This window comes from Eulemur rufifrons, chromosome 30 (genome assembly GCF_041146395.1).
Source record: "Eulemur rufifrons isolate Redbay chromosome 30, OSU_ERuf_1, whole genome shotgun sequence".
NCBI classification, from domain to species: Eukaryota; Metazoa; Chordata; class Mammalia; order Primates; family Lemuridae; genus Eulemur; species Eulemur rufifrons.
In genome coordinates, this window is record NC_091012.1 from 119,054,453 (window position 1) to 119,126,541 (window position 72,089).

General features: G+C 42.0%; 4 protein-coding genes and 1 pseudogene across 4 annotated transcripts; all 5 read right to left on the reverse strand.

Annotated features, from left to right (window-relative positions):
* Positions 1 to 14,149: 14,149 nt before the first annotated feature.
* Positions 14,150 to 15,184, reverse strand: LOC138378660 (melanoma-associated antigen B1-like). Its single transcript, XM_069464017.1, has one exon. It carries the CDS (start codon positions 15,182 to 15,184, stop codon positions 14,150 to 14,152), a length of 1,035 nt encoding a protein of 344 aa, XP_069320118.1.
* Positions 15,185 to 15,936: 752 nt separating this feature from the next.
* On the reverse strand, positions 15,937 to 22,966 carry LOC138379041 (melanoma-associated antigen B1-like; annotated as a pseudogene).
* Positions 22,967 to 28,589: 5,623 nt separating this feature from the next.
* Positions 28,590 to 29,555, reverse strand: LOC138378077 (melanoma-associated antigen B3-like). Its single transcript, XM_069463357.1, has one exon. The coding sequence runs from the start codon at positions 29,553 to 29,555 to the stop codon at positions 28,590 to 28,592; it is 966 nt and encodes a 321-aa protein (XP_069319458.1).
* A 2,126-nt stretch (positions 29,556 to 31,681) lies between these two features.
* LOC138379042 (melanoma-associated antigen B2-like) lies at positions 31,682 to 43,428 on the reverse strand. The gene is given in 3 exon segments (XM_069464309.1): positions 31,682 to 31,906; positions 42,153 to 42,629; positions 42,949 to 43,428. Coding segments are annotated over 3 exon segments (1,182 nt in total).
* A 5,631-nt stretch (positions 43,429 to 49,059) lies between these two features.
* On the reverse strand, positions 49,060 to 50,025 carry LOC138378076 (melanoma-associated antigen B3-like). Its single transcript, XM_069463355.1, has one exon. It carries the CDS (start codon positions 50,023 to 50,025, stop codon positions 49,060 to 49,062), a length of 966 nt encoding a protein of 321 aa, XP_069319456.1.
* Positions 50,026 to 72,089: the final 22,064 nt, after the last annotated feature.

Here is a 72,089-nt window from a genome sequence, read left to right on the forward strand (position 1 = left end):
ATGGTAGTTCTATTTTCAGCTTTTTTGAGGAACCTCCATACTGTTCTCCATAGTGGTTGCACTGGTTTACATTCCCACCAACAGTGTACAAGGGTTTCTCTTTCTCCACAGCCTCACCAGCATTTGTTATTGCCTGTCTTTTTTATAAAAGCCATTTAAACTGGGGTGAAATGATACATCACTATAGTTTTGATTTGCATTTCTCTGATGACTAGTGATGTTGAGCATTTTTTCATATACCAGTTGGCCATTTGTATCTCATCTTTTGAGAAATGTTTATTCAGACCCTTTGCCTATTTTTATATCAGATTGTTTGATTTGTTTCCTATTGAATTGTTGGAGCTCCTTGTATATTCTAGTTATTAGTTCCTTGTCAGGTGGTAGTTTGCAAATATTTTCTCTCATCCTGTGGGTTAGTTGTCTTTTCACTTTGTTGATTGTTTCCTTTGCTGTGTTAGGTTCTTTAAAGCTAGTTTTCAGCTATTGGTAGAAGTGGGTTTTTCTTCTGCAGGCAATTAAAAAATATAGCATTGTCTTCAGATCCAAGGCTAAAGTGGCTACCAGAAGAGATTGAGAAGGATGGATAGAGTCTAGGTCATGTCTAGTGAATGACAAAGATGTATTTTGGCAGGAATCAATTGGGAGATTATGAGAAAAAAAGAACTAGTATTTATTAAGCCTTTATTTACTATAGGGCCAATGCCCTGCAGGAACATTGAATATGTTAGATCATTTAATCTCCAGGCTTAGAAGATAGGCAACTCTTCCCCATTTAACATTATTCATTTGGTTAACTATTACATCATTCATCACACATTTTAACATCATTTCCTCAAAAAAGTCTTCTTTTACCTGCCACACAATAATCATTCCTCTGTCTTTAACTTCAATGGCACCCTGTGCCCACCCTTACACCCTGCCTTTTGTTATAAACAGCTACATGTCTTACTTACTTTATGCCTATTGTATCTGTCAGGTTAGTCTAGATTGCGCTGCTGTAACAAACATCCTTTAAATATTAAAGGTGTAAAATTAAAAAAATTTTTTCCTCATACTACATGTTCAAAGAAGATCAGCAAGAGGGTCCTTCCTGCTCATGGTAGTTACTCAGGGATCCATGCTGATAAAAGTTTTAATAGCTTATGGCATTGTTATCTCAACATATATTACCATGATTGCTAGCATGGAGAAAGTGAGAGCAGGAGAGTTGAGCACTGGCAACTAAATGCCTCCTCGTGGAAGTTACACATATCCATATTTCATTTGGACAAAGCAAGTAACATGGCAAAACATGTATCTTTAAAGGGGGAAGGAGGCCGGGTGCAGTGGCTCACGCCTGTAATCCTAGCACTCTGGGAGGCTGAGGCGGGAGGATAGCTCGAGGTTAGGAGGTCAAGACCAGCCTGAGCAAGAGTGAGACCCTGTCTCTACTAAAAATAGAAAGAAATTAGCTGGACTACTAAAAATATATAGAAAAAAATTAGCCAGGCACGGTGGCACATGCCTGTACTCCCAGCTACTTGGGAGGCTGAGGCAGTAGGATTGCTTGAGCCCAGGAGTTTGAGGTTGCTGTGAGCTAGGCTGATGCCATGGCACTCTAGCCTGGGCAACAGAGTGAGACTCTCTCTCAAAAAAATAAATAAATAAAATAAATAAATAAATAAATAAAAATAAAGGGGGAAGAAAAGTGCAATATTCCTATTTGCTCAAAAGTCAAGAAAACAAATATTGGCAGATAATAATTTCTACCATACTTTCTTACTGGAATGTAAGAGTATGTGTGTTTTGTCTACCTTACCATCCACTAGTATATTGATTTGCATACAGCAGATACTTCCAGACTATTAAATAAATCAAAATGGAAGAGATGGTATATAGATCCTAGACTAATTGATTCCAAAACTCATGTTCTTTTTCACTCTACCACATGTGTTAAGCCACATATGTACATTGTATTGGTTTATTTTCATTCTTATAAACTCCCTAATGTATAGTTGGATCCCAATAAAGGTTGTTTTGAGGGTCGTTAAACATTTTCTTCTCAAATATTCATTATTAAGTGACAAGAGAAACATCCATTTGTTTTTCTTTGAATTTATTCTAATTTAGTAGGTCATCTGAGATGAGATTTTTCAGGATAGTAACATAAGTATAGATTATGCAAGACTTAGAAACAAAATAAAAATACACGAGAAAAGCTATGATGTATAGCAAAGGCCACATAAGAAAAATGACATTTTGCCAGGGTTTCAGAACCAGGTCAAAGGCTAAGCTGTTCAAATAATTTCTTACATAAATTAATTAGTTAGTCTATCAAAATCTAGTAAGATAGAAAATGGTATTTCCAGGATTAAAGTCTTTTACAGTTATTTTATCAACCGTTTATTTTTAGTATCAATTATATATCAGACAGTTTTAGGGACTAGTGGTATGATCTTCCAAATGGAGAGTTATTTCTCAAATTTGTTCAGTGAATGGCAAGGATTTTATTATAACCAGATGAAGTGTGGGTTAAGAATTGTGGAAAGGAAACTATAGCCAGGACAAGGGTGGTCTTATATGACATGCAAAGAAACATATATTTTGTTATGATTCACAGTTGAAGATTTTAAGCATGAGAGTAATAACCTAACACAATTTGTGTTGTATAAATATGATTCTAATGTGTGTGAGGAATGCATTGGATTGGGACAAGAATGAAATCACAGAGAATAGTTGAGGTTATTCACTAATGTAGGGAGAAATTAAGAGGAACAAACCAAGGCATTGGCAGTGGGATGGAGAATATGGAATGAAACTGAGTGATATAATCAGGCTGTGGTAGGTTGAATAATTGGTCTCAATCTGTTACTCAATTGTTACTCAATCAATTACTTCCCTGAAATAACATTACATGTATACACCTATCCTATGGCTTCGTGATGGGCAGCATATGCTTCCCTGTCACTTTGACATTAGGCTTGGCCATGTAGGTTACTTTGGCCAATAGAGTGTTTTTTTTTCCTCTCTTTCAAAAAACTTATTATGAAATAATTTGAACATATAAAAATTTAGAGACTAAAATAATGAACATTCATGTATCCACTACCTAGATTAATAAATAAAACATTACTAACTCAGATGAAACATTTTAACTGTTATCCTGATTTGGTGTTTATCATTCTCATCTAATCTTTTATACTGGACAATAGAACATTAGTGGATATGAGGTGAGCAGAACCTTGGCGTGTACTTGCACTATTTGGCTTGGACTTCCTGGGCTCCTGTGATCTTCTCAGGCAGCTGCTATTCCTTTAGTCTTGGCCTCTGAACAAACACATGTGCAGTAGACCTATGTCAAACCTTCAGACTCACAGCCTGAAGCAGAGTTGTCCAAAAGCCTCATAGACTTGTGACTATGAGAATAAATGTTTATTGTAGGATACTTTTGAGTTTTGGGGTAGTTTATTATGTAGCATTATTGTAGAACATTAATGGACAAATAAGTTTAGCAGAAACCTGGGGTGAGATAGTACTTTCTACATTTTTTATACTTTTACCTCAATGGCTTGACTCACAGTTCAGCAAGCTAGAAAAGAACAGAAAAACAGCAAAATCAAAAGAGGAAAAGACCCAGTTGTTTCCTTCTACCTCTAAAGCTTGACAAACATTTTACAGATTGAGAAATGGGTGAATGTAAGAGGCCATTTGGATAGGAAATAAGTAAACTCAGTAGGCCACTGAGCTCTTCTCTGGCAAGTTCCTTTCATATCCATACCCTGGGAGCCTTAAGTAGCTAAGTCAATATCTGTTTCATAGCCAGTCTCCAATTTAGTGATGTTAGCCTTCCTTCTGTTTGCCATCTGGTGGGATAGATTAGAGGGAGACACACTGGAAATATGAAAAACAGTAGGAAAAATATTGTAGCAGTTCAGACAATAAGGGCCTGAACTGTTGAAATGGCAATAGGAATAAAAAAGAAGGAACATATTTAAAACAATAATTATTAAATATCACTGATAAATCTTTAGAATATCATTCTAAACTTCCTACCTTCCCCATGCCCAACACACACACTCCATGTGTAATATTTAACAATGTACTTTATCTCATTAAAGGCATTGAGATGTCCTAAAGAAAAGAAGTTAATTTGGAAGGACTTCTGCTTCCAACCAAGACAGAATAACAGGGACCAGTTTTACCCTCCCACTGGGAGCAACAACAACAACAAAACAGGCAAAATACATGAAACAAGGTGCTCAAGACATTGGACATCCAGCAAGGAATCACAGTGATCTCTGGGAGACAGGAGCAAAAGAAGTTAGCCCTATGTTTACCACAAATTGGATGAGAACTATAAACCCACAGATCCAAGATGCTAAAAGAACCCCCCAAACACAAGAGACATGAAGAAAAAACATGAAGGCACATTGTAACCAAATTGCCTACAGCCAGTGATAAAGAGAAACTCTTGAAAGTAAACAGAGATAAAAGGCGCTTTACCTCCACAGGAACAAAGATAAAGATGACAGCAGATTTTTCTTCAAAAACAATCTAAACCAGAAGATAGTAGTGTTAGTACTTCTAAAGTACTGAAAGAAAAAAAAAATAACTGTTAGGTCAGGCGCGGTGGCTCACCCCTGTAATCCTAGCACTCTGGGAGGCCGAGGCGGATAGCTCGAGCTCAGGAGTTCCAGACCAGCCTGAGCAAGAGTGAGACCCTGTCTCTACTAAAAATAGAAAGAAATGATATGGACAGCTAAAAAAAAAAATCTATATAGAAAAAATTAGCCGGACATGGTGGTGCATGCCTGTAGTCCCAACTACTCGGGAGGCTGAGGCAGGAGGATCGCTTGAGCCCAGGAGTTTGAGGTTGCTGTGAGCTAGGTTGACACCATGGCACTCTAGCTGGGGCAACAGAGCAAGACTCTGTCTCAAAATAAATAAATAAATAAATAAATAAAATAACTGTTAATCTAGAATTCTATACCCTGTGAATATATCTTTCAGAAACAAAGGTGAAATAGTTTTTCAAACATACAAAACCTGAGAGGATTGATAACCAACATGTCCACTATGAAAAATGTTAAAAAAAAAAAAAAAAAAAAAAGTATTCCAAGAAGAAGGAAAATGGTACCAGACAGAAATCTGGATCTACACAAAGGAATGAAGAGCACCAGAAATGGCAACTAGATGGTTATACACACACACACACGTCTTTATTATTTAAATGTCTTTAAAAATACTTGATGTTTAAAAAAAAAAATTAAAAAAATAAAAATACTTGATGTTTTAAAGTGAAAATAATAGTAGTCTATGCCGGTGCTAACATAGGTTGAAGAATAATGTATGATAATACCCCAGTGGGTGGGAGGGGAGAAATGGAAATACACTGTTGTTTCTTGTGTCTAACTTTTCTGAGTCCCAATCGGTAGGGCTAGCTTTTTTCTCTTAGTACCTGAACCCCTGGTGACAAGATGAGCCCACACATACCAGGAATTTAAGAAAAAAAAAAAAAAACACTCATCATTTAAAGTGTGAACACAATGTGACTAGAAGTGGTTACTATGAATCCCAGACCCAAATTATCCTTCTCTGTTTCTTGAAGCAGGAATTCATGTAAGAATCCATTCAACTTCTGATATTAAAGGGAGTTAAGCTGCATATCTGTAGTACATTTGGTTGAGATTGAACAATGTGAGTATCAGTCAAGGGCATTGTGTGCCATGTTGAGGAGCAGAGAAACAGATGAAAATAAAGCCAGCCAATCCCTCTGCACTTGTTGAGAAATCATGCACATAAATGTGAAATGAAATTTTCAAAAGAAGGAAACACGGATGACAAGGTAGACAAAGCCCACCATGTTCTTAGATATTAAAAACTACCAGGTAAAAGGAAAGGAATAGAGGTCTCTTTCCCATAGGAGAGTTTGAAATGAGGCTAGAAAGGGAGAGGAGACAGTGATTGAGTCAGCAGGAAGGCAAAGCCTGTGCAAATTACTAACAAGGATGGCGGCTTGAAGAGAGGGCAGCCAGCCCTGGGCTGAAAATAGAGAATAGATGAGTGGGTAGGAGGTCAGTATGTGCCTATATGTGTCCAGGTGGGAATGGAGTGGGCAATGAGGGGCTTGGAAACAAGAGATGGGATGGCAAAGTCTCCTGTAGATACAGGAGTGGGAGGGCCACATTTCCACAGTGCTGGAAAGCCAAGGAGCAACATTGAAATACAGTGTATTGAGCAGCATGGAATTCACATGAGACGGATGTCCGTGCAGGAGTAGTGTACTCACAGAGGAGAGGTCGTCCTATAGAATATAGGCCATTATATGCACAACACTTAATTTTACTTCAACCTATGGCCTTACATGACCTCTCCTGACACAGTCAAACCTAATCTCCAGCCCAGGTCCATTTCCTGATAACCAAATTCACACTTTCTGCTTTCTATTGGACATCATCTAGACAGCCAGCAACTCAAATCATCACCAACTTTTCTTCCTCCTTTATTCTAAATCTCAGCCAAGAGGAACAGCTTTTACCTAGTTACACAACCTTCAAGATTCGATCATTATAGACTCTCCCTTACCCTTTCATATAGCCCCTAACTTCCCCAAATTCAAATCTGTCTCCTCCTTACCACAGCCTGAATCAAGTGCCTTGCCATTTCCTTTTCTTTTGTTTATTTAGGGTTTCCCTCAGAATATGTTCAATAAATGCTTAGTGAATGGGTGAATCAATCAAAGTACCAAAACATGGAGCCTGCCCCCTGGTAGAGTCTTCTGCCTCCATAGAAGAATCCCAGAGTGCTGTAACTGCTCAAATGCTTGCCTAACTTGAAACTATCAAGTTAGGAAACTATCACTGAGAGTGTGATTGTGCACATCTCCTTCTTAGGCCCTAACACCCTCATCTTGGAGTTTGAGATGCTGGCAACAGGATGGAACATGATGCTTCCTACATTGGAACACACACATCTCCACCAGCCACCATCAGTCTATCAAGGTAGTGCGCCATTTCCATCAGCTCACCGTCCACTCTGCAAATGTCTGCACCTTGGGCCAATGCACTACCCCAGGCAGTATCTGGTGGCAAAATAGGGAGGCTAATACAGCCAGTGGGCACCCACCCTCAGGTGTGCCAAGAATTCAGGGACTATGGGAGGCAGTCAGAGCTGAAGATGTTATCTGGATTGTTTTAGAAGACCTGTCCACCCCCAGCCTTTTACCTGTAGAGTCACTATAGTAATTAGCACCAGCCTATCTCCTCTTGAGTTCCCCCTTCCTTGTAGCTGCACTCCCCCTTGCACTGCTCATTGATACTCCTGGCCCACCTCAACTTTGTCACATTACTAGTGAGTGTCTGTCGTCACTCACTAACCCCACGCATTCACATAGACTCAACCTCAGTGGGAAGGGTCCTCTATCCATAGGGGAAGACATACCTGTCTCAAGCAGGCACCAAGACAGCTGTCAGCTCTGGTACCGTGGAAAGGAGGTATTGGACAGTCAAGACTTACAGCTCTCCCAGGAGCCATCGGTAGCATTACTGGGTGACACAGGGGAGTTACCGCTACTCTTCCTGACAATAGGTTGAGGGGAATTCTGAGGCAGTGTAGGGTATCTGGCATACCTCTGATCCTTTCATTCAATAGTTCTGCTCACTCAAATCACCCTACAACTTCAGGCTGGTAACAGTTATTCAGAGATCTCCCAAAGCAGTTCATGTAAGTTGTCCAGCTCTCCACCAGATTGTCTGCCTTCTCTCCTCCTGGTTACTTCTCTACCTTATGCTGAACTCTAGATCCAGAACCCTTACTGCCAGCTGCTCTGGGCTCTGTGAACTAGGTTTAGCATGTGGTCTCTCTTATGAACTCTGGAAATTGCTTTCCCTCCTCCTCAAATCCTCCTGATGCTCCTCAGTAACTGACGGTGTCCTGTCTGGAACCATTTCCTGGCACCTAGTCATTTTGACTAAATCCTTGCCTCTGAAAGTAAAGGGAAATGTCTTACCAACATTTCAGAATTTCAAGGAATGCCCAAAGGAATTCTGGTACTCAAGACATTGCTGCAGAAATATTGTTTTATAAAGGCAAGAGATCAAGTTAGTTTTCTTCTCAGTCTAATTAGAAAACAAGGAAACACAAAGTACAATAACAGTGAGATAATATTTTTTACCCAAAAGTTTAACCAAAACTTAAAATTGGTAAAATAATATGGCTATGAGGGTCCAGGGTATCTACATACTTTAATTTGTGATACTAGGAATTGGTAGAACATTTTGTGATGAATTTTAGCAATTATAAATATTTTTATAAATAAAAATTACAATCACACTTTCTCTATTTTAACCCCATTTCTGCTTTGCTATGTCTTTTCTGTAAGAAACCATGCACATTTACCAAAAAAAAACATGTTTAAAGATGTTAAATTCAGTTCTGTTGACTATAACAACAAATGAAAAACAACTTATATATCTATCAGGTGGAGAATGGTTAATTATAGCACATACACACTTAAGAATTATAGGAAGTGGGCCAGGCGTGGTGGCTCATGCCTGTAATCCTAGCACTCTGGGAGGCCGAGGTGGGAGGATCGGTTGAGGTCAGGAGTTTGAGACAAGCCTGAGCAAGGGTGAGACCCTGTCCCTACTAAAAAAAATAGAAAGAAATTAGCTGGACAACCAAAAATATATATATAGAAAAAATTAGCCGGGCATGGTGGCACATGCCTGTAGTCCCAGCTACTCTGGAGGCTGAGTCAGGAGGATCCCTTGAGCCCAGGAGTTTGAGGTTGCTGTGAGCTAGGCTGATGCCACGGCACTCTAGGCTGGGCAACAACAGAGTGAGACTCTGTCTCAAAAAAAAAAAAAAAAAAAAAAAAAAAAAAAAAAAAGAATTGTAGGAAGTGGTTTAAAAATGAGGTGGATCTATATGTGCTGTTATGGAAAGATTCTGCATTCATTTCACTAAATGACAAGAGCAAGTGGCAGAACAATATGTACATTGTTACTCATGTGTATTAAAAACTCAATATATTCTTATGGAATATCTATGTATAAGAAAGCCTTGAATTAGCTTTTTTATTGTAAATAATTCAGTTTTTATTGATAATAATATATCACAAACCTCTTTCCATATGTATTGTCAGTGATATTATTTTTTTTAATTTTTTTTATTTCAGCTTATTATGGGGGTACAAAAGTTCGGGTCATATATATTGCCCATGTACCGCCCATCCCCCCGAGTCAGAACATTCAAGCGTGACCATTCCCCAGACGGTGTGCAACGCACTCATCATGTAGGTATATACCCATCCCCTCCCCCCACCCCCACCTCAGTCCGATACCCAATTAGTGTCATTCCCAAATGTGCACTTAGGTGATGATCAGGGAAACCAATTTGCTGGTGAGTACATGTGGTGCTTGTTTTTCCATTCTTGGGATACTTCACTTAATAGAATGGGTTCCAACTCTCTCCAGGAGAACAAAAGGGATTGTATATCACCGTTATTTCTTATAGCTGAGTAATACTCCATGGTATACATATACCACAATTTACTAATCCATTCATGAATTGATTGGCATTTGGGTTGTTTCCACATCTTTGCAATTGTCAATTGTGCTGCTATAAACATTAGGGTACAGGTGTCTTTGTCATAGAATGACTTTTGTTCCTTTGGGTATATGCCCAATAATGGGATTGCTGAATCGAATGCTAGGTCTACTTGAATCTGTTTAAGGTATCTCCATAATGCTTTCCACAGGGGTTGCACTACTTTGTAGTCCCACCAGCAGTGTATGAGTGTTCCTGTCTCTTTGCATCCACGCCAACATCCTCATATAGCCATCTAATCTTTGACAAAGCAGGCAAAAACATACTCTGTGGACAAGAATCCTATTCAATAAATGGTGCTGGGAAAACTGGATAGCCACATGTGAAAGACTGAAACAGGACATACAGCTTTCACCTCTCACAAAAATCAAATCACGGTGGATAACAGACTTAAACCTTAGGTGTGAAACTATTAGAATTCTAGCAGAGAATGTAGGAAAGACTCTTACAGACATTGGCCTAGGCAAAGAATTTATGAAGAAGACCCCTAAGGCAATCACAGCAACAACAAAAATAAATGAATGGGACCTGATTAAATTAAAAAGCTTCTGCACAGCCAAAGAAACAGTCACAAGAATAAACAGACAACCTACAGAATGGGAAAAAATTTTCACATACTACACATCAGATAAAGGACTGATAACAAGAATCTATTTAGAAGTCAGGAAAATCAGCAAGAAAAAATCAAACAACCCTATCAAAAAGTGGTCAAAGGACATGAATAGAAATTTTTCAAAGAAGATATAAGAATGGCTAACAAACATATGAAAAAATGCTCAACATCCCTAATCATCAGGGAAATGCAAATCAAAACCACAATGAGATATCACTTAACTCCAGTGAGAATGGCCTTTATCAAAAAGTTGAATCGGCTTTAACATGACACATGCCAGGTTGTTAATTGTGGTTACTTTTGAAAAAGGGGCAGAATTTTGGAGAAATGTTATGAGGGGGTAATTGTGATTTACCAGTGTTAAAGTTCTTTTACAACAAGAATATATACACTACTATTAGTTTTGTCATTAAAATATCTCAATAGACCTAACAATAATAATAATAGTGTGTATTACTCAGATAAAGTAACTTCTAACTGATGTAACAGAAAAAAATCTGATGTCTTAATGGCTTAGCACAACAAAAGTTTATTTTCTGTGCACATAAAATCTGATGTGGGTTGGCAGAGCTCTCTGCTGTCAGGTGACCTAGGGATCCAGTCTGCTTCCATCAGTGGCTCCTGACCTCCACATGGGCTCTCAGTGTTTGCTGCTAAATGGAGGAGGCAGGCTGGCTCTCATGTGCCTTGGCTTGGAAGTGACAAATATGATTCTATTAATATTAATATTTCAGTGGCAAGGGTTAGCCACATGACCCTTTCTAACTACAAGTAGATTAGTAGATTGGGAATGCAGTCTCCCAGTGAGCCCAGGAAGGAGAGCAAGGCATCATGTGGATGAGCACTTGCCCGTCTCTACCATAAACTGTTACATAGTAGGTGTAGGTAAAGGGCAACTATTACAATTTGTTAGGACACCAAACCTCTTCATTTCTTGGAAGAGTTTCTAAGAAGGCCAAATTTGCCTTGAAATTTACCAAATTTTTCTAGTGCATACCATGCAACAGATGTTTTGAAACACAGGGTCACAGCTAATGTTTAAAATCACCCTGTAAATCCCTACAGGGAGGGTTCACCCTTTGTTACTCAACACTTTTCTGCATGACCCCTTAAAATAAACTTGCATAATTTCAGTAGGCTGAGAATTTTCTACTCTTTGGTGCATGGTCAAAATCATAGCTACACACCACCTTGAACACCTGAACGGGTGCGATTGAGCACACTGAAAAAAAAAAAAATAAGATATTCCCCTGGGCCAGGTACAGACAAGAGTAAATGGAATGATGGTAAGTTATTTTTTCCTTTTTATTCAAAGCTAGCATGTCTTCTAAGGAATCATTTTCCACCTCTGAGAAGGACTCCAAGAAGGATTTTTAGGGGTTCAGCCTCAGTAGATGTTAGCTTACACAGTTGATTTCCTCTGTCTTTCTTCACCTGCCTCTTAGGAGGGAAGCTTTGGTTGTTGACCACCTAGGTATGCTCACTCATTGGTCTATGTGTTCAGTGGCCAGTTTCAAATAAAATACTCCATTAAAATCCAACTGTCAATATCAGCATGGTTTTAAAAAATCTTCTCTCCAGCCTCAGGATTATAAGCCAAGAATCAGTAGATTCTGTGCCAAGTCAAACTCTACTCACCAGCAGATTTGAAAACACTTTGACAGTATGGTATAGGCAACCAAGGGGGTGAATAAGTGTCTAAAGTTCACTATCTGAAGTGAAAAATTACACAGAAGGGGATGTCACCAACAGAGGGAGGCCACAGTGAGGGACAGGACCTCCATGAAGTTGGAACCCTCTATGTCAGGGAGAAGGCAGGAGAGTCTGGGCTGTCTGTTGCTCCAGGAGCAGGTGCAGGCTCCAGAGAAGGACACAGTGAAGAGAGGGCCAGCAGGTCAGTTCCAGTTTGGACAGGAGGGCACACTGGGGAGGACCAGAGGAAGAGCCCTGTAATGTGGGAAAGTTCTGGGACAGGACTCATGTGCAGGGACCAGGGCAGCAGTGTCAGGTCTGGAGGAGCCCTAGGGCCAGAGGCAGGAGGACCCCAGGCCAATAAACCCCACAGACATTCCCAAATTGTGTTTGATTCTCATTTCTACCTTCCTTCTTTAGACCTGCTTTTAGTGCTTTGGCCACAGGGTACTTCTTACCACTTGAGAGAAGCTGTGGAGTAGTGAGAACAATTAAAAGACAGAGGTTGGCCTCAGGTTGGGAGGGTAGAACAGTGTGGGTGCTGGAAGAATTCAGATCAGGGGTCTAGCCCCAGCCCTGTCACTTACCAGCCATGTGAGCTTGAGAATATTGCAAGTTCTTCATCTGCCAAGTGAGTTTGATAAGCTCCATCTTGTAGGATTCTTGGAACATATGTAATATATGTAAAGCACTTGGCCAAGTGACTGGTAAATACTGGTTCTCTAATGAATGGTAGTTATTACTATGATTATATTCACACCAAAAGAGACAACTCTCATCTCTGGGAATTTTTTGTTTTCTCCAAGAGATGTAACAGAACATGCAGTGCTCGAGGATAAAGAAAACCAAATAAGCCAAAATGTTGCTAAGTAAATTTTCTCCGCTAGAGAACATGTTATTTAATCTGGGGTCAGGGACTTCACCAGAATTTAACCCAAAGCTTTTAGAATTTACATCAAGAACTAACAATTCCCTTCCATCTCAGAAGCCCTCCCAACAAAAGCATCCTTATTTTCACTTATTTCACTACCAACAAAATCGAGCCTTACTGTGGAGTTTTGCTAACATAAACAAAGTAGCCTAATTAGTGGAATAGGCTCATGGCTCTACCAGGTGAGAGCAAAGAGTGCCACCCCAGTGGTTTGTTGGCATCTCACCTCAAGGGAGTATCACCCTTATTTCTCAGAAACTCTCTGGAGACAATATGCATAAAAAACCTAGTGTGCATACTGCGTTCAACTGCACTGGGACAAGAGTGCTGTATTCTTCCATTCCTACTCCAGGTAGAAATTCCCTCTGCTTTACCCATGATCCCAAAGTTCAGGGCAGTTTTCCATTCCAGGTTTACTCTCTCAACTCTGAGGCGTGGCATCTGAAGGTTTGACACCTGCTCAGGATGATCACCACCTCACCTAGCCTACCATGGAGCTAACTTAAAATGACCTTGCAACAAGGGATTTGCAATGTCCTATACCACAAAGTGCCTTGGCTCAGGGAATTTACACTTGACTTTTCTCACCTGGACCTCCTCCCACCAGCCTCACTCCTTTTTTATTACTTGTCCTGTACATGCTAGAGTGTATTACACCATCTTCCTTTATAATTACTACTCTTAGACTCTAAAAATCTATGGACAGGGAAAGGGTCTTCTTTATCTTAGCACCATCACTACTAGCACAGAGCCTTCCAAAGAGCAGATGCTCAATTAATGATAGGAATAAATGAACCAATGAGCAAGGAATGTAATTTATTACTATTTAATGTTATTGCATTCTTAAATAGATTAAAGAAAACCACATATATATCTTTGAATTCTACAAAAAGAAAGACAAAAGTAAATGAGGCAAACCACAAGTTGACCATGTTTTGCTTTCTTTTCCTCTATTTTAACACCCCAATTATGTTTTGCAAGGGTCTTACACACATTTATAAGAAAATCCCCATGACAGAGCCATGTTTTCTTGTTCTTGAACCCCCAAAAGATTCAAAGATGTTAAAAATTTATCACAGAATACTGAAACTCTTACTCTTAAACCAGATAACAGCAATAAATGTATGATCCATGTCATTCATAAACAGATTCTGAATCTAAATAAGCATTCTATTAAAAGGAGAACATTTGAAAGATACTAATGTGCAACAAAAACACAAAGAAGATACATATTATGATCTTTCCAGCCCGATCTCAGACTCTCACTATATGAAAGATTGGCAGCTAGCCTCAAAAACAAAGTGGAGAAGCTGCCTTAGACCTCATTAGGGGTGGGAGGAGCTGCTGGCTGTGGCCCTAGGACGTGCACTAGCCATGGCAGAAGTGCCAGGCCTGGCTGCAGCTCTGGCTCGGGCTCTCTCTTCCTGATCTCTCAAAGCCTCCTCATAATGGAATGGGAAGGCACTGGGGACGGTCTCATTGACCTTGGCCAAAAACTCTAGGGCTTTCATCTTGCTGATTTCAGCATGGGCTCTGGGACCCCACAGGAATTCATAGCGTGGAGGATCACTATTGTGCACCTGGTGATACACCAGGTATTTTTCCTGCACCAGATCTTGGGTGATGAGCTTTCGGGGATCCCCAAAGATTAAGTGCCTCTTCCCATCATAGATCCCCAAAACATTAAGGAATTCCCAGATATCTTCCTCAGTGGCACAGTTGCCCTCTAAGAAAATCATAGCCAGGAGAGGCATCAAAAGCCCGTTCTTGGGACATTCTGAGTCACCTCTCAGACTTCCATCATCGTTGAGGTCTAGCTGGCTGACAAGGGTGTAGGACTGACCGCTGGGGTTGACTTCCTCCAGGTGAAGGCCAAAGATCAGCTCCAGTTGGTGAGAGGCTCTCTTGAGGATCTCAGGAAAGTGCTCCTTGTACTTTTTGTTGACAGCCTTCAGCATTGCTGCCTTCCTAATGGGCTCTTTATTTTTATACTTCTCCAGCAGGAAGTGCATTAACATTCCTGCCTTTCTGGTTAGAGGATCATTGGAAGAACTCTCAGTGGAGGATGAGGCCTCAGAGGAACCTGCATTTTCCTGACCTTGGCTCTTGGCACCTCTATCAGATCTTGTGCATGAAGCACCTGCAGCAGCAGTGGTGGAGGGTAGAGCTCTCTGAGGCTTCTGGGAACTGCCAGCAGCAGGAGAGCTCGGGGAAGTATTCCCCAAAACAGGAGAGGAAGTGGAAGGTGACTCTCCTTTCTCTGCTGCAGTGGCCTGAGCATCACTGAGACCCTGGGTCTCACCTCGGGCCTTGCGGCGTTTTTCACGGGCACGGAGCTTACTCTTATGACCGCGAGGCATGATGGCTATGGCCTGGGACAGCAGGTGGGAGTGTGGGCAGGAGAGTAGGTGGTTGGCGTACCTGGAGGGGCGAGAATAGGATCCTGTCAGCACCTTCAGCAGGGAGAGCCCACCTTGGCATTTAGGAAGCCACCTCTGCGGGTTTCTTTAAGAGCACCACTCTAGGAACTCACTGGGCTGTGTTCTTAGTGAGTCCCTATCTCCTGGGAAGCGAGCGGAGGAAGTTATAACGTGCCTCAGGCTACAGCTTTCTAACTCTGCCCGGGACTGACTGGGTGACAGCAGAGCTGGCAGTGTGGACTCCCTCTGTGTTCAAGGGTCTTCTCCCTTCACATATAGGATCGTCACACAGGACTTTTAACCTTGACTCCTAGTAGGATTTAGGACTCGTCCCTCTACTGACCTCAGGTCCACAAGCCTCAGACCAAAGGATTCATCTCCCTGAGGCACAAAATAGCCAATCAGGGTACTCCGCATCTGGTTACTTTGCCTGGGGGTTCCCGGATCTGCAAGCAGGGACACTGCTCTGTATGGCACTCTATTTGAGGAAACGTTCACTCATCAGCACTGAGGGTACTACATTTACTCCTTTTAAGGCCAAGATTCTTTCCCCTGTGAATGGGACTATCCTCTTTAGACAAAGGCCCTCCTCCCACTAAGGCCCTCCAGGTGAAAATACAATTCCTCTATATTATAGCTTTGGTCTGGGGCTTCTCAGAGCCAGGTGCTGGGGCAGGACTTAGTGGAGCCCCTTAGTTATCGGTGGGGGGTTTTCCCTTCAGTTCACACTTGGGGGCCTCACCTTCACTCCAGATCAGTCCCGGGAATTCACACTTGGCCCAACGGACGCCGCTCCCCCTCACGACGACGAGGTTCTCCCCTTCACAGCGGAAGTGAGGATGAGCCACATCCGGCCATGGCCATCCGGGGTCTCCAAGGATGGACAGCAGGGGCCGGACGCTGTGGGGACCTGACTGTTCTGGAGTCCGTGGTCCCTAGGTCCTCACTCCGGGTCCTCACCTTGAAATCTAGCAGAGCCTGGAACTCCTCCCCCTATTGACCTGAGTCTGTCAGCCTCCAAAGAAAACTGTAACCTCCGTCAGTCCCTACGGAGGAAATCTGGGCATGCCACACCTGACTACCCCTGCCTGATCCTCACAGGCCTGACACCATGGGTGGGGCTCTGTGATGCCCTCTCATCACCACTCAGGATCTTCACCATGACTCTGGTTTTGCCCAAGACTCCTCTCCCTGCAGAACTGGAGCCATACCCATCAGGCGTTTGTGTTTCACTTCCTAAGACCTACCAGGCAGAAATGAGAGGCATCTTATCCTCGTAGCTCTGGTGCTTACAGGGGATGGGTTCTGTGGGGGCCCCCTTTGCTGGTGGAGTCCCATCATGTGAATAACACTTAGAGTCTTCAGATTGATTCTTAGGGTCTCCGTCTCTTCCCTCTGCAAAACTGCGGCTGCTCCCATTAGACCAAGGCCCTAATCTCCCTTAGGCTTTCCAGGCAGAAATCAACCCTACGTCTCTGCCTGGGGCTTCAAAGCTAGGGCCAACAGAAGAGGGGACTTTGTGGGGCCTCCTTTTATGGTGTGGGTAGTACCCTTGGTCCACTTTTAGGTCCTCACCTTGACAAGTGACCAGTCCTGTAACTCCACCTTCTGTTTATCTGAACCTGCTCCTCTCACATCAAGGTCCTGACTTCCTGAGAATTCCGAGTTGGAATTCAGAGTGATCCTTATATGATCACAGTCCTTTCGGCACATGCAAGAACAGATAGCAAACACACAACTCCATAAGACCCCACAGTTCTGGCTGGGTGCTTCCATATGTCTTTATTTATTGTCCTTGCCTTTACATTTATCAGAGCCAAGCCTGGGACTCCTCCATCTACTGAACTGAGGTTTAAGGCTCTAGATGACCCCTATATATTAGAGTGTTTGTCTCCTCAGTACTCATTCATGGGGGTCCTCATCTTGGCTTCTGTCTGTTGATCAAAGGCTTCCAGAGAAACTCCACATCTCTGAAAAACTTGACCAGTTTCTTTTCTGCAAACTTTGCAGAGTAGGGGTCCCTGTCCTAGGGATGATGTGATGTTGGGAAACTGCAACACAAGGTGTAGTGCCCAGGACAGGTATCATGCTATGAGAGAAAAAACACACTGATCTGTTCCTTCACTTCACCAACCAGGCAAAGGGTAGTTCTAAAAGGTTTACTTTCTACAGAAAAGGGTATAGCCACATGATTTTTTGAGCTCTTGATCTTTTGAGGCTATTTGATTTTGCTTATGTAGATGATCATATTGTCACCGAGTACTGCTTCTTTCTTTAATTCACACTCATCAATCATTCTGGTATTCTTGCTGCTCTGGTTATGTATTCCAATCTGGTGTTTGGGGTCCAGAGTCCTTCTTTTTATCACTTAAGATACACTTTGGGATAGTAGAAGAAAGTGAATTAAGCAGCTCATGGTCAGTCTCAGTCTAGGAGAAGCAGAACAATGTGGGCTCTAGAGTTAGTTATTCAGATCATGGATCTAGTCCCAGCTCTATCACTTACTAGCTTTGTGAACTTGGGCACATTACCAAACTGGATGAGCCTCAGGCCCTGCATTTGTGAAGTGGGTTTGATAAGCCTGTCTTGTAGGTCTGGTGGAATGTAGTTAATGTGTAAAGCTCCTGGCACAATACCTGGAGTGCATGGAGACTTTAAACACTGCTTGTTATCATTATGATTATTTTGACCACAGAGGATATCACCTACTCTGCTGATGTTTTTTTAATCCAGGGGTTAAAGTGAATATACAGCAATCTAAGACATGGAACAACAAATCAGCCCAAAATGCTGCTTACAAAGAAACTCTAAGTAAATATTCCCTATTAAATCATGTTTTGAATGTAGAGGTGTCTTTCCCAGCTGAATACAACTCAAATCTCCTAGGATTTGGTTTGAAAACCAACTCTGGCCTTTTATCCAAACCACTCCTATTTTCATTAATTTCACTACCACCTCAAATCTAGAGCTCCCTTAGAGTTTGCCAAAATATATGAAAAAAAAAAAAGAGAGAATTTGAATGCCCTTTTAATGGACTGGGTTCTGGCTCCCCAGCCAATGGCAGAGTACCAGCCCAGTGGCTTCTGAGTTTGCAATCTCAAAAGAGTATCACTCTTTGGCCGGGCGCGGTGGCTCACGCCTGTAATCCTAGCACTCTGGGAGGCCGAGGCGGGTGGATCGCTCGAGGTCAGGAGTTCGAGACCAGCCTGAGCAAGAGCAAGACCCCGTCTCTACTAAAAATAGAAAAACATTATATGGACAACTAAAAATCTAAATAGAAAAAAATTAGCCGGGCATAGTGGCGCATGCCTATAGTCCCAGCTTCTCAGGAGGCTGAGGCAGTAGGATCGCTTAAGCCTAGGAGTCTGAGGTTGCTGTGAGCTAAGCTGATGCCACGGCACTCACTCTAGCCTGGGCAACAAAGTGAGACTCTGTCTCAACAAAAAAAAAAAAAAAAAAAGAGTATCACTCTGATTTTTCAGAAGCCTCCTGGAGACAATGTGCATAAAATACCTAGTTTGTGTGCTGAGTTCACCTGCACTGGGACAAGAGCACAGAACACTTTCTATTCCTGCCACAGGTGGAGATTCTCTTTGGTTTTCCCACAATTCCAAAGTAACTATTAAGGGTAGTTTTCCATTTCAGTCTTGTTCTCTCAACTCTGAGACCCACCATCTGAGTGTCTGACCCCTGCTCAGCACTCCCACAGCCTGATCTAGCCACCACACAGCTAACTTAACATTACCTCCCATGACAGGATATTCAGTTGCCCAAATTCTCAAATCATCTTGCCTAAGGATACTTACACTAGATACCTCATCTAGAACCACCACTCCTACTGATCCCCTCTTTTTACTTGTCTTTAGATCTTAGGGAGTATCTTATGGCCTTCTTTATATGATAGCTGCTCTTAGATTCTAAAATTCTATGGGCAGGGGTTGGGTCTATATTTCTTAGCTTCTACAGTACTAGCCAGGAGCCTTTTAAAGAACAGCTGCTTAATTAATATTTGGGCAATTAAAGTGCAGGTGTGCAAGAAGTCAAATTTATTGCTATTTAATTTCTCCTACATTACTGAAAAATCTAAGCCAATCTAGGTATCCTATGCCTCAATTTTACAAAGAAAGTCTAAAAGGAATAAAACCAAGAATTGCTCACCTTTTACTTTTTCTTCTCTCCCTCATGATCCCACCAACTTTGCTGTGGGGTCATTTCCTTTTTCACAGAATTTATATTCCAATGCCATGTTATTTTGTTCTGGATCATAAGAAAAGATTCAAGGATTTTCAAATTGTTTTACATAATACCCAAATTCTCACTTTTCAATCTGATATACTTCAATAGATATGTGATCTGTGTCATTCATAAACTTAGATTCTGAAGCTAAATGAACCTTTAATTAAAAGAAAGAACATTTTAAATTAGGAAAAAGAACAGATATATCTCCAACTTACACATACTGTGCAGGAACACAAATACATTATACACAGTGATCCCACTAGACCCACTTTGGCCCTCCACTAATTAGAAAGTTAAGATTTCTTTTTTAATCAAAGGTAAAGAACATGCCTCAGATTTTAATAGGCATGGGAGAGGCTACTGGACATGACACTGGAACATGACACTGGAACATGCCCTGGCTGTGGCAGAAGTGCCAGGCCTGGCTGCAGCTCTGGCTTGGGCTCTCTCTTCCTCATCTCTCAAATCCTCCTCATAATGGAATGGGAAGACAATGGGGACAGTATCACTGACCTTGGCCAAAACCTCACACATTCTTGAATAACCTAAGCAAATCCAGGGATATAACTTTGAAATTTCTGAAAAAAAGAAAAAAATGGAGTAAGACAAACCAAGAATTGATCAACTTTTAATTTTCTTCTCTCCTTATCTTCTGATCCTACCTATTTTACTGTGGAGTTCTTTTAAATTTTTAAGGATAACCTTAATCCAATGCCATGTTTTCTTGCTCAATATCACAAAAATGATTCAAGGATTTTCAATTTGTATTTAAAAAATAAAACTCATTACTAAACCTGATAAACAGCAATAAATGTGTGATCCACATCATTCATAAACTTACATTCTGAATGTAAATAAACTTTCTATTTAAAGGAATGTCATTTGAAAAATACAAAAAAAGAGGTAAATCAACAAGTTATTCATGCATAATGGTAGCAAAAAAGTAGCAAGCCTTTTCAACCACAAAGTGAAGAATCTGCCTCAGACTTCACTAGGAGTGAAAGTAGCAGCTGGTTGTGGCTTTAGAATATATACTGGCCTTAGCAGAAGTCTGGCTGCAACTCTGGCTTGGGCTCTCTCTTCCTCATCACACAAAGCCTCCTCATAATGGGATAGGAAGGCACTGGGGATGGTATCATTGATCTTGGCCAAAAACTCCAGGACTTTTATCTTGCTGGTTTTTGCATGGGCTCTGGGACCCCACAGGAATAGATAGTGTGGAGGATCACTGTTGGGCACCTGCTGGTACTCCAGATACTTTTCCTGCACCAGATCTTGGGTGATGAGCTTTTGGGGCTCCCCAAAGATGAAGTGCTTCTTCCCATCATAGATCCCCCAAATGTCTGGGAATTCCCAGATCTCTTCCTCAGTGGTGCAGTTGCCATTTAAGATCATACCCAGGAGAGGCATCAAAAGCCCGTTCTAGGGAAAGCCCCAGACACTACTCAGACTTCCATTGTCAGTGAGGTCTAGCTTGCTGACAAGGTTGTAGGAGTGACCACCAGAGTTGACTTCTTTCAGGTCAAGGCCAAAGACCAGCTCCATGTGCTCAAAGGCTCTCCTGAGGATCTCTGGGAAGCACTCGCTGTACTTTTTTATTGACAACCTTCAGCATTTCTGCCTTCTTTTTTTAATTTTTTTTAAAATAGCTTTATTGAGATTTAATTTACATATCATACAATTCACCCATTTAAAGTGTACAATCTAGTGGCTCTTTTTTTATTTCAAAATTTTTACAGGGGTACAAATGTTTAGGTTACATATATTGCATTGGCACCGGTTGAGTCAGAGATACAAGTATGCCCATCCTACAGACAGTGTGAACCACACCCATTAGGTGTGAATTTACCCATTCCCTCCACCCCCTCCCACCTGCCTGATCCACAATGAATGTTACCTCCATATGTGCACATAAGTGTTGATCAGTTAATAACAATTTAATGGTGAGTACATGTGGTGCTTGTTTTTCCATTCTTGTGATACTTCACTTCAGAGAATGGGCTCCAGTTCCATACAAGACAATACAAGAGGTGCTAGATCACCACTGTTTTTTGTGGCTGAGTAGAACTCCATGGTATAATACACCACATTTTATTAATCCATTCATGTATTGATGGGCACTTGGGTTGTTTCCACATCTTTGCAATTGTGAATTGTGCTGCTATAAACATTTGAGTGCAGATATCTTTATTATAGAATATCTTTTTTTCCTTTGGATAGATGCCCAGTAAGTAATGGGATTGCTGGATCAAATGGTAGTTCTACTTGTAGCTCTTTGAGGACTCTCCATACTACTTTCCACAGAGGTTGTACTAGTTTGCAGTCTCACCTGTAGTGCATGAGTGTTCCTATCTCTCTGCATCCTCACCAACATTTCTTGCTTTGGAACTTTTTGATCAAAGCCATTCTCACTGGAGTTAAGTGATATCTCATTATGGTTTTGATTTGCATTTCCCTGATGATTAGAGATGTTCAGCCAAGTCAGACATCAGGCGCCCTACTGCTTTTACAACTACAGGGCACCTTGGTCCTCTACTGGAGGCCTCAACTCTCCAGGCTTCGTCCTATGCATTCCCACACAGACATATCTCAACTCTAGCCCAGATTGTAGGAGCCACAGGAGTCCAGTGGGTCCTGGGGTGTTCTGTGTGACTTCAGAGCCTGGTCATTCTGGACGGACTGCATCCCAGAGAGAGGATTGAAGATGACCAGAGGTTGGACTATCCTCTACCCACTCTTTTTCTCCCCTTCCCCACCCACGGCTACAGAGAGAGATAATACAGCTACCACATAGAGGCTCCCACAAGGAATGGGGCTCAGAACTTCCCTTTTGGGGTCCTGCTGTGGAATGTGGGGTGATTGCACTGCATGTTCCCTGCTTTCCAGCTCCTCCCTGCTGTTGCTTGCCTAGCAGATCCATTAGAACAAGACAGGCCCCGAGGCAGAGGAACATTGAACCACAAGGGACACCCCGAGGGGGTTACAGGACCAGCATTCTTCTCCCTGGCATGGTCAGGGATTGATCTCTGGGGTTCCGGAGATGGGCCTGAGGCCAGATACTGTATACCCAAGTCTCGGCCATTTTTACCTTCATCATGGGCTCTTTCTTTTTATACTTCTCCAGCAGGAAGTGCATTAACATTCCTGCCTTTCTGGTTGGAGGATCAATGTGTGAGCTCTCGGGGGTGGATGAGGCCTCAGAGGAACCTGCATTTTCCTGACCTTGGCTCTTGGCACCTCTATCAAATCTTGTGCATGAAGCACCTGCAGCAGCAGTGGTGGAGGGTAGAGCTCTCTGAGGCTTCTGGGAACTGTAGCAGCAGGAGAGCTCAGGGCAGTATTCCCCAAAACAGGAGAGGAAGTGGAAGGTGACTCTCCTTTCTCTGCTGCAGTGGCCTGAGCATCACTGAGACCCTGGGTCTCACCTCGGGCCTTGCGGCATTTCTCACGGGCACAGAGCTTACTCTTCTGACCGCGAGGCATGATGGCTATGGCCTGGGACAGCAGGTGGGAGTGTGGGCAGGAGAGTAGGTGGTTGGCGTACCTGGAGGGGCGAGAATAGGATCCTGTGAGTACTTTCAGCAGGGAGAGCCCACCTTGGCATTTAGGAAGCCACCTCTGCGGGTTTCTTTAAGAGCACCACTCTAGGAACTCACTGGGCTGTGTTCTTAGTGAGTCCCTATCTTCTGGGAAGCCAGCGGAGGAAGTTATAACGTGCCTCAGGCTACAGCTTTCTAACTCTGCCCAGGACTGACTGGGTGACAGCAGAGCTGGCAATGGGGTCCTCTGTGTTCTGGAGTGGAGAGGATCCTCAGGCTTGTTATGTCAACTCTTAAACAGGGCCTCGGCCTTCTCCTTTTGCCGCTGTGAAGTTTACACTTTAAAACTTCCTTCGACCCAGGTCAAGGAAGTGTAGGGCCATCTCAACCTACCACCTCTGCTCAGGGACATCTAGTCCTGAAAGCTCAGTGGGGCTCTCTCTGTCCTGGGCTCCTCAGGTCCCATGTCCACACTCAGGGTCCTCATCTTGACACCATGCAAGATCATGGACTCTCCTTTCTGAAGACTGATAGGGGTACCTTCAGACCAAGAATTTCACCTCCTCTGGTCCTGATGTAAAATGTGGTGGGCATCTATGAAATAAATAATTGATAAACTAGACTTCACTAAATGAAAACTTGTGCTCTGCTAAAGATACCATCAAGAGAATGAGAAGACAACCCACAGACTGGGAAAAAATAACTTCAAAAGGCATATCTGATATGCAATGGTCCCCAACCTTTTTGCACCAGTGACTGGTTTCATGGAAAACAATTTTTCCACGGACTGGGGATGGAGAGGTGGGGTGTCATGGGTGGGGAGTGTGTGTGCTGTGGAGCTCAGGCAGTGATGCATGGCCCATTTCCTAACGGGCCATGGACTGGTAATAGGCCATGGCCTAGGGCTTGGGGACCACAGTTCTATAGGACTGTTATTCAAAATATACAAAAATGTCTTGAAACTCAATAAGAAATAAACAACTCTATTAAAAATGGGCAAAAGATCTGAATAGGCACCTCAACAAATAAGATTTACAGATGGCAAATAAGTACATTAAAATATGCTAAACATTGCATAACATTAGGGATTGAAAATCAAAACAACACCATGATATCCCTGCATATCTATAAGAATGACTGAAATCCAAAACACTGACACCACCAAATGCTGGTGAGGATGTGGAGCAACAGGAACTCTCCTTTACTGCAGGTGGGGATGCACAATGGTACAGTCACTTTGGAAGACAGTTTATAAGTTTCTTACAAAACTACACATACTCCTACCATATGATCCAGCAATTGTGCTCTTGGTATTAACCCAGATGAGTTGAAAACTTATTTCCACACAAATGTTTTTAACAGCTTTATTCATAATTGCCCAAAGTGGGAAGCAACCAAGACATCCTTCAGAAGGTGAGTGGGTAAACAAACTGTGGTCCATCTAGCTAATAAAACCGTATTCAGTGCTAAAAGGAAATGAGCTATCAAGCCATAAAAAGACATGGAGGAGCCATTTTGAAAAGCCTACCTATTGCAGGAGTCCATCTATATGACATTCTGGAAAATGCAACACTATGGAAACAGTAAAAAGATCAGTGGTTGCCAGGGGTTAGGGGGAGTGAGAGAGAAACTGATGGGGCACAGAGGATTTTTAAGGCAGTGAAGCACTTCTATATGATTCTATAGTGGTGGATATGTGTCATTCATTATACATTTGTCAGAACCCACAGAATGTGCAACACCAAAAATGAATCCTAACATGAACTATGGACTCTGGGTGATAATGACATGTGTGTGTATGTTCAATTGTAACAAATGTACCACTGTGGTGTGGGATGTTGATATGACAGAGGCTGTGTGTGAGAGGATGGTATATATATATATGGGAACTTTCTGTATTTTTGGCTCAGTTTTCCTATGAACTTAAAACTGCTTTAAAAAAATAAAGCTCATTAAAAAAAGTGATGAGGAAGCCCCAGCCTCACATCTTGCCCTGGCAATTTAAAGGTTGAGTGCAAGGGACTGGACTCTTTGTTGTTCTCTATATGGAGGAGTGGGTAGTCCCCTCAATTCTCACTCAGTTTCCTTGATTTGGCTTTTAGCAGAACCTGGGGATCCCTTCTTTCTTGAATTGAGGCCCTCTCCTCATGAAAGACCTGCACCTCCCTGAGACCCAATAGGGGAAAGTGAGGACGGCCTGATCTGGCAACAACTGACCATGGTCTCCCAAGAGAGACAGCTGTGGCAGACAGCTTGAGACCCTACTGGTGAATTGTCCTAACTCAGGATCCCAAATCTGACTCATAGGAAGGCCTAAGAGTCCTCCCTCTGCTAAGCTGGGACTGCCCCCCTCACACCAAGACCCCCACTTCTCTGTTACTCCTGAGGATATGAGGGCGCCTCTGCCTGACATTTATGTCTGAATCTCTCAGGGCTGGCAATAGGGAGGATACCGATCGGTCCCCCCTGATAGGGGTTTGGTGGTTCCTGCACTCTTCAGTGTACTCACTTTACTCCTGGCACAGTTAGGAAATCTTCCCTCTATGGATCTGACTCAGCCAGCCTCAGAAACCTCCTGGAAACCTCCATAGCAGAAATCAGGTTCAGCCACATCCTGTCAAGACTATTTGGAAACTCTGTGGGCTGCCAGCAGGGTCGGGAAGTCTATGGATCACACTGCTCTGGATAAGTGCTTCCCTCATTCCTTGTTCAGGGTCCTCAACTTCATATGTGTCAGAGACTGGAACTCCCCGTTCTGCGGACCTAAGGTCACCCTCCTTATGGCAGGACTCACAAGTCCTTGAGAGCCTTGACGAGTAAGTGAGGAGATGCTCAGGTATCAACTTTGCCTGACATGGTGCTCTCCCCAGTCCTCCTATAGAGGGCTTTTATCTTGACTCCTGTCCCTTAATTGTAGACTTCCTGGGACACACCACATCCCTAAAAACTCTTAACCAGTTTCCCTAAGACAAATCTTGGAGAGAAGATGTCCCTGTCCCAGTAGTGGTGTAAGATAGGGAAGCTAAAACACAAGGCAGAGGCCTCAGAACAGATGCTGTATGGTCAGAGAAAAAAACACATTGATCTATTCCTTCTTTTTTGCCAGCCAGATTTAGGCTCTTATGTATTTCTGTTCAAAAACATTCAACTTTCTAAAAGGAAAGGGCTACTTTCAATTAAAGGAAAAGTCTCCTAAATATTAAAATGTCATTTTATTAATATCAAAATATCTTAAAAGGAAATGTGTACCTAATAAGTATGCATAAAATAAATAAGTTGATTATAGTCTAATTATTAATAAACTCCATTAGTATATTCTAAAAATATTAGTTTATCCAAGATTAACATCTATTTTTGTTAAGAAAATATTTGTATTTTTATTTTTTAGGTTATTCTGGTATATATGTAAATTGTTTTGTGGTTGTAATGAAGTAAACATGTTGATATATTACAACATAAAAAAAAAAGGAAAGGGCTGTCCAGAATCACAGAATGTGAGCCCATGATCTTTTGAGGTTATCTGATATTGCATATGTGATCATACTTTCACCAAATATTATCTTTTTCTCCTTAACTCACACCTCTCAATCATTTTGGTATTTTTATTGCTCTTGTTATGTACTCAAATCCAGTAAATTGGGCACAGAATTCTTCTTTTTATCACCTGAGATATATTTGGGAGTGGTGAGAAGAAAAGTGAATTAAGAGACACAGTGAGCCTCAGGCTGGGAGGTGCGTACAGAGGGGGCTTTTCACTAATTCAGAAAAGGGGTCTTGTCTTAGTTCCCTCAATTACCAGCAATGTGAAGTCGGGCAGGTTACCAAACTCTGTGAGCTTCAGGCTTTTCATCTGCATAGTGGGTTTGATAAGCTCTGTCTTGTAGGACTGGTAGAATGTGTATAATGTATGTAAAGTACCTGAAATGTACTGAGACTTTCAAAAACACCCATTCTTATTATGATTAATTTGTCCCCTGACATTGAAGTCCACTACCCTGGGATTTATTTTCCAATCCAGGAGATGTCAGAGATTATACCACATTCTAGGAAAAAGGAAACCCTATCAAACAAAGTGCTGCTTAGCAAGGAAAGCTAAGTAATATTTTCCCATTACATGATAAATCATTCAATGTCAGTGTGAGGTAAACTTCTTCAGTGAACACAACACAAAGCTGCTAAAATGTTTCAAGATCCAAAAACTTCCCTCTCTCTCAGCTGCCCTTCCCCCTAAACCACTTCTATTTCTATTAATTTAACCACTATCCAAAAAATCTAGATCTTGCCTAGAGTTTGCCAAATTACACATAAGATAACCTAATTGACTACCCTTTTAATAAAGTGGGCTCTAGATCCCTCAGGCCAGGGCAAAGAGTAACAGCACAGTGGCTTCTGGGCATCTCACCTCAAGGAAGTATCACCCTTATTTCTCAGAAACTCTCTGGAGATGATATGCATAGAACGTCTAGTTCATCCACTATGTTCAGCTGCGCTGGGACAAGAGCACAGGACATCTTCCATCCTTGCCCCTGGTGGAGATTCTCTCTGGTTTATCCATGATACCAAAGTAACTGTTAAGAACTGTTTCCCATTCCAGACTTTGTCTCGCAACTCTGACAGGCACTATCTAAGGGTCTGGCCCCTGCTCACCACTCCTACAGCTTCATCCAGCCCACCATGCAGCTCCACTTAAAATTACCTCCCACTGAGGGACTTGGAGTTTCCCAAGGCCTCATACTGCCTTGATCAGGTAATATACACTTGACTGCACTCATCTGGAACCACCTCCCTCCCTTCTTATCTGTGTTCATTCATCCTTTTGGTCTTAGAATATATATCATCATTTTTCTTACATGGTGGCTACTTCTCAGCCTTAAAATTTTATGGTCAGTTGCTAGGTCTTCTTTTTCTCACCCCTCCCAGTACTAGCATGGAGCTCAATTAATACTGGGAGACTAAGTGACCCTATGAGTCTGGAGTCTAATTTATTATGATTTAATTTTACATTCTTGAATAAGCCAGGCACACACAGTTATTTATCTTCTAATTTTATAAAACACAGATTCAAATGGTTTAGGAAACCAAATATTGACCATCTTTGTCTTTTGTTCTAGTTTTTGATTCCACACATTTTACAGCTGAGTTTTTTTTTCACATTTTCAGGGACATTATGCCCATTCCAAGTGACCTTGCACCTGAGGACTGAAAGATGGAAGTTTTCTCCATTTGTTCTATAAAACAGCAAAACTTTTACTTTTAAACCAGATAAACAGTAAGGGTATGATTAATATAATTCAAAAACCTAGATTATAATGCTAAATAGAAGGAATACTTGAAAAATACCCCCCCAATACAGATAAATCTTAAAATTACCCAGATAGAACAAGAACACAAAGATATTATACACTATGTTCCCTCCAGTGACACCCAGCCTTCCACTACTTGGAACACTGACAGCCCTCTTAAACTACAAAGTGGAAAATCTGCCTCAGCTTCACTAGGTGTGGGAAGAGCTGCAGGACATGGCCCTGGAACATTCAGTGGCGGTTGCATTGCTGCTATCACTGAGTCTAACTGGCTTGTGCTCTCTCTTCCTCATCTCTCAATGCTTCTTCATACCGGGGCTGGAAGGCACTGGGGACTGTGTGATTGATCTTGGCCCAAAACTCCAGGACTCTCATCTTGGTTGTTTCAGCATGGGCTCTTGGACCCCACAGAAATTCGTAGCGTGCAGGATCACTCTTGGCCACCTGCCGATACTCTAGGTATTTAAGCTTCACCAAATCTTGGGTGATGAGTTTCCTGGGCTCCCCAAATATGAAATGTCTCTGCCCAGCATATACCCTCATCTTATTCAGAAATTCCCAGATCTCCTCCTCAGTGGCGCAGTTGCCCTTCATGAAGATCACACCCAGCAGATTCATCAGGAGACCGGTCTTGGAAACCCCCCGACCACGACTCACCGCCCCATTGTTGGGGAGGCCCATTTTGCTCACAAGGGCATAAGAGTGCTTGGCAGAATCAATTGCCTTTAGATCAACACCAAATACCATCTCCATGCTGAAAGAAGCTCTTCTTAGGATCTCAAGGAAGCGTTTCCTGTACTTTTTACTGACAATCTTCAGCATATCTGCTTTCATAATAGGCCTTTTCATTTTGTACATTTGCATCAGGAACTGCACCAACATACCGGTCGTCTTGGTTAGAGAGTCTCTTGGAGACTGCGTAGTGGAGGATGGGGCCTGTGAGGATCTTTGCTTTTTCTCAACTTTGACATTGGCTCCTTTGCATGCTCTTGGGTGAGAAACACGTACAGACACAGTGGTGGATAGGGCTCCCCGGGGCCTCTTGGGAGTGCTACGTGACCTAGCAGCAGACTTTCCCCGGGTAGTAACCCCCAAATGAGAAGAGGATGAGGAAGGGGATTTTTTCTGCTTGGTTGCAGTGGCCTGAGCATCCCGGAGACCCGCGTTCTCACCTTGAGCCTTGTGGCGTTTCTCACGGGCACGGAGCTTACTCTTCTGACCCCGAGGCATGATGACTTCTCAGGGACAGCAGGCAGGAATATGGGCAGTAGAGCAGGTGAGGCAGAACCTGGAGGAAAGAAGATGACGGGGCATGAGCACCTTCAGCAGGGAGATTTTTAAAGCCACTTTGGCTTTAAAAAGGCCACTTCGGCAGGTTTCGGTGAGAGCACTGCTCTAGAAATCCAGAGGCCTTGTGTTCTTTCTGATCAGTTTGTCCTCTGATAACCCTGAGGAAGTAACTAAAATGTGCCTCGGGCTGCAGCCTACCAGCCCTGCCTGGTGCATACTAGGACTGAGAGCAGCAGCAACAGGTCTAGTCCTTGTGGACCCCCTTCTACTCTCGGTTGGGGGGGTCCTCTCACTTCACATCCAGGACAATCATATCAACTGTCAGCAGGGCCTGGGTCCCTTCCCATGTGCTACTCTAAATTTGACACCTCCAATCAATATCCTCATCTCCCTGGGATCCACTAAGAGGAAGTGAAGGGATGCCTCAGCCCACCACTGCTGCCAGGGCTCACTTGGTGCTAAGAGCTCTGTGGAGGCCCACTCTGGGATCATTGGGGTCCTGAGACCTCATTCAGGCTCCTTGCATAGTCTCTAGGTAGGATCTGGGACACTTGCCTCTGCTGATCTGATGCCTCTCCCTTCAGACAAAGACCCTCAGCAACCTATTGTCATCGAAAAGAAAGAAGTGTTCGTGTATGCCTGACCTCCCTGCCTGGGCTCCGCAGGGCTGCAAGTAGGAAGGAGCGACTCTCTGTTGTCTCTTCTTGCTTGAGTCAGTGAGTGGCACAGCCAGTCCTATTCAGGGTCTTCACCTTGACTCCTGTAAGGCTCTGGGTCTCCTACTTCAGTAGACTTGGGGCACACAATTACTACAGCCTTTCTGGCACTCTACAGGTGCAAAGGGGGCACCTTATCCTAACAGTTATCCTGGGGCTTTCCAAGGGCTGAGAGAAGGGGCAGAATTTATGGGACCCCACTTTTTAGGGTTGATGTTTCCCTTAGTCCTCATTCAGGTCTCTGACCTTGACTCCTGGCAGGACTTGGGACACTTCCCTCCACTACCCTAAGTACTCCAGCCTCAGGGGCCCCCCACCTATGACTACCCTTGCGTGGAGCCTTGCAGAAATGAGTGCAGAGACACTGTTTTGCCACTTCTATTAGGGAGAAACCACCTCATTAGCACTCAGGGCCCTCATCTGGACTTCAATTAGGGCCTAGGTCCCCTCTATCTGCAGAATCAGGGCCACTCCCTTAGACCAAGGCCCCGCCCCCTACCCTCACCCCACCCCCCAAGACTTTCCAGGCAAAACTCTGCCAGGCAGCTTTTTTGGGGTATCCCAGGGCACACTGCAGGGGCAAAACTTAGCGGGACCCCCTTTGTTATGGGTGAGGGGTGGTCCCTTCAGTCCCAGTCCACACTCCTCACCTTCACTCCAGACGAGTCTTGGGAATTCACCCGTGGCCTACCCAACACTACACCCCGTACACCGAAGTTCCACTTTCACAGCGGAAGTCAGGATGAGTCATCTCCGGCCACTGCCGCTGGGGGTCTCTCAGGGGGTACAGGACGGGCGGGACACCGTGAGACCCAACTGTTCTCGAGTCGTTGGTCCCTAGTCGTTGGTCATAGGACCCTCACTCAGGGTCCTAACCTTGATATCCAGCAGAGTCTGGGACTCCTCCCCCTCCTGACCCAAGTCCGCCAGCCTCCAAACAAAACCCTCACCTTCCTGAATGCCTAGGCGGGAAAGTCAGGGTCTCCCTCCGGCTTATAACTACCCCTATCTGCAGCCTCCTAGAACTGAGCACAGGGAAGCTGCTGTTTTGTGTTGCCATCTCGACTGGGGAGACATCCCCTCATTTATCATTCAGGGCCCTCACACTGACTCCAATTAGGGCCTATATCTCCTCCATCTGCACAATCGAGGCTACTCCCTAAGTCCAAGGCCCTCCGCTCCTTGAGACTTTCCAGACAAAATTCTGCCAGACAGCTCTGCCAGGACCTCCGAGGGTCGACCACAGGGGCGGGACTTTGCGGGGCCCCCTTTTTATGGACGGAGAGTGGTCCCTTGATTCCCTACTTGGGGTCCTCACCTTGACTCTGGACCAGTCCTGGGAATTCAGCCTCAGCCACTGACGCAATACTGCCTTTCAAACAGGTCCTCACTTTCAAAGCGGAAGTGAAAATGAGCCACGTCTGGTCCGAGGTCTCTGAGGGCAGACAGCAGAGACGGGGCACTGTGGGATCCCACTGCTCTGGAGTCCGTGATTCCTAGGTCCTTCCTCAGGGTCCTCGCCGCGTTGTTGACAGAGTTTGGGATTACTCCCTCTGCTGGCTTGAATCTGCCAACCTGCAAATAAAGCAGTCACTTCTGTCAGTCTCTAGCAGAGAAATCTAGGCAAATGATGATCGCGTCCTGGGGCTTCATAGGCCTGAAAACAGGATCGGGGCTTTCGGTGGCCCCCTATTTTGTGAAGAGGCCCCCTGATTAACACTGGTGATCCTCACCTTGACTGCAGTTGGGGCTGAGACTCCTCACTCTGAAAAAGTGAGTGTCTAACAGGCTACTCTATTAGACAAGACCCCCCCCCCCTCTGAAATCCTCCAGGCTGAAATAAGGGGCACCTCAGCCTTATGGCTCTGCCTGGGGCCTCTCAGGGTTAAGAAGAGGGGAGGGGCTCTGTGAAATCCCCTCATTTGTGGGTTTAGTGATCCTTTTTTACTCACTTGAGAAACCTCACCCTGCTCCTGGCCAGTCCTGGAACTCCACCCTCCCTGACATGAACTCTGCTCAGATCAAGGTCCTCTCCTTCCTGAAACCTCCCAGGTGGAAGTTAGGGTGAGCCACATTAGGCCAGGGACGTTTAGGTCCTGTGAGGGCTGACAGCAGAGTCGGGTTTCTATGGGACACCACTGTTCTGGTTCCCCATGTCCTCATCTCGTATGTATCAGACCCTGGGATCATCTCTCTACTTAACTGAGGTCACCCTCCTTAGGTTAAAGAAAGCTCTTACTTCACTGAGAACTATGAAGAGTAAGAGAGGACGCCCAGCCTGACTGCCCTGCCTGGGGCATTCTCAGTCTAAAAGCAGGTTTGGGCAGATTGCTGCATGACTCCCTCTATTTTGCAGTTGTTTTCTCCCCAGTATTTATTCATGGGTGTCCTCATTTTTTCTCCTGTCTTTTGGATTAAAGGCTTCCTGGGAAATGCTATATCCCTGCAAACTCCTGAGCAGTGTCCCCAGTGCAAACCTTGCTAGTCCATGTCCCACATCTGATGTGAGAAGAGGACACTGTAACACAAGGCAGGGGACCCACCATAGGTGATGGGTTGTTAGAGAAAAATGATGCTGATGTATCCTTCTTTTCAACAGACAGTGTTAACCTCTTACCTGACCTCTGTTTTAATTAATTTACTTCTGAACAAGAAGGAGCTGTCCAGAATGATTGTGTAATCCCTGATTTTGAGGTTATCTGACTTTGCATATGGAGATGATCATATTGGCACTGAATAATCTTTTTCTCCTCTTTATTAATAACTTTCATTATTGTGGTAGCCTTAATTGCTTTGGTTATGTATTCCAGTACAATTCTTTGGGCACAGAGTTCTTCTTTTTAATCCCCTGAGATATATTTGGGAGTGTTGAGAAGAAAAGTGAATTCAGGGACACAAGGTCTATTTCAGGCAGAGAGGAATAGAGCAGTGTGGGCTCTAGAAGAATTCAGACCAGGAGTCTAGTCCCAGCACTGTCTCTTACTAGGCCTGTGAACTTGAGCACATTACCAAACTCCAAGGCAAAGACTACAATAAAACAAAATGCTGCTTAGCAAGGAAAATGATTCAATATATAATGTGTTTCTGGGAGACTTTTCCCCAATTGGATACAACTCAAGACTCCTAGAATTTTTGTCAATGACCAATATCTTTCTGAACTCCCAGATGCCTGTCCTTGTAAACCACCCCTACTTTTATTAATTTAACCATCACCCCAAATCTAGACCCCACTTAGAGTTTTTCAAATTACACACGGGACAATCTAATTGAACACTCTTTTGATGGAGCAGGCCCTAGATTCCCCAACCCAGGACAAAAAGTGCAAGCACAGTGGCTTCTGGACATCCTAACTCCCTTGAATGTATTAACTTTATTTCTCAGAAACTTGCTGGAGATTGTGTGCATAGAACATTTAGTTTGTGCACTATGTTTGACTGCGCTGGAACAGGAACACAGAACATTTTCCATCCCTGCTGCAGGTGGAGATTCTCTGTTTTTTTGTTTTGTTTTTTTCCTAATCCCAAAGTAAATGTTAGGAACAGTTTCTCATTCCAGGCTTAGTCTCTCAATTCTGAAATGCACCATCTGATGGCCTGTCCCTTGCTGACCATGTTCACAGCCTCATCCAGCCTACCATGCAGCTTCCCACTGGGGAACTTGCAGTTTCCTAAGATTCCAAACTGCTTTGCCTCAGGGCATTTACACTTGATCCCTCTCATCTCAAACCTCTTGCTTTTATTTATCCCTCCTTTTTACTTGTTCTTTAGGACTTAGAGATTGTATCATCATCTTTATATGTCATCTTTATATGACAGTTGCTCCTAGACTGTAAAATTAAATGGGCAAAGGCTAGCTTTGTTTGTTTGTTTTGTTTTGTTTTGTTTTGTTTTGTTTGAAAGCATCCCCAGTACTAACACGAAGCCTTCCAAAGAGCTGATGCTCCAGTAATGATAGGAAAATAAACAAGAGAGTGAGTATGGAGTCTAATAAATTAGGATTTAATTTCTCTTACATCCCTGAATAATCTAAGCAAATCTAGGTATATAATTTTTAATTTTATAAGAAGAAAGACTAGAAGGAATTAGATAAACCAGGAATCAACAACCTTTTACTTTTTTTCTGTAGTTTTTGATGTCAACAATTTTACTACAGCCTTCATTCACATGTCCAAGAAAATCACTGTTTATGTGACATTTCTCCAAAGAAGACATAGAAATGGACAACATGTATATGAAAAGGTGCTTAACATCACTAACATCAGGGAAATGCAAATCAAAAACACAATGATTTAACACCTCACTTCAAGGGTAGGGTGTCAAAAAAAAAGAGTTAACACCTCACATCTGTTAGGAAGGCTAGTATTAAAACAAACAAAGAAACAAAGAACAACCGAGAGATAAATGTTGGGGAGGGTGTGGCAAAAACAAAACTTTTATACACTATTGGTGGGAATGTAAATTGATACAATCACTATGAAATACAGTATGGAGTTTCCTTAAAAAAATTAAAAATGGAACTATCATATGACCCAGCAATCCCTCTCCTGAACATCTACCCAAAGTAAATGAAATCACCACCTCCCAAGAATATTTATACTTTCATGTTCACTGTAGCATTATTCTCAATAACTAAGTTATGGAAACAACCAAAGTGTGTGTCTATGGATAAACGGATAAAGAAATTGTGATATATATATATATATATATATATATGCATATATATGCAATGCAATATTATTCAGCTTTTAAAAAGAAGGAGATTCTGCTGTTGCAAGTATGCAGATGAATTTGGGGGTACATTATTCTAAGTGAAATAAACCAGACACAGAAAGAAAAATACTACATAATTTCTCTTATATGCAGAATCTAAAACGAAAAAAAAAAGTTGACACATAGAAACAGAGATAAAACAGTGGTTACCAGAGGAAGAGATGGAGGGAGGATGGGAAGATGTAGGTCAAATGGTACAGAGTTGTAGTTATATAGAATGAATAAATCTAGAGATCTAAAGTACAGCATGAGGATTATAGTTAATAATATTGCATACTGAAAATTTTTAAGAGAGTAGATTTTAGGTGCTCTTACCACAAAAAAGGGAGCTATGTGAGATAATTGATATGTTAAATTGCTAATTTGTAGTAATCATTTCACTATGTACAGTCATGAGTTGCTGAACAACAAAGATATATTCTGAGAAATGCCTCATTAGGCAATTTCATCATTGTGTGAACATGATAGAGTGTCTTACACAAACCTAGATGGTATATCCTACACGTACCTGGGCTATAGAGTATAGCCCATGGCTCCTAGGCTACAAACCCATACAGCATGTTACTGTACTTTAGGCAACTGTACCACCATGCTGAGTATTTGTATATCTTAAACATAGAAAAAGTACAGTAAAATATGGTATAAAAGGTTAAAAAAATGCTACAATTCTATAGGACACTTACCATGAATGGAACTTGTAGGACTGCAAGTTGCTCTGGGTGAGTCAGTGAGTGAGCAGTGAGTGAATGTGAAGGCCTAGGACAATACTGTACACTACTGTAGACTTTATAAGCACTGTACATTTAGGCCACACTAAGTTTATAAAAACTGTTTTTCTTCCTTCAATACTACATTAACCTTAGCTTATTGTAACATTTTTGCTCTATAAAATTTTAATTTTTTTAAACTTTTTGACTCTTTTGTAATAACACCTTAAAACACAAATGCATTGTACAGCTGTATAAAAATATTTTCTTTCTTTATATCCTTATTCTATAAGCTTCTTTTCTATTTAAATTATTTTTACTTTTTAAAATTTTTTATTAAAAACTAAGATACAAACATACACATTAGCCTAGGCCTACACAGGATCAAGATCGTCAATATCCCTGTCTTCCACCTCCACATCTTGTCCCACTGGAAGGTCTTCCAGGGCAATAACACACATGGAGCTGTCATCTCCTGTGGTAACAGTGCCTTCTTCTGGAATGCCTCCTGAAGGATCTGCCTGAGGCTGCTTTACATTAACTTTTTTAAGTAGAAAGAATACACTCTAAAATAATTATAAAAAGTATAGCACATTAAATATATAAACCAGTAACAGAGTCATTTATTATCAAGTATTATTACTGTACATAATTGTAGATGCTATACTTTTGTACGACTGGCAGTGTATTAGCTTTGCTTGCACCAGCATCACCACAAACATGTGGCTAATGCATTTCGCTATGATGTCATCATGTGGTGCGTGACTGTGTATATATACATACATTAAGACATCATGTTGTACACCTTAAATTTATACAATAAAAAATCCTAATTCACATTACTTGTAATCTTGTTCTAGACCACAATAGGAGATCCAGGGATTTTTAATTTGTTGATCAAAATACTAAAACTTTTACACTATATATATGGAAAAGAAATATTTAATAAATGTGATCCGTGTCATTCACGAACACAAATATTGAAGCTAAATAAATCTTTTATTTAAAGGAATGAATTTTAAAAGTACCAAAACTAAAAAGATACATTTTCCAGTTATTCAAGTAGGGCAAGAACAAAAGGAAGACATACAATGTGTTTCCCCCAGATCTACTTTGGCCCTCCACTACTTATAGTGTTGACTTCTCTTTTCAACCACAAAGTGAAGAATCTGCCTCAGATCTCACTAGATCTAGGAGGAGTTGCTGGACATGGCTCTGGTATATGCCTTAGCCATGGCAATAGTGCCAGCCCTGGCTGCAGCCCTGGCTTGGGCTGTCTCTGCTTCACCTCTCAAAGGCTCTTTATAATTCATCAGGCCATAGAATTCAAGGACCTCCATGGGCTAATAGTGGGGGCTGGACTCTTCAGCACCCCAGTGTTCTGGGTACGTGTTACCTTCATTAAAGGATTTATATCAGACAGATCCTGGGACTCCTCTTTCTACCAAACTGAGGCTGCCTTCCTTAGACCAAAGCTCTCAAGTTCCTGACAACTGTGAGGAATAAGTGAAAGGATGCTCAGCCCGACAGCTCTGCCTGGGGCCCTCTGGGTCTGAGACCATGCAGTGGCTAGTCTCGCTGTAATAACCAATACTCTGCAGTGTTCATTTTCCCAGTCCTGTTTTATGGATGTCTTCATATAGACTCTTGTCACTTGGATTAAAGGCTTCCTGGGAAAGGCCACATCCTTACACAGTAATGAGCAGTTTCCTCTCTGCAAACCTTGCAGAGAATGGGTCCTTGTCCTAGGAGTGATGTGAGATGGGAAATCTACAGTACAAGGCAGGGGGCCCCAGGATAGATGGTGGGTGAGAAAAACACATGTTGATCCATTCCTTCTCTTCCCCAGTCAGATTTAGGATCTCATATAACTTCCGATATATTTACTTTATATAAGGAAGTGGCCGAATCATATGATTCTTTGAGCCTCTTTTATACTTATATATGGAAAGAAATATTTAATAAGTGTGTGATACATGTTATTCATAAACACAAATATTGAATCTAAATACATCTTTTATTTAAAGGAATGAATTTTAAAAGTACCAAAAACAAAAAGATAAATCTCCCAATTATTCAGGTAGAGCAAGAACAAAAAGACTTTTGAAGTTATCTGACAACACAAACATATGCATATGATTCTGTCATCAAAATATTACTTCTTTATTTTTGTTATTCAAACCGTCATGTATTTTGGTATTTTATGTGTCTGACTACGTATTATAATCCAGTAGTTTGGCCACAGAGCCTTTCTTTCTATTGCCTATGATACGTTTTGCAGTAATGAGAAGAAAAGTGAATTAAGGGACAAGGTCATCCTCAGGCTGGGAGAAGTGGAGCAGCGTGAGCTTTCAACTAATTCAGACCAGGAGTTTAGTCTCAGCCCTGTCACTACTAGCTGTGTTAACATGGGCACATTATTAAACCCTATGAGCCTCAGTCTCTGCATCTATGAAATGGGTTTGGTAAGGCCTGTCATGTAGAACTGGCAGGATGTGTGTACTGAATGGAAAACACTTGTCACAGTGACCAGCATGTATTGAATCCCTTCCTTCTGGTGACTGGTAGCTGTACTTTCAGACCAAAGATTTCCCTTCCCTTAGACCTGATATAAAGAAGTGAAGGAGAGCCTTACCTGAAAGCCCTGCTCTGAGTCGTCTATGGTTGATATCAAAGGGTAGGTCATGACACTTTGTTGTCCCCTCTATTCAAGGGAATGTGGTTCCTGCAGTCCCCATTCAGGTTCTTTGATTTCACTGCTGGCAGGGCCTGGGGCTCCCCTCATTTTTGACCTGAGGACATCTCCTCATAGTGAGGCCCACACTTCCCTGAGACCCAAGAGGAGGAAGTGAGGACGGTCTTATCTGGCTACGCACCTGCTAGTGGTCTCACAAGAATGAAAGCTGTGGGAAACAGGTTGAAGTCCTATGATGGCTATTTCCATGCACAGTCCCAACTCAGAGTCCTCAGTTTAATTCCTGGGCAGGCCTAATATTCCTTCCTCTGTTTACCACCTTAAGATCAAGACCCTCACTTCCCTGTTACCCCTGAGTAACAACTGATGGATACCTCCACCTGACATTTCTGCCTGGGGTCTTCAAGGGCTAACAGTAAGGAAGATTCTTTGTGGCTCCCACTGATACAGGGTGTGTGGTCGCACTCTTTTCCGTGTCCTCGCTCTTACTACTGGCACGCCCTGTCTTGCCTTGAGTCCTATCCCCTCATACTAAATCTCCCAATTCCCGGATACACTCTAGAAAGAAGTGAAATTTGCCTCAAAATGCCACAACTGCTCATAGTTTCCCCAGGATAACAGTAGTGGAAGGAATTTGTGTTGCCCCCACTGTTGTGGGGTTGGTGTCCCCCTGACTTCAGGGTCATCACCTTGACTTTTGGAACAACCTGGAACTCTTCCTTCCCTCTTCTGACCTGAGGCAGCCCCCTTTGTTACGGTTCCTCACCTCTGTGAGATTACCTGGGAAGAAGTGAGTATGACTCCTCCTGTTGTCATGCCCGGGTTTCTCAGGTCTGAAAACAGGGACAGGGTTCTAGGTGACCCTCTTCTTCCTTGGGGGAGTCTCCTTATTGTCACTCAGTGTCATCATGTTGACTCCTATTAAGGAGCTAGTCTCCTCCCTCTGCTAAAAGGGGCCTCTTCCATTAGTACAAGGACTTCATGTCTCTGAGACCACCCTCCCTCCTCAGCAAATGACAGGTAACCTCAGCCTGAAAGCTCTGCCTGTGGACTCTCAGGGTTGACCACAGAGGCAGGACTTTCTAAGAACACCTCTGTTCTCTGTTCATCTCTGTGGTAGTTGGTTGCCTCATTCCTCATACAGGAGTTTCACCTTGATACCTGTCATGGCCTGGGATTCCACTCTCTGCTGAACTGGATGGCCATCTTGTAAACCAAGTCTCTCATCTCCTTGAGATCCTCCAAGTAGAAGTCAGAGGCACCCTAGTCTGTTAAGCCTTCCCGGAGCCTCCCAGGGCTAACAGCAGAGAAGGCACAAGGGGCAGCCCTGTCAGTTGTGACTTGATCAGTTTCCAAGTCCACATGCAAGGTCTTTACCTTGACTCTGAACCATTCTTAGGACTTTCTGCTGACCTCAGGCCATGGCCTTCAGACCAAAATCCTCACCTTGCTGGGACCTGAATTGGACTTCAGTGTCAGCCACAAGCAGACAGGACAGTTCGGGACTTCACAGGGCTAACAACTGGGATGTGATTTTATAAGACCCCATTGTTCTGGCAGGGCCTTTCCATTATCCTCATTCAGGTTTATTGCCTTCATTCCTCTGAGAGTCTGGGACTCCTTCCTCTACTGACCTGGGCAGGTGCTACCTTTAGGACTATGTCCCTCAGAGAAGCCTGAAGAATAATGTGAGGAGCTGCTCAGACTGACAGCTCTGAGACTGTCTGCATCTAAGAGAAGACAGGGATGTTATCTCTGTGAGATTTCCCCCTCGTATTCTGGAGTGTTGGTATCCACTCCCAGGCCCCCTGCATGGGGTGTTGGTCTCCTCAGCCCTCATCTTGGCTCTGTCTCTTTGACTGAATACTTCCTGGGAAATGCCACATCCCTGCAAGCTCTAGAGCAGTTTCCCCTCTTCAAACCTTGTAGAGAATGGGTCCTTGTCCTAGGAGTGGTGTGAGATGGGGAAGCTGTAGCACAAGGCAAGGGCCCAGGATTGGAAGTGGGCTGTCAGAGAAAAAACACATTGACCTACTTCTCTTCATCAGGCAGACATAGGTTTTCACGTAACTTTTGTTCTGATAGATTTACTTTCTACAGGGAAGAGATTGTTTAGGATGATTTTGGGAGTCCCTGGTCTTTTGAGGTTATCTAACACTGTAAATATAGATAATCATACTGTCACTGTCACTGAACACTGTCTCCTTCATTTCTCTATTTATACCTCTCCATTACTTTGATGTTTTTGTTGCTCTGGCTATGGATTCCAATCAGTAGTTTGGGCACAACTACTTCTTTTTATCACCTGAAACACATTTTGGAGTGCTGAGAAGAAAATTAAAATAAGAGACAAGGCAATATATGTAACCTAAACATTTGTACCCCTGTAATATGCTGAAATAAAAAAAATTTGAATGAAAAGTTAAGAAATTAAAAAAAGAGACACAGGGTGTGCCTCAGGTAGTGAGGAGGGGAACAGTGTGGGCTGTACAGTATTCAGATTGGGGCTCTAGTCCCAAGTCTGTCACTACTTGCTACATACTACCACTGTGAACTCTGGCACACTACAAAACTCAATGAGCCTCAGGCTCTCTACCGTGAAGTGGGTTTGATAAGCTCCCATCTCATAGGACTGGTAGAATATATGTAATGTATACAGAGCATCTGTGGCTGTGTCTGTCTTGTATTGAGACATTACTGAATGGCAATTATTACTATGTTGATCTGACCTGAGACATTACCATCCATCCAGCTGAGATTTTTTAAAAATCTAGGATGTCTTAGAGAATAATGCAACAATCTAGGAAAAAAAAAAAAAAAACCTACATTCACCCAAAGTGGCTGCTTAGCAATGAAAACTAGGTAATGTTTTCCCTTTATCACCCCTTTGTCATGAATTTCACTTCTTTATGAAGTAGAGAGTTTCTCCTTCTCTTCCACGATGATAGCTTCTCTTAGAATCTACAACTGCATGGGCAGGAGCTATGTCTTCTTTGACTAAACATTCCCAGTCCAAACATGAAGACTTCCAAAGAGCAGGTGCTCAACTAAAGTTTGGGTAAAATAAGAGCCATGGACAAGAGGTCTAATTCGCTGCTTTTATTTTTCACACATTCTTGAATAACAAAAGCATATCCATGTACATATATTTTCCCTTTATGAGAAGACAAATTAAATCGAGTAAAGCAAACCAAGAATTGACCAATTTTTATTTTTCTGTTCTGATTCCAACTACTTTACTGTGAAATCTTTCACATTTCCATGAATATTCCTATCCCAATTCCATATTATCTTTTTCTGGATCACGAAAGTGATTTAAAGATGTTCAATTCACATTTCAAAAAAAAAAAAAAAAAAAACCCAAAAGTTCTTACTGCTAAACCTAAAAAATTGCAATAAATATGTGATCCATGTCATTTGTAAACTTATATTTTGAATTGAAATAAACCTTATGTTGAAAGGAACACCAGCTGAAAAAAATACTAGTCAATAAATTATTCATACATACAAGAGCAAAGGTTAACAGGACTTTTGAATAACAAAGTAAAGAATCTGCCTTGGACCTCACTAGGGGTGGGAGGAACTGCTGGCTGTGCCCTAGGACATGCACTAGCCATGGCAGAAGTGCCAGGCCTGGCTACAATTCTAACTTGGGTTCTCTCTTCCTCATCTCTCAAAACCTCCTCATACTGGGATGGGAAGGCACTGGGGATGGTATCATTGATCTTGGCCAAAAACTCTAGGACTTTCATTTTGCTGGTTTCAGCATGGGCTCTGGGACCCCACAGGAATAGATAGCGTGGAGGATCACTGTTGGGCACCTGCTGTTACTCCAGATACTTTTCCTGCACCAGATCTTGGGTGATGAGCTTATGGGGCTCCCCAAAGATGAAGTGCGTCTCTCCATCATAGATCCCCAAAATATTCAGGAATTCCCATTTCTCTTCCTCAGTGGCGTAGTTGCCACTTAAGAAGATCACACCCAGGAGAGACATCAAAAGCCCGTTCCTGGGAAAGCCCCAGATATTGGTCAGGGTTCCATTGTTGGCGAGGTCTAGCTTGCTCACAAGGGTGTAGGAGTGACCATTGGGGTTGATTTTCTTCAGATCAAGACCAAAAACCAAATCCTAGCACTCTGGGAGGCCGAGGCGGGTGGATCGCATAAGGTCAGGAGTTCGAGACCAGCCTGAGCAAGAGCGAGACCCCGTCTCTACTAAAAATAGAAAGACATTATATGGACAACTAAAAATCTATATAGAAAAAATTAGCCGGGCATAGTGGCGCATGCCTGTAGTCCCAGCTACTCGGGAGGTTGAGGCAGTAGGATCGCTTAAGCCGAGGAGTCTGAGGTTGCTGTGAGCTAAGCTGACGCCACGGCACTCACTCTAGCCTGGGCAACAAAGTGAGACTCTGTCTCAACAACAACAACAAAAAAAGACCAAAAACCAGCTCCAGGAACTCAGAGGCTTTCTTTACGATCCCTGGGAAGTGCTCCCTGTACCTTTTGTTGACAACCCTCAGCATTTCTGCCACTGGAACGGGCTCTTTTAATTTATACTTGAGCAGAAGGAACTGCACCAACATTCCTAGTCTCTTGGTTAGAGGATCTCTTTGTGAACTCTCAGTGGAGGATGAGGCCTCAGAGGAACCTGCATTTTCCTGACCTTGGCTCTTGGCACTTCTATCATATCTTGTGCATGAAGCACCTGCAGCAGCAGTGGTGGAGGGTAGAGCTCTCTGAGGCTTCTGGGAACTGCCAGCAGCAGGAGAGCTCAGGGCAGTATTCCCCCAAACAGGAGAGGAAGTGGAAGGTGACTCTCCTTTCTCTGCTGCAGTGGCCTGAGCATCACTGAGACCCTGGGTCTCACCTCGGGCCTTGCGGCATTTCTCACGGGTACGGAGCTTACTCTTCTGACCGAGAGGCATGATGGCTATGGCCTGGGACAGCAGGTGGGAATGTGGGCAGGAGAGTAGGTGGTTGGCGTACCTGGAGGGGCGAGAATGGGATCCTGTGAGCACCTTGAGCAGGTTGAGCCCACCTTGGCATTTAGGAAGCCACCTCTGCGGGTTTCTTTAAGAGCACCACTCTAGGAACTCACTGGGCTGTGTTCTTAGTGAGTCCCTATCTTCTGGGAAGCCAGCGGAGGAAGTTATAACGTGCCTCAGGCTACAGCTTTCTAACTCTGCCCAGGACTGACTGGGTGACAGCAGAGCTGGCAATGGGGTCCTCTGTGTTCTGGAGTGGAGAGGATCCTCAGGCTTGTTATGTCAACTCTTAAACAGGGCCTCAGCCTTCTCCTTTTGCTGCTGTGAAGTTTACACTTTAAAACTTCCTTGGACCCAGGTCAAGGAAGTGTAGGGCCATCTCAACCTACCACCTCTGCTCAGGGACATCTAGTCCTGAAAGCTCAGTGGCGCTCTCTCTGTCCTGGGCTCCTCAGGTCCCATGTCCACACTCAGGGTCCTCATCTTGACACCATGCAAGATCATGGACTCTCCTTTCTGAAGACTGATAGGGGTACCTTCAGACCAAGAATTTCACCTCCTCTGGTCCTGATGTAAAATGTGGTGGGCATCTATGAAATAAATAATTGATAAACTAGACTTCACTAAATGAAAACTTGTGCTCTGCTAAAGATACCATCAAGAGAATGAGAAGACAACCCACAGACTGGGAAAAAATAACTTCAAAAGGCATATCTGATATGCAATGGTCCCCAACCTTTTTGCACCAGTGACTGGTTTCATGGAAAACAATTTTTCCACGGACTGGGGATGGAGAGGTGGGGTGTCATGGGTGGGGAGTGTGTGTGCTGTGGAGCTCAGGCAGTGATGCATGGCCCATTTCCTAACGGGCCATGGACTGGTAATAGGCCATGGCCTAGGGCTTGGGGACCACAGTTCTATAGGACTGTTATTCAAAATATACAAAAATGTCTTGAAACTCAACAAGAAATAAACAACTCTATTAAAAATGGGCAAAAGATCTGAATAGGCACCTCAACAAATAAGATTTACAGATGGCAAATAAGTACATTAAAATATGCTAAACATTGCATAACATTAGGGATTGAAAATCAAAACAACACCATGATATCCCTGCATATCTATAAGAATGACTGAAATCCAAAACACTGACACCACCAAATGCTGGTGAGGATGTGGAGCAACAGGAACTCTCCTTTACTGCAGGTGGGGATGCACAATGGTACAGTCACTTTGGAAGACAGTTTATAAGTTTCTTACAAAACTACACATACTCCTACCATATGATCCAGCAATTGTGCTCTTGGTATTAACCCAGATGAGTTGAAAACTTATTTCCACACAAATGTTTTTAACAGCTTTATTCATAATTGCCCAAAGTGGGAAGCAACCAAGACATACTTCAGAAGGTGAGTGGGTAAACAAACTGTGGTCCATCTAGCTAATAAAACCGTATTCAGTGCTAAAAGGAAATGAGCTATCAAGCCATAAAAAGACATGGAGGAGCCATTTTGAAAAGCCTACCTATTGCAGGAGTCCATCTATATGACATTCCGGAAAATGCAACACTATGGAAACAGTAAAAAGATCAGTGGTTGCCAGGGGTTAGGGGGAGTGAGAGAGAAACTGATGGGGCACAGAGGATTTTTAAGGCAGTGAAGCACTTCTATATGATTCTATAGTGGTGGATATGTGTCATTCATTATACATTTGTCAGAACCCACAGAATGTGCAACACCAAAAATGAATCCTAACATGAACTATGGACTCTGGGTGATAATGACATGTGTGTGTATGTTCAATTGTAACAAATGTACCACTGTGGTGTGGGATGTTGATATGACAGAGGCTGTGTGTGAGAGGATGGTATATATATATATGGGAACTTTCTGTATTTTTGGCTCAGTTTTCCTATGAACTTAAAACTGCTTTAAAAAAATAAAGCTCATTAAAAAAAGTGATGAGGAAGCCCCAGCCTCACATCTTGCCCTGGCAATTTAAAGGTTGAGTGCAAGGGACTGGACTCTTTGTTGTTCTCTATATGGAGGAGTGGGTAGTCCCCTCAATTCTCACTCAGTTTCCTTGATTTGGCTTTTAGCAGAACCTGGGGATCCCTTCTTTCTTGAATTGAGGCCCTCTCCTCATGAAAGACCTGCACCTCCCTGAGACCCAATAGGGGAAAGTGAGGACGGCCTGATCTGGCAACAACTGACCATGGTCTCCCAAGAGAGACAGCTGTGGCAGACAGCTTGAGACCCTACTGGTGAATTGTCCTAACTCAGGATCCCAAATCTGACTCATAGGAAGGCCTAAGAGTCCTCCCTCTGCTAAGCTGGGACTGCCCCCCTCACACCAAGACCCCCACTTCTCTGTTACTCCTGAGGATATGAGGGCGCCTCTGCCTGACATTTATGTCTGAATCTCTCAGGGCTGGCAATAGGGAGGATACCGATCGGTCCCCCCTGATAGGGGTTTGGTGGTTCCTGCACTCTTCAGTGTACTCACTTTACTCCTGGCACAGTTAGGAAATCTTCCCTCTATGGATCTGACTCAGCCAGCCTCAGAAACCTCCTGGAAACCTCCATAGCAGAAATCAGGTTCAGCCACATCCTGTCAAGACTATTTGGAAACTCTGTGGGCTGCCAGCAGGGTCGGGAAGTCTATGGATCACACTGCTCTGGATAAGTGCTTCCCTCATTCCTTGTTCAGGGTCCTCAACTTCATATGTGTCAGAGACTGGAACTCCCCGTTCTGCGGACCTAAGGTCACCCTCCTTATGGCAGGACTCACAAATCCTTGAGAGCCTTGACGAGTAAGTGAGGAGATGCTCAGGTATCAACTTTGCCTGACATGGTGCTCTCCCCAGTCCTCCTATAGAGGGCTTTTATCTTGACTCCTGTCCCTTAATTGTAGACTTCCTGGGACACACCACATCCCTAAAAACTCTTAACCAGTTTCCCTAAGACAAATCTTGGAGAGAAGATGTCCCTGTCCCAGTAGTGGTGTAAGATAGGGAAGCTAAAACACAAGGCAGAGGCCCCAGAACAGATGCTGTATGGTCAGAGAAAAAAACACATTGATCTATTCCTTCTTTTTTGCCAGCCAGATTTTGGCTCTTTGCATTTCTGTTCAAAAACATTTAACTTTCTAAAAGGAAAGGGCTATTTTGTGTTAAAGGAAAAGTCTCCTAAAAATTAAAAATGTCATTTTATTAATATCAAAATATCTTAAAAGGAAATGTGTACTAAGTATGCATAAAATAAATAAGTTGATTATAGTCTAATTATTAATAAACTCCATTAGTATATTCTAAAATATTAGTTTATCCAGGATGAACATCTATTTTTGTTAAGAAAATATTTGTATTTTTATTTTTTAGGTTATTCTGGTATATATGTAAATTGTTTTGTGGTTGTAATGAAGTAAACATGTTGATATATTACACAACGTAAAAAAAAAAAAAAAAAAAAAGGAAAGGGCTGTCCAGAATCACAGAATGTGAGCCCATGATCTTTTGAGGTTATCTGATATTGCATATGTGATCATACTTTCACCAAATATTATCTTTTTCTCCTTAACTCACACCTCTCAATCATTTTGGTATTTTTATTGCTCTTGTTATGTATTCAAATCCAGTAAATTGGGCACAGAATTCTTCTTTTTATCACCTGAGATTTATTTGGGAGTGGTGAGAAGAAAAGTGAATTAAGAGACACAGTGAGCCTCAGGCTGGGAGGTGCGTACAGAGGGGGCTTTACACTAATTCAGAAAAGGGGTCTTGTCTTAGTTCCCTCAATTACCAGCAATGTGAAGTCGGGCAGGTTACCAAACTCTGTGAGCTTCAGGCTTTTCATCTGCATAGTGGGTTTGATAAGCTCTGTCTTGTAGGACTGGTAGAATGTGTATAATATATGTAAAGTACCTGAAATGTACTGAGACTTTCAAAAACACCCATTCTTATTATGATTAATTTGTCCCCTGACATTGAAGTCCACTACCCTGGGATTTATTTTCCAATCCAGGAGATGTCAGAGATTATACCACATTCTAGGAAAAAGGAAACCCTATCAAACAAAGTGCTGCTTAGCAAGGAAAGCTAAGTAATATTTTCCCATTACATGATAAATCATTCAATGTCAGTGTGAGGTAGACTTCTTCAGTGAACACAACACAAAGCTTCTAAAATGTTTCAAGATTCAAAAACTTCCCTCTCTCTCAGCTGCCCTTCCCCCTAAACCACTTCTATTTCTATTAATTTAACCACTATCCAAAAAATCTAGATCTTGCCTAGAGTTTGCCAAATTACACATAAGATAACCTAATTGACTACCCTTTTAATAAAGTGGGCTCTAGATCCCTCAGGCCAGGGCAAAGAGTAACAGCACAGTGGCTTCTGGGCATCTCACCTCAAGGAAGTATCACCCTTATTTCTCAGAAACTCTCTGGAGATGATATGCATAGAACGTCTAGTTCATCCACTATGTTCAGCTGCGCTGGGACAAGAGCACAGGACATCTTCCATCCTTGCCCCTGGTGGAGATTCTCTATGGCTTATCCATGATACCAAAGTAGCTGTTAAGAACTGTTTCCCATTCCAGACTTTGTCTCGCAACTCTGACAGGCACTATCTAAGGGTCTGGCCCCTGCTCACCACTCCTACAGCTTCATCCAGCCCACCATGCAGCTCCACTTAAAATTACCTCCCACTGAGGGACTTGGAGTTTCCCAAGGCCTCATACTGCCTTGATCAGGTAATATACACTTGACTGCACTCATCTGGAACCACCTCCCTCCCTTCTTATCTGTGTTCATTCATCCTTTTGGTCTTAGAATATATATCATCATTTTTCTTACATGGTGGCTACTTCTCAGCCTTAAAATTTTATGGTCAGTTGCTAGGTCTTCTTTTTCTCACCCCTCCCAGTACTAGCATGGAGCTCAATTAATACTGGGAGACTAAGTGACCCTATGAGTCTGGAGTCTAATTTATTATGATTTAATTTTACATTCTTGAATAAGCCAGGCACACACAGTTATTTATCTTCTAATTTTATAAAACACAGATTCAAATGGTTTAGGAAACCAAATATTGACCATCTTTGTCTTTTGTTCTAGTTTTTGATTCCACACATTTTACAGCTGAGTTTTTTTTTCACATTTTCAGGGACATTATGCCCATTCCAAGTGACCTTGCACCTGAGGACTGAAAGATGGAAGTTTTCTCCATTTGTTCTATAAAACAGCAAAACTTTTACTTTTAAACCAGATAAACAGTAAGGGTATGATTAATATAATTCAAAAACCTAGATTATAATGCTAAATAGAAGGAATACTTGAAAAATACCCCCCCAATACAGATAAATCTTAAAATTACCCAGATAGAACAAGAACACAAAGATATTATACACTATGTTCCCTCCAGTGACACCCAGCCTTCCACTACTTGGAACACTGACAGCCCTCTTAAACTACAAAGTGGAAAATCTGCCTCAGCTTCACTAGGTGTGGGAAGAGCTGCAGGACATGGCCCTGGAACATTCAGTGGCGGTTGCATTGCTGCTATCACTGAGTCTAACTGGCTTGTGCTCTCTCTTCCTCATCTCTCAATGCTTCTTCATACCGGGGCTGGAAGGCACTGGGGACTGTGTGATTGATCTTGGCCCAAAACTCCAGGACTCTCATCTTGGTTGTTTCAGCATGGGCTCTTGGACCCCACAGAAATTCGTAGCGTGCAGGATCACTCTTGGCCACCTGCCGATACTCCAGGTATTTAAGCTTCACCAAATCTTGGGTGATGAGTTTCCTGGGCTCCCCAAATATGAAATGTCTCTGCCCAGCATATACCCTCATCTTATTCAGAAATTCCCAGATCTCCTCCTCAGTGGCGCAGTTGCCCTTCATGAAGATCACACCCAGCAGATTCATCAGGAGACCGGTCTTGGAAACCCCCCGACCACGACTCACCGCCCCATTGTTGGGGAGGCCCATTTTGCTCACAAGGGCATAAGAGTGCTTGGCAGAATCAATTGCCTTTAGATCAACACCAAATACCATCTCCATGCTGAAAGAAGCTCTTCTTAGGATCTCAAGGAAGCGTTTCCTGTACTTTTTACTGACAATCTTCAGCATATCTGCTTTCATAATAGGCCTTTTCATTTTGTACATTTGCATCAGGAACTGCACCAACATACCGGTCGTCTTGGTTAGAGAGTCTCTTGGAGACTGCGTAGTGGAGGATGGGGCCTGTGAGGATCTTTGCTTTTTCTCAACTTTGACATTGGCTCCTTTGCATGCTCTTGGGTGAGAAACACGTACAGACACAGTGGTGGATAGGGTTCCCCGGGGCCTCTTGGGAGTGCTACGTGACCTAGCAGCAGACTTTCCCCGGGTAGTAACCCCCAAATGAGAAGAGGATGAGGAAGGGAATTTTTTCTGCTTGGTTGCAGTGGCCTGAGCATCCCGGAGACCCGGGTTCTCACCTTGAGCCTTGTGGCGTTTCTCACGGGCACGGAGCTTACTCTTCTGACCCCGAGGCATGATGACTTCTCAGGGACAGCAGGCAGGAATATGGGCAGTAGAGCAGGTGAGGCAGAACCTGGAGGAAAGAAGATGACGGGGCATGAGCACCTTCAGCAGGGAGATTTTTAAAGCCACTTTGGCTTTAAAAAGGCCACTTCGGCAGGTTTCGGTGAGAGCACTGCTCTAGAAATCCAGAGGCCTTGTGTTCTTTCTGATCAGTTTGTCCTCTGATAACCCTGAGGAAGTAATTAAAATGTGCCTCGGGCTGCAGCCTACCAGCCCTGCCTGGTGCATACTAGGACTGAGAGCAGCAGCAACAGGTCTAGTCCTTGTGGACCCCCTTCTACTCTCGGTTGGGGGGGTCCTCTCACTTCACATCCAGGACAATCATATCAACTGTCAGCAGGGCCTGGGTCCCTTCCCACGTGCTACTCTAAATTTGACACCTCCAATCAATATCCTCATCTCCTTGGGATCCACTAAGAGGAAGTGAAGGGATGCCTCAGCCCACCACTGCTGCCAGGGCACACTTGGTGCTAAGAGCTCTGTGGAGGCCCACTCTGGGATCATTGGGGTCCTGAGACCTCATTCAGGCTCCTTGCATAGTCTCTAGGTAGGATCTGGGACACTTGCCTCTGCTGATCTGATGCCTCTCCCTTCAGACAAAGACCCTCAGCAACCTATTGTCATCGAAAAGAAAGAAGTGTTCGTGTATGCCTGACCTCCCTGCCTGGGCTCCGCAGGGCTGCAAGTAGGAAGGAGCGACTCTCTGTTGTCTCTTCTTGCTTGAGTCAGTGAGTGGCACAGCCAGTCCTATTCAGGGTCTTCACCTTGACTCCTGTAAGGCTCTGGGTCTCCTACTTCAGTAGACTTGGGGCACACAATTACTACAGCCTTTCTGGCACTCTACAGGTGCAAAGGGGGCACCTTATCCTAACAGTTATCCTGGGGCTTTCCAAGGGCTGAGAGAAGGGGCAGAATTTATGGGACCCCACTTTTTAGGGTTGATGTGTCCCTTAGTCCTCACTCAGGTCTCTGACCTTGACTCCTGGCAGGACTTGGGACACTTCCCTCCACTACCCTAAGTACTCCAGCCTCAGGGGCCCCCACCTATGACTACCCTTGCCTGGAGCCTTGCAGAAATGAGTGCAGAGACACTGTTTTGCCACTTCTATTAGGGAGAAACCACCTCATTAGCACTCAGGGCCCTCATCTGGACTTCAATTAGGGCCTAGGTCCCCTCTATCTGCAGAATCAGGGCCACTCCCTTAGACCAAGGCCCCGCCCCCTACCCTCACCCCACCCCCCAAGACTTTCCAGGCAAAACTCTGCCAGGCAGGTTTTTGGGGTATCCCAGGGCCAACTGCAGGGGCAAAACTTAGCGGGACCCCCTTTGTTATGGGTGAGGGGTGGTCCCTTCAGTCCCAGTCCACATTCCTCACCTTCACTCCAGACGAGTCTTGGGAATTCACCCGCGGACTACCCAACACTACACCCGGTACACCGAAGTTCCACTTTCACAGCGGAAGTCAGGATGAGTCACCTCCGGCCACTGCCGCTGGGGGTCTCTCAGGGGGTACAGGACGGGCGGGACACCGTGAGACCCAACTGTTCTGGAGTTGTTGGTCCCTAGTCGTTGGTCATAGGACCCTCACTCAGGGTCCTAACCTTGATATCCAGCAGAGTCTGGGACTCCTCCCCCTACTGACCCAAGTCCGCCAGCCTCCAAACAAAACCCTCACCTTCCTGAATGCCTAGGCGGGAAAGTCAGGGTCTCCCTCCGGCTTATAACTACCCCTATCTGCAGCCTCCTAGAACTGAGCACAGGGAAGCTGCTGTTTTGTGTTGCCATCTCTACTGGGGAGAGATCCCCTCATTTATCATTCAGGACCCTCACACTGACTCCAATTAGGGCCTGTATCTCCTCCATCTGCACAATCGAGGCTACTCCCTAAGTCCAAGGCCCTCCGCTCCTTGAGACTTTCCAGACAAAATTCTGCCAGACAGCTCTGCCAGGACCTCCGAGGGTCGACCACAGGGGCGGGACTTTGCGGGGCCCCCTTTTTATGGACGGAGAGTGGTCCCTTGATTCCCTACTTGGGGTCCTCACCTTGACTCTGGACCAGTCCTGGGAATTCAGCCTCAGCCACTGACGCAATACTGCCTTTCAAACAGGTCCTCACTTTCAAAGCGGAAGTGAAAATGAGCCACGTCTGGTCCGAGGTCTCTGAGGGCAGACAGCAGAGACGGGGCACTGTGGGATCCCACTGCTCTGGAGTCCGTGATTCCTAGGTCCTTCCTCAGGGTCCTCGCTGTGTTGTTGACAGAGTTTGGGATTACTCCCTCTGCTGGCTTGAATCTGCCAACCTGCAAATAAAGCAGTCACTTCTGTCAGTCTCTAGCAGAGAAATCTAGGCAAATGATGATCGCGTCCTGGGGCTTCATAGGCCTGAAAACAGGATCGGGGCTTTCGGTGGCCCCCTATTTTGTGAAGAGGCCCCCTGATTAACACTGGTGATCCTCACCTTGACTCCAGTTGGGGCTGAGACTCCTCACTCTGAAAAAGTGAGTGTCTAACAGACTACTCTATTAGACAAGGCCCCCCCCTCTCTGAAATCTTCCAGGCTGAAATAAGGGGCACCTCAGCCTTATGGCTCTGCCTGGGGTCTCTCAGGGTTAAGAAGAGGGGAGGGGCTCTGTGAAATCCCCTCATTTGTGGGTTTAGTGATCCTTTTTTACTCACTTGAGAAACCTCACCCTGCTCCTGGCCAGTCCTGGAACTCCACCCTCCCTGACATGAACTCTGCTCAGATCAAGGTCCTCTCCTTCCTGAAACCTCCCAGGTGAAAGTTAGGGTGAGCCACATTAGGCCAGGGACGTTTAGGTCCTGTGAGGGCTGACAGCAGAGTCGGGTTTCTATGGGACACCACTGTTCTGGTTCCCCATGTCCTCATCTCGTATGTATCAGACCCTGGGATCATCTCTCTACTTAACTGAGGTCACCCTCCTTAGGTGAAAGCTCTTACTTCACTGAGAACTATGAAGAGTAAGAGAGGACGCCCAGCCTGACTGCCCTGCCTGGGGCATTCTCAGTCTAAAAGCAGGTTTGGGCAGATTGCTGCATGACTCCCTCTATTTTGCAGTTGTTTTCTCCCCAGTATTTATTCATGGGTGTCCTCATTTTTTCTCCTGTCTTTTGGATTAAAGGCTTCCTGGGAAATGCTATATCCCTGCAAACTCCTGAGCAGTGTCCCCAGTGCAAACCTTGCTAGTCCATGTCCCACATCTGATGTGAGAAGAGGACACTGTAACACAAGGCAGGGGACCCACCATAGGTGATGGGTTGTTAGAGAAAAATGATGCTGATGTATCCTTCTTTTCAACAGACAGTGTTAGCCTCTTACCTGACCTCTGTTTTAATTAATTTACTTCTGAACAAGAAGGAGCTGTCCAGAATGATTGTGTAATCCCTGATTTTGAGGTTATCTGACTTTGCATATGGAGATGATCATATTGGCACTGAATAATCTTTTTCTCCTCTTTATTAATAATAGGTGATTGGCGTGCCTGGAGGAGGGAGAATGAGATCCTGTGAGCACCTTCAGCAGGAAGATACCATATTGGCTTTATTGAAGGCAACCTGCCTCTGCAGTTTTCCCTGAGGACACTGCTCTAGAATCCCACAGGGCTCCTGTTCTCCCAGTCAGCCTTTCCCCTAAGATACCACAGAACAACTATGGAACCGTTAGAGTGAGTCTTAGATGGCATTCTGGGCTTACTGGTGTGACAGCAGGTACTGGCAGTGGGGCCTCCTGCCTTCTGGTGTTTGGGGTCATCTCAGTTCATTTTTAGGATGAGCATATGAACTCTTGGCAGGGCCTGAGCCACTGTCCTGTCCTCCTCTAAAATTGATACCTCAAAGCTCCCTGGACCCATGGGAAATAATTGAAGGGATGCCTCAGCCCCACTGCCATGACAGGGGACACAAAATGCTGAGAGTTCCGTGAAGTCTTTTTTGTTTTGGGCTCCTTGGAGTCTTTAGCCCTCATTCAGGGTCCTCACCTTGGTTCCATGGAAAGCTTGGCACCACCCACCTTCTGCTCACTGGTGGCTGTACCTTCACACTAAAGGTCTCACCTCCCTTAGATGTGCTATAAAGAAGAGAGGGGATGCTCAACCTGACAGCCCTTTCCTGAGCTTTCTAGGGCTCAAAGCAAAGGGTTGGCATGGATTCTTTGATGTCCTCTCTGTTCATGGTTCAGTGTTCGCTTGAGTTCTCATTCAGATTCCTCAGTTGGGCTCCTGGAAGGGGACCTCTCCTTTTTCATGAACTGAGATGTATGGTAGTAAGAGCCAACTTCCCTGAGATTTAATAGGAGGAAGTTAAGGTGGTCTTATCTGATCAAATGTGGTCCTCCGAAAAGTGAAAGCTGTGGCAGGCAGACTATTGCCCATTGATAGGTGAACCCATGTAGGGTCCCAACTCATCTTCTAAATTTGACTCATGAGAGGCCTAAGATTCTTCCCTCTGTTGACATGTGACCACCACCCTCAGGTCAAAACCCTCATTTCCCTACTACCCTGAGTGAAAGCTGATGGGCATGCCTACCTGACTTTTCTGTCTGGGGCCTCCCAGAGCTGATAGTAAGGAAGATTCTGTGTGACTCACAATAATATGGGATGAAATGTCACTGCAGTCCCCAGGGTTCTTACCATGACAACTGGCACAACCTGGAAATCCTCCCTCTGCTGACCTGAGGCTTCCCTCTTTGACCCGGTCCCTCATATCTCTAAGATACCATGGGAAGAGTGACTGTAACTCATCATGCCACCCTGCTCAGGTTTCCCAGGTCTGACAACAGGGGTAGAGCTCTATGTGCCTCCCTTCTTTTTGGGAGGAGTCCCCTCATCATCACTCAGTGTCACAGCCTTGATTTCTATTAGTGACTAGGTCCCTCTGCTGAATTGGACATACCTGTTTAGACCAAAGCTCTCACCTCCCTGAGACCACCTGCAGAGGAAATAAGAGGGCATGTCAGCTCTCCAGCTCTGTCCTGAGCCTCCTATTGTTGACAGCAGATGTGAGCCTCCGGTGTAGGCCGCAACTCCCTTAGTCCCTAGAGGGTAGGCCGGTCGTTTGACATTTGTCAACTCTGCCTAGGACCTCCTAAAGCTCAATGCAGGGGTGATGATCAGTTGGCCCCTCTTTGGGCAAAGGTCCACTCATTAACACTCAAGGCCCTCACCTTGACTCCAGTTAGGACCTAGTTCTCCTCCATCTTAGACCAAGGCCCTCCCCTCCCTGAGAGTTTCCAGGCAGAACTCTGTCAGGCAGCCTTGCCAGCGCCTTCCAGGGCTGAGTGCAGGGGTGGGACTTAGTGGGGCCCCCTTTATTATGGGTGGGGCGGTGGTCCCTTCAGTCGACACCCAATGCTTGGGGGCCTCACCTTCACTGCAGACCAGTCCTGGGAATTCACCCTCAGCTCAACGGACGCCGGCCTCCTCACGATGACGTTCTAGTCTTCACAGAGGAAGTGAGGTTGGCCACATCTGGCCGCGGCTGCCCAGAGTCTTAGAGCATGGATAGCAGGGGCAGGATGCTGTGGGGACCCCACAGTTCTGGAGTCGGTGGTCCCTAAGTCCTCACTCAGGGTCCTCACCTTGATATCCAACAGAGCCTAGACTCCTCCCCCTACTGACCCAAGTCCACCAGCCTCCAAACAAAACCCTCACCTCTGTCAGTCCCTATGGAGGAAATCTGGGTATGCCACACATGGCTACCCCTCCTGAGCCTCTCAGGCTTGACAGCAGGGGTGGGGCTCTGTGGGCCTGCCTCTTTTGGGGAGCGGTCCTCTCGTAAGCACTCTGGGTCCTCATCTTGACTCTGGTTAAACCCAAGACTCTCCTCTCTGCACAACTGGGGCTACCGTCTTCATTCAGACATATGCCCTTCCCTCCCTGAGACTACACAGGTGGAATGAGGGGGACTTCGCAGAGATAGCTCTTTTGGAGCCTTCCAGGACTAAGGAAGGCATAGGGGCTCTGTGTGACCTCCTCTGCTGTTTAGGGGTCCCCTCATAACTGATTTTTTTTTTTCAGACAGAGTCTCGCTCTGTTGCCTGGGCTAGAGTGCCGTGGCATCAGTTCACAGCAAACTCAAAATCCTGGGTTCAGGCTGGGCGGGGTGGCTCATGCTTATAATCCTAGCACTGTGGGAGGCCGAGGTGGGTGGATCGCTCGAGGTCAGGATTTCGAGACCAGCCTGAGCAAGAGCAAGACCCCATCTCTACTAAAAATGAAAAGAAATTATCCAGCCAACTAAAAAAATATATATATAGAAAAAATTAGCCAGGCATGGTGGTGCATGCCTGTAGTCCCAGCTACTTGGGAGGCTGAGGCAGGAGGATTGCTTAAGCCCAGGAGTTTGAGGTTGCTGTGAGCTAGGTTGACCCCACGGCACTCACTCTAGCCCGGGCAACAGAGCAAGACTCTGTCTCAAAAAAAAAAAAAAATCCTGGGTTCAAGTGATCTTCCTGCCTCAGCCTCCCAAGTAGCTGGAACTACAGGTGCTCACCACCACGCCCGGCTAATTTTTTTGTTTGTTTGTCTCTATTTTTAGTTGCTCAGCTAATTTTTTTCTTTTCTGTTTTTTGAAATATTGACTTTATTATATTTCTCATAAAGGGAAAATACTTCTAGAAATGAAGGTTTAAAGATTGGTAAAAGCAGTTCTCTTAGCTTTTGTTTACTGCAAAAAAAAAAAAATTGAAAATAAAAACAAGAACTTGGTAAGCACAGGTAGTAAAATCCAATACTGTCTGTGATACATACATGCTTTTTTTTTACTTCATCATATTATGGGGATACAAAAGTTTAGGCTATGTATATTCACTGATCATCACCTAAGAGCACATTTAAGAATAATATTAATAAAGTGTCGGGCAGATGTGGGGGGATGGGTGTATACATACATAATGAGTGCCATGCGCACCGTCTAGGGGATGGACATGCTTGAAGCTCTGATTTGGGGTGGGGTGGGGGGGAAGGGCAATATATGTAACCTAAACTTTTGTACCCCCATAATTTTTTCAATTTTTAGTAGAAACGAGGTCTCACTCTTGCTGAGGCTGGTATCGAACTCCTGACCTCGAGCAATCCTTTTGCCTCGGCCTCCCAGAGAGCTAGGGAGCCCCTGATCTTTTGAGATTACCTGACATTGCATGTATAGACAATCATATTGTCACCAAATATTATCTTTCTTTTCTTTAAATATATGTCAACCTAGATTTCCCAAAGAATGATACTGTATTAGGGCTATTGAAAGGAAAGTAGATACATATTTTCTCAGCCCCCAAGCCTCCAAGGGGAGACATAGACTGGAGCTGGACAAACTGTAGGGAACCTAATAAAAAAGGATGTGAGTCGAAGGCAGGTGTTCAGCCCCGGTGGAGAATAAGAATGCTTGGAAACCACAGAGGAGAAACTATAGTTTATGAACTGGCCTTACAAAGTGGGGGTGGCAAGGGACTGTGGTAATGTGAATGCTACACAACTGCCTGCAATTCATACAAGTGCTACAGGGTACTATGTCTTGCAAAAGACCTAGTTCTGTTCTTTGGATATTAGGACTGAGGTGATTGATATTCTTTCTGCTATTCTTATAATGATTAGTTCAGAAACTGGAGCAGGCCATGTTTCTGCAGAGGACTTACTTAGTAGATCTATCTGGGAAAGACAAAGGCAGTGAATTGAGACAAGGACTCCGAGCAATGACCCAAAGATGCCTAGAGGGATACAGCTGAAAACACATCCATTTTCCTCTTTACAATTTAAATGAATTTAAAAACTAAAGCAATTTCCTAGGCAGAACTGTAAAACAAACTGAGCCTTTATCTTGTGGTTTGAATTTAAGGTGTACAGGTAATTTGAAGTGTGTTGATCTGGTCAAGTTAGTTTCTTAAATGCTGTACTAAAAGCATTATCAAATACAAGGGAAACAAGATGATGACTCAAGGTAGCTGACATTTAAAAAAAACAGCATATGTGTAACATATTTAGAGCTATATTTATTGTGTCTCCTGAGTAATTTTAGTATTCATTAGTGTCTACATATCCCAGTGTAACAAAACTCATGAATGTCATTAATATATTGTTTTAGTCATATTCTAGCTAATTAATAAAGGTATTAAATATAACCATTTCTGAAACCTGTGCCTCCGGCATATATATTTGCAATCCCTCTTCAATGGGCTTTTAGAATTTTAATATTTCCCTCTATGATATTTGGATATGTGTACGTTTTAAAAATGTTGTAAAATTATTCATCAGAGAATTGGAGCAGGGCTTTGTGACTTTGCTAGAAGTCTTTACAGTGGAAAACCATAGAGTAGCCATTCATAGTGGGAGACAACTTCAAGTTTTATAATTATATGCAGCCACATATCATTCTTCCATTTTAAAGCATGAAATCCAGAACAAAATTAAAACATTTCAGTCAATGTTTAAGTGGATTTTAGTTTTTCAAAGTGCCAGTTTTGTTTTAGAGAATCATTCTTCTATTTCTTCGAATGGGTTTTTCCATTTCATAATAAAAGCCTCTTCAAAAATATTAATGTTCGTTTTTTAAAATGATCATTGAAAAGAGATGGGAAAATAGGAAAAGCACAAAGAAAACCAACAATAACAATATAATCCCTACTACGCAAGACATCCACTGTTATCAAACTATATTTTTTGTTTGTTATTAGGCAATTTTGGAAGACTCTGGGGAAAAAAAACTCAGCTTGGCATACACAAACCACCTAGTGAACAATGACAGAATCCTACCACCTAGTTAGTTCTTTTCAGTTTGCAGATGGGTAAAGAAACTCAGCCTCAAGAAAAGAATGCTGCTTTTTAAATTATTCCTCCCTACTTTTCTTCATCCAATGACCATACACTGCTTTGATTACTGCCAGGCTTTGCTTAAGCTGTTGACAAAGATTTTTCTTCTAAGAAAGAACCCTAGGGAGAAAATAGCCAAAAAATTGCATAGGATATTCAAAGACCAAGAATACAGGAAACAAAAATCCACCGTCAGAATTTGAACTTCAGTCTTTGTCAGTGATTGACTGAAAACATCTAATGTAGGCTGAAATTTTTCTCCAAACTTGAACATCTATTAAACACACAATGGCCAGGTGGCCTGCATATGTTATATATTTATTTAATAAGTTGGATTCAGTGTGACATTTCTGACTGAAAGCTAGAGATCTAGCTTTAGTGTTTGTGATCTCGGGAGATGGAACCTTAAGTTCTGGTTTATATCAAATGTCCAGATTATATCAAAAAGTCCAAATTGGTAGAACTAACACTTCCCTGGCTTTAAGTTCCTAATTGAAGATAGCCTACATAAGCTATCTGGAAAACAAAATGGAGTCCACACTAGGAGTAACCAAAACACTCTTTCTTTCATGATAAAAACTGGCAAGTATCCCAAATCCAGAACAATAACAAATGATCAAAAAGAGACACGAGATATTAAGACACAAATTAAAAAATAGTTGTTAAAATTAAAGGAGCTCTGTTTTACAGTGTAATACAAAGATCTTTTTTAAATTTAGAGTCCCTTTACATATTGGAAGTACACACCCATGTTCCAGAAAGAGTCACACACGTGATGGAGGGAAAATATCTACTTGCATGTGTTGGAGGGAATGGAGTGGGAAATGAGAGCATTGGAAATAGGCAAAATGGTAGGGAGCTGGATAAAGGGTGGTTTTTTTCTGTCCCTCAGCAATGGATAACAAGACTTGTGAGTTTTTTAGAAACAGTGGGTTCTACTCCTCTTTGGTAATAAAAATCACTTGGGAAGTTTATTAAGAATACAGATTTCTAGGACCATTCCAACCCCTAAATCAAGGGAAGCCTTATAATCTAGATTTTTAAAAAGAAGCCTCAAGTGATTCTAATAAGCCAAATTTGGAGCCACACTGTTACCCACAGTGATATCTTGTTAACACTTCATTAAGAAGTGTTAAACTCTTGGAAACTAGGGTTTCCTCAGAAGATAAAAAAATGTTTTCCATTTAAATTCAAACATACTAATCAGAAGTCCATAGATATCCTGGAACTTCCATTAAAATTTTTGGTGATCATTTTCAACTGCTCTGCTTTCCTTCAGTAATGAACATTTTTTAACAGGCTGTGGACATTCATTAAAATACAGGCCTCAAACTGTCCAAATTGTGTCATGGTGAATAAAATAAGATTTGCTCAAAATGTTAGTTGAAACCTTGCTAAGGCACTATTAATATTTAGAATTTTTTAGTAGGTAAGAATAAAAACAGGTTTTAGGTCACATTAATATGCTTTTTCCATTTGGTTTTAAGATCTCTCCATATATTTATTCACCTCTTTCTACTTCTATACTTATAACTAAATTTCTTTATAGCCTTAATTGCAGTTAAAAGTAGGTTCACACAAGTACACAGATTATGTGTGTATGTTACATTTAAGTCATTACTTAACTGTTCAATTCACATTTTCTCTCTCAAATGAATTTCCAAGAGGAGGAGCACAGACTTTTAGTTCCTTAATATCCAGAACATTCAATGATAGTATTTTAAATGTAGAAGACTCTCAATGATGACTTACTCAACAGATTTTTTTTAAGAAAACATTACATTTTCTCAGTTGAGAAAGTATGTACAAGTATACCTGTGCTGTTCAATACTGTAGCTACTAGCCACTTTTGGCTATTTGAATTTAAATATAAGTGAATCAAAATTAAATAAAATTAAAAATTTTGTTCTTTAGTTGTACTACACACATATCAAGTGCTCAGTAGTCATATGTGGCTCTCATGTTTCACAACACAGGTATAAAAAATGTCCATCAATGCAGAAAATTCTATCGGACAGTGTTGATCTATGCAAATCATTCCTGCCTCCTTCCTTCCCTCCCTCCCTCCCTTCCTTCCTTCGTTCCTCCAGTTATTCACCATTCTTTTAATAAATACATAATGAGCCAGACTGTTTATGTTATAGCTATACTGATATATAAAGTGTGATTATCCCTGCCTTCAAGAAACTAATGGTCTAGCTAATAAGCGATTTAGTGTATAAGTATTGTAATGACTACATAGCTTAATTTAATAGAAGAACTCATAATAATTAAATGCTTTGAATATATAAACAATTTACATGTTAACTACACTAATCTTTTCAATAAACTGTGATGCAACTCCATTTTATAGATAAGAATATTAAGTTACAGAAAAGTTCTGACTTACTGGTACCTAGGCCATACTGCCATGCTGACTGGTAAATATATGGATAATCACCCCTAGAAAGGTTCTCACTTATCCAGAATATGGAGTACATGTAAAGGTTTTTTGTTTCTTTGTTTTTGTTTTTTTTCAAACTTTCACCCAAACATTTATTAAATTAACATTACGTATTAGTAAAAACATGAACATGTTATAAACATACCCAAGTCCTACCATCAAGAAGTCTATAGGCTCCTGGGAAAAAAGACATAGATATAACAATACGAAGTAATAAATGCTGTATTGAAAATAAGTACAAGAACAAATGGGAGTACGGGTGTATCTCTGACTGGGGTCATTAGGGAAAGTTTAAATGAGGAAGTGGCTCTTGATCTTGGAAAATAATGCAAGAAGGCCTTTCCTAGAGAAGAGGACAGCAAAGGTAGAGAGAGAGAGAGAGAGAGAGAGAGATAAGAAACACCTTGGCATAGTCTAGGACATGCTGCAAGTTAAAGATCAATCCTCTTTGTTGGTTACAATGAAGATGAGTTTGCTACCAAATCCTTGATCCTGGTTTGTAGCTCTGAAGACTACTTTAGACAGGTGCTTTTCTTTTTTATTTTAACCTATATAGAAATCAGTTCTGTTTTATTTATTTATTTTTAATTAATATACTTTATTTCTTAGAGAAATTTTAGGTTTACAGAAAAGTTGAACAGAATACAAAAAATTTTCTTATAAGGAATTCCCAACAGTTTTTCCTATTATTAATATCTTGCATGGATGTGCTATGTTTACTAGAATTGATGAACTAATATTAATACATTAGTATGAAGTAAAGTTCATAGTTTCCATAAGAGAACATCTTTGTGTTGTACAGTTCTATTGGTTTTGCCAAAGGCATAATGACACGTATTCACAATTATAGAATCATACAGAATAGTTTCACTGCCCTAAAAATTTCCCTGTGCTCTACCTAATCATCTCTCCCCTCTATTCCTTGTTTACTGAGAGTTTTTATCATGAATGGGTGTTGGATTTTGTCAACTGCTTTTATGCATATCTGTTCATGTGATTTTTCGTCTTTACCCTGTTGATGTAATGGATTGCATTAATTGATTATCAAATGTTGGATTAGCTTTGCATATCTGGAATAAATCCTATTTGGTCATGGTGTATAATTATTTTAATGCATTATTGGATTTGATTTGCTAATATTTTGCTCAGTATTTATGCATCCATGTTTATGAGAGATATTAGTCAGTAATTTTTCTTTCTTGTAATGTCTGCCTGTTTTTGTTTTAGGGTAATGCTGGCCTCATAGTATAAGTTACCAGATATTCACTCTGCTTCTATTTTTTGGAGCCAATGTAAAAAACTGGCATCATTTGTTCCTTTGGGGTTTGCTGAAATGCACTAATGAAATTATCTGTAAACTAGTGCTTTGTGTTTGGAAGATTAATTATTGATTCACTCTCTTTAATAATAAATATAGACCTATTCTCATTGTCTATTTCTCTTTATGTGAGTTTTGGCAGATTGTGTCTTTCAAAGAATTTGTCCATTTCATCTAAGTTATCAAATTTGTAGCATAGAGTTGTTCAAAATATTCTTTTATTATTACTTTAATGTCCATGGGAATAGTAATGATAGCCCCTCTTTCATTTCTGATATTAATAATTTGTGTCTTCTCTCTTTTGTTCTTGGTTAGCCTGGCTAGAGGTTTATCAAATTTATGAATCTTTTCAAAATACTAACTTTAGGTTTTATTGATTTTCTGTATTGTTTTCTTGTTTTAATTTCAATGGTATACATTCTGACTCTTATTATTTTTTTTATTCTGCTTACTTCAGATTTAATTTGCTTCTCTTTTTCTAGTTTCCTAAGGTAGAAACTTAGATTATTGATTTCTGATTATTATTCTTTCCTAATGCTATACATTCAATGCTATAAATTTCCCTCTAAGCACTACTTTTGCTGAATCCCACTAATTTTGAGAGGTTTTATTCTCATTTCTATTTAACTCAAAATGTTTTTAATTCCTCTTGAGACTTTTCTTTGATCTATATGTTATTTAGAAGTGTATGTTTAATCTCCAAATATTTGGAGTTTCCTAGCTATCTTTCTGTTAATAATTTCTGTTTTAATGCCACTGTGATCTGAGAGCCTACTTTTTATGATTTGTTTAAATTTGTTACAGTGTGTTTTGTGGCCCAGAATGTGGTCTATATTGATGACTGTTCCATATGAGCCTGAGAAGAATGTATATTCTGCTGTTGCTGGATAAATTATTCTATAAATGTCAATTAGATCCAGTCAATTGCTTGATTGAATTCAACTATATCTTTATTGATTTTCTACCTGCTAGATCTCTTAATTATCAATAGAGGGATGTTGAAGTCTCCAATTATAATAGTAGATTTATCTATTTTTTCTTCCATTCTATTTGTTTTTGTCTCATGTATTGTGATGCTCTGTTGTTAGGTGTATACACATCAAAGATTATTATGTCTTATTGGAAAATTGACACTTATGTATTATACCTCTCTATCTTTAATAATTTTCCTTCTTATGAAGGCTGCTTCACCTTATATTAATATAGCTACTCTGGATTTCTTTTTATGAGTGCTTGCATGGTATATTTTTCTCTATCCCTTTATATTAAATCTGTGTCTTTATATTTAAAGTAAGTTTCTTATAGACAATATCTAGTTGGGGTTTTGTTTGTCCACTCTTATTATCTATGTCTTTCAGTTGGTGTATTTAGACCATACACATGTAATGTGATTATTATAATAATATAGTTGGATTAATAGCTATTATAAAGTATTTTGTATTTTTTGCCCTTTCTTTCTTTCTTTTTTTGCCTTCCACTTTTTGTTTTCTGCCTTTTTTATTTTAATTGAGCATTTTATGTAATTTAATTTTCTCTCCTCTCTTAGCATATCGATTTTACTCAATTTTTTTTTGTTACTGGTTGCTCTAAGGTTTGCAATATGCATTTATAACTAATCCAAATCCACTTTCAAATAACACTATACTGTTTCATGGGTCATCCATGTACCTTATAATAGTATTTCCAATTCCTCCTTACATAAGCAAAAATAAATAAACACATTGTTGCTATTATTATTTTGAACAGTTACCTATTAGATCAATTTAGAATAAGAAAAATAAAAGATTTTATTTTACATCCATTTATTTCTTTTCTTTATGTAGATACAATTTCTGACCTATTTCATTTTCCTTCTCTCTGAAGAACTTCTTTTGACATTTTGCAAGACATGTTCACTGGTGATAAATTTCCTCAATTTTTGAGAAAGTCTATTTCTCCTTCACTTTCGAAGGATTTTTTTTTTTTTTTTTTTTTGCTGGATATAGAATTTTGGGTTTTTTTTTTTCCTTTCAATAATTTAAATATTTTACTCTCTTCTTGCTTGCATTGTTTCTGAAGAGAATTTTAATTTAATTCTTATGCTTGTTCCTCTGTAGGTAGGCATTTTTTTTTCTGGCTTCTTTCAAGATTTTTTCTTTGTATTTTGTTTTCTTCAGTTTGAACATGATATGCCTAGATGTAGGGTTTTTTGTTTGTTTGTTTGTTTTGGTATTTATTCTACTTGGTGTCCCCTGAGCTTCCTGGATCTGTAGTTTGTTGTCTATCTTTAATTTTGGAAAACTCTCAGCCATTATTACTTCAAATATTTCTTCTGGTACTTTCCTTCTTTCCTCTCCTTCTGGTATTTACATTGCATATAAATTATACCTTTTGTAATTGTTCCACAGTTCTTGGATACTCTGTTATCTTTTTAATTCTTTTTTTTTTCTTTGAATTTCAGTTTTGGAAGTTTCTACCGACATATCTTCAAGCTCACTGATTATTTCCTTGGCCATGTACAGTTCACTGAGGAGCCCCTCAAAGACTTTATTTCTGTCACAATCCTTTTAATTTATAGCATTTTAAAAATCTTTCTTAGCATTTTTATCTCTGTTTACATAACTCATCTGTTTTTGCATGCTACCACTCATTTTCATTAAAGCCCTTACCATATTAATCATAGTTTTTAAAATTCACAGTATAATTCCAAAATCTCTGCCATACCTGAGTCTGGTTCTGACATTTGCTTTGTCCATTCAGACTGTGCCTTTTGTCTTTTAGTTTGCCTTGTAGTTTTTTATTGAAAGCCGAACATGATGTAACTGGTTAAAGGAAACAAAATTTGAAATTGAAATGCTCTGACCCTGGCATGGAACGGAAAACCATTTTCCAGCTTGGTCTTCTCTACCCCATTGTGTACACAGTTTTTTACCATATGGCAAGAGGTCCTTGCCGTGGACTAAATTGTGTCCACCCAAAGTGTATATGTTGAGAAGTTTCAGCTTGGTGGGATCCAAAGATAAAATGGCTGCAGTGTTTCCAATTATCATCTTCTCTCATACTCTGTTGGATCTCCATTTCTAGTCCAGCAATATGATCCTGTGACGATTCCACAGCTTTGTGGCCACTTTTGGCCATTAAAATTTTGTTCAAATTAAAGTTTTAATTTCAAAGTTGTTTTAAATCTCATCTCTTTCCTTACCCTTAAGTCAGGTTTGAGTGGCAGCCCTGATTGTTGGGTTGGAGCTGGGGGATAAGGGGTGAGGCCTGACTCTGAGACACCTTTTTTCCCTCTCTCTTTAAACCTAACCCTCTGCCTGGCTGTTCCTACTGCTCTAATATTGACAAGCTGAAGATGCTCTGGGTGTGGCAGTGTCCACACTGATTGCTCATTGGATACACATGTAGGTTCTTTGTGGGTCTCCAAGAAGGCTCTCTACTATGCTGACCCCTGACAGGAGAGCTCCTATGTAGCATAACATCCTAAAGTCTCTTACTGTTGAGATATACTCACCTGGTGGCCAGCCCTCTTGATTGGGCTATTGGCAAAATTACTCTAGCCGGCTAATCTCAGCAGTGACCACTGTAAACTCACACATTTTTCCCATGTTAAGCAAGTATTGGAAAGAGAAATGTATAGGAAAGAAACAAAGTGAAGGAATAATAAGAACTAATTAAGCAGTTGGATTTTCCCACCTTTAAGCAGGTCTGTATAGCACTTTGCACAGACTGGATAATGATAAAGATGTTTTGGTGGCTTGACTGCTAAATCCCAATTGTGCTTAAACTTATCATTCTATTATACATTAGAATAGAGAGTTTTGAAAATCAGCTTTACAGCATATTTATTTTTTCCTAATAGATCAACTATTCACTAAGTATGTTAGCCACCATAAGAAATACAGTGAATTATAACACATAATCTCCCCTACAAGGAGTTTAAATTTTGTCTTTTTCTTTCTTTGATTTGTTTTGTTTTTACTCAGATAGCAAAATAAATGATACTGTATTAGTAAAGGTTCTCCAGAAAAACAGAATCAATAGGATAGACAGATAGATAGATAGATAAGAGGGGATTTGTTATGAGAATTGGCTCACAAAATTATGGAAGGTGAAAAGTCCCAAAATATGCCCTCTGCAAGCTGGAGAACTGGGAAAGCTGATGATGTAATTCAGTCCCAGGTGAAGTGGGAAGTAGGGCTATAATTCCCAGAGTCTGAAGGCTCTAGAATCTGGAGCTTTGATGTCCAAGGGCAGGGGAAGATGGATGTCACAGCTCCAGAAAAGAGAGTGAATTTGAATTTGCCCTTCCTTTGCCTTTTTGTTCTTTGTGAGCCCTCTATGGATTGAATGGTGTCTGCCCACATTGATGAGGATGAATCTTCTTTACTCAATCTAGTGATTCAAATGCTAATCTCTTTAGGAAACGCCCTCACAGACCTACCCAGAAATAATGTTTTACCACCTACTTGGGTATCCTTCAACTCAGTCAAGTTGACACCTGAAATTAACCATCACAGACACCAATGAGCCTAATCCCATTGTATTTTATTATCCATTCCCCCTTGCTGTTACTGTTCTCCCCAATCCTGCTGTTAAGAAAATGCAGGAATAACTTCTGACATAATGTCAACTTGAATTGTAAATACTGGAACAGACCCTCCAGAAAGGTTTTATTTTTGCTCTATTTTATCATTGAGAGCCAAAAATGACTTTTTAAATTTCTAGTGGACATATTCCTTCTTTGTCATTTCCATTCATTTGCAGCCACCACTTTCATCAAGTGTATATGCATGCCTTATATAGATTTTCAGAATGAACTGCCAATCAAACTGCTATTCTCATTTCAAAAATGAAGATAAATGAGGTATAACAAACTAGGTGAAACAAAGCCCCATTTATTACATGGATTTTATTTTTAGAAAAATCTTTTATGTTAACTGTTCCAATGTAATTTGTCTCACCTTTTCTGTTGGTTACTGTGACCAAGACACATTTAAGTGTAAGGCAAAGATCTGTTAGTCCATTCCTCAGCAAATGATAACCACATCCTATTTGACAATATACATGCTGCCTGTAGATGTCACTATATCCTTATAATTCTTCTTGGTGACCCATCACTCCTCCCCACTCAGCGATACAGGGATGAGTATTTGAAGAATGTTAAATTTCTGTTTTCAGAGAATTGAAAGGTGAGATTTCTCAGAATATAAATCATAAAATTTCAAATTAGTAGCACATGCACACATACACACACACATGCATACCACACAAAGACCAGAAGGAGTAGTTTTAAAGACAGAAAAGTAGATAATTACATTTACCACCTTTATTTCTTTAGTCGATTTCAGGTTAGAAAAAAAGATTTAATCATGAATGTGGCTGTGACACTATTAGCTCTCTCTTCTTCTTCATTTATAAATGATTTGTTTAAAAATATTTTAGCTTACAAATAACCAAAATCATGTTTCAACAACTATTTTTTCATAACATCTTAGAGGAGTTAAATAAAATGGATTTTTTGTTTAAAAATAAGAATGTGAAGATAATGCTTTCACAGGTTAATGGCAGAAGAAATAAAATCAAATATACCTGGTTTTAAGAATTTTTGCTTTGGCAGCCTTTTGCCTGAGAACTGAAGTTGGCAAAAGCTCAAAAACTAGGCATGAACGTTTTTTTGCCCCCTCTCCACTCAATTGTTTGACATAGCAGTTGACATAGAGAATGGGATGCTATATAAAAAATTCATGATTCAATGTAGACATTTAATGAAAGCCAAGAGCTCAATTAAAATACCTGAAGTAGAATATGGATATTGAAAATGCAGGAAATCAACAGGCATGGGTGCTAAGGTTTTGGCAGTTTTCCTTCTTGAACTGCGCCACAAAACTATGGGCCCACTGTTTTGTTTATTGGACAGCCATGCCCCTTTCATTAATTTGGGCTTAGGGATCACTTTATGATAGCTTGTAGCATAGCAAAGTGTTCTATGTGGGAAAAGAAGGATACTCAGAAGTGACTTAGGAGCCTTTCAAGGTCTAGAAGGTCATTCTTATCCTAACTGCAAAAAACAGACCTCACCCCATGAGAGAAACACAACCATTGCTGAAGCAGTAAATGATCTCAGATTTTCAAAGGCAAAGAGAGTTGGAGAAAGGGAGCTCCAGTTAATTAAAACCAGCTTTTTGGGTAAGAAAGTACATGCCCAGGTTATCCTCTGGCTGATGCTGATTGCCAAAGGTCAGACTCAAAAAAAACTTCACTGGATCAACATGAGGATTACAGAGTCACATCCTTCTACACATAGGCCCACAAGCAAGGGAAAAGTAAATAAGTCATGGAGTAGGAAGGATCATGAGTGAAAAGGTTAAAAAAATAAAAATAAAGGTGTGCAGAACAGAAAGTCTGAAATAAATCCTATAGATGGCTATGGATTTGGGCAAAATTCAGTAAGTTCAAGGCATAATTGATGTGTGATTGAAGCCAGGGGTACATTGCCAATGTGATTAAGATCTTGCTTTGTAGCTATGTGTGAACATGCTTCCTATTCCTTGTTAGACAGTAACTTCTTAGAGGGCTAAAACAGAATCTCATTCATTTTGATTCCCCTCATGGCACCTAGAAAATCATCTGGCACCTAGTGGATACTTAAAAAAAAATGTTGATTAAATCAATTAATGAAAGCAGAAAATATATAGTGGTGGTGAAATAAAACAAGATTTGGATGATTCTTGGACACTGTCAATGAAAAAGAATAGGATGGCAAAAAGTAGTTCAAATGTCTTGATTTGAAGATTGTGAAAAAGTTTGTGCTATGGTCAGATACGTGGAATGTAAGAAGGGAGATTCAGTTCGTAAGCAAGAGATTCACTTCTTTTGAGGATATATGAGATGGACCATGTTTGATGCTGGAATCTATGATAAACTGGCCTTAATCTGACTCATTGGAAATATAAGATGGAAGGAAAGGGGTTGGAGAGGACTATTTGGGATTCCTCAATGGAAAGGAGACATTTAAAGCTTCAGAATGGATGAATCCCCTGAGGGAATGTGTATAGCATATTACAAATATGAGGAAGGTCAAGAACTAAAGATTTTGGGATATCTGGAGTCAACTGAGGAGAGAAGAAAGAGGGATCAGGGCCAAAAAGAGAGAGAATAGTGTTATGTTAGCTGAGAAAATTGTCAAAAAGGCAACCATGCTACAAGAATGAACAATACATAGTAAGGGAATTTAAATGGATAAATAAAAAATAACAAACAACTTAAACCTTTACCAAGGTTTTGCCAAGAGGCCTTCAGTCACCTAAGGGCGCTGCCTTACTGTGATATAGTACACTTATGATTTAGATTTTTGGCAGTTCAAAAGGAGTTAGTGGGGGAGGATGGATTAAGACATGAAGAAATAGAAACCACATATATAGGTGGAATAGTAAAAGAAAGTCAATCTCTTAATAGATTGATTATGTAAGGTAAGGATGTGTAGAATCATTTTTTTGTTCACTCAATGGTTCATTGCCTTCTCCCATAGATGACTGCTCCTTGGTATTTAGAGAGAAGTTTAATAAGAACTAAAACTAGAGTAACTTTATATGCAAATAGCTGAGAGAAGTAAGGAGGATACAGTGTTCAAAACATTAATCCATGATTTTTATATTAAGACAAAAGCAAACATTTATTTAGTTTAAAAGTTTTTATATATAATTTTTAAGGGGAGCTGGTATAGGCTATTCTGTGTGTTTTTTTAAAGCTATGCTCCTCCCAGAGGAAAATGCACACACACACTGAAATTTGCCTCACATTACAGAAGATCTACAAACTCCTTCCAAGGATCCCGGTGTAAGAACCCCTAATTTAGCCAACAGCATGCAAATTCATTGACTAGACTCTTAAAGTGATGAGAGTGTGGAATAGGAATCAGGAGTTCTGAGTTCTGCCTATTAACAGTTCCACTTCTCCCAGTCTAGCTTTGTTATCATGAAAAGATACTGTTATCTCCTTAGGCTATAATTTCTTTCTTTACAAATGAGGCCATAGGTTTAAATGATCTCTTAAGTGTCCCCTAGGAAAACATGTAGCATGCTATGCTTCCACTTAAAACACCAATAAGGAATATTGTCACTGAATTAATTCTTCTCTATTTTATGATTATATTTCTTTTCACAAAAAGCACCAGGCCATTTTATAGATTTTGAGATACATATTTCAATTCATGCTTACCAGATATTTAGAAGACAGATGCCGATTGTATTTTAAACCCCCATGTGAACACCAGCTGCTCCTAAATAACTCTTAGTTTCTTAATGCAAGTTTTGGATCTTTCCTTAGTTTTCTAGTAACTTTGAACTCTCCTTATAGGAGATGGCCTAGCAGCTTGGAATATACTCACAGCAGGTCACTTTCACCAGGGGAATGATCAAATTTAACTTCTTAGGAAAGTTAGATCGTTGTTTCTTTTGAACATTTTGAAGTTCTTCTGCAAAACAAGAATTGAAAAAAGTCAAACAGACTTCTTCACAGAAAGCAAGCTCAGTAGCAGAAAAGGGCAGCAGGGTCAAATGATGGTGTTCAAGATAGCAGATAGAGAAGGGGATGAAGGACTGAGAAGTGAAAGGAGAATGAGGAGAGGACAAGCTGGCTGAGTTTCTTTTTCATTTGACATTGTACAGTATGGGTCTACCAGGAGCAACTTCCTGGGACAAAATGCCTTGCCAGAGTTATTTCTAAGAAAGAACACATGACAGGTTTGTCTCCAGTTAAGAGTATTGACCCCCCAGACTTTTGGAACTCACATCCTGATTATTTTGGAGGAAAAAGAAAGAAGAGTTATCTGGTTGTTCTCAACTTAAATTTTCCCTTTAGAGTCACTAAGGAAAAATTTCAGGAAAGCATCTGTCTTCCAAACTAACGCTCTTCTAGACCCATGTAAAGAGGCATTTGAGGCACATTCAGTTTATCAGACTTAGTGGGATAGGATGATTATCTGTATAGCTAACCTCTATGATGGGAATACTTGAGTTATGAGAGTTAAATCTAACATGCAGCCAGAATTTTTAAACTGTATTTCAAAAAAGGGAAAAAAATATTTGAATACCTGAAAGTCAGCAGTAGAATACTCTTATTCCCAAATAATCTTTAGAAGCCCATCAAGAATCACATAAAACTCTGGCCGGGCGCGGTGGCTCACGCCTGTAATCCTAGCACTCTGGGAGGCCGAGGCGGGTGGATTGCTCAAGGTCAGGAGTTCGAGACCAGCCTGAGCGAGACCCCGTCTCTACTAAAAATAGAAAGACATTATATGGACACCTAAAAATCTATATAGAAAAAATTAGCCGGGCATAGTGGCGCATGCCTGTAGTCCCAGCTACTCGGGAGGCTGAGGCAGTAGGATCGCTTGAGCTCAGGAGTTTGAGGTTGCTGTGAGCTAAGCTGACGCCACGGCACTCACTCTAGCCTGGG

Bases quoted from the DNA above. Each gene is read 5' to 3' on its own strand.
- LOC138378660 (XM_069464017.1), bottom strand. From the start codon at position 15,184: ATGCCTCGCGGTCATAAGAGTAAGCTCCGTGCCCGTGAAAAACGCCGC.
- LOC138378077 (XM_069463357.1), bottom strand. From the start codon at position 29,555: ATGCCTCGGGGTCAGAAGAGTAAGCTCCGTGCCCGTGAGAAACGCCAC.
- LOC138378076 (XM_069463355.1), bottom strand. From the start codon at position 50,025: ATGCCTCGGGGTCAGAAGAGTAAGCTCCGTGCCCGTGAGAAACGCCAC.